Source organism: Pyxicephalus adspersus, chromosome 6 (genome assembly GCF_032062135.1).
Source record: "Pyxicephalus adspersus chromosome 6, UCB_Pads_2.0, whole genome shotgun sequence".
NCBI classification, from domain to species: domain Eukaryota; kingdom Metazoa; phylum Chordata; class Amphibia; order Anura; family Pyxicephalidae; genus Pyxicephalus; species Pyxicephalus adspersus.
In genome coordinates, this window is record NC_092863.1 from 20,350,709 (window position 1) to 20,422,797 (window position 72,089).

Here is a 72,089-nt window from a genome sequence, read left to right on the forward strand (position 1 = left end):
GGATGCAAGCTATTATTTACAGCTAGTTCTGCCATTCTATAGGTTCTATTTTTTCCAGACAACATTGCGTTGCTTTTAATAACATATATTTTACACAGTTTTGTATGTAACTATAAATATATTTATAACTTTTATGGTGTAATAAAATGAATATATATATATATATATATATATAAACATTTGATTATGCATATGTCTATTTTTATCATAAAAGAATACAATTTATAAAATGCTGTGAAACTCATTTTTTTTTTTGGTTCTGAGAGCACAAAGGGGAAATTTGATAAGTTAACGTTAATATTGGTTCTTGTATTATATGTCTCTTAAGTCAAGTTCCTCTGAGTTTTACTACCAGATATAAGTATGTGGTTCTCACTATTTTGTAATAAAATGTGATATTTAAATGCAGAAAAGTTAACTTCAAAATTACATTCTTAGACGATATCCTTATTTGTGGGGTGAGAGTCACACTAGACCAGCAGAAGACCAGAAGATTGTCCATTTTGCCCTGTTCCTTTAGGAGGACCCCATTCTATGTTAGGGGTGTGAAAGACTCATGCACCTATGCTGGTTTTAGGGTAGGACAAGTTGGCTGGCGGTAAGGAACATGGAACGTTATGTCAAGTAAGTGGCCCTCTGATACAAATGTTGCGACCTGCCTTCTTCTAGTGATGCCAGTGTCATGGCATTGAATACTAATATAGGAGGTAATGCTTCAACACCGGGATACATTTTTCCTTCTACTGACTGGCAAAATAAGGGGAAGCAAAGTCAAACATGCCCCAATATCAATATGTGTAATTTATGTATTATGTAGGGTTGTAACATTTTGAATGCTCGTTCCACTATGAAAACATGTCATTTTCATATGTATTCTATAAATCAAAGATAAATGGTTAAAAGCTAAACGCACTATATTGTAGCAAAAAAAGTGGCACAGGATTGTGAATTTGACAGATGTATATTGGAGGCACGGCATTTGTCTTTTTACTGTTATTAAATAGAAATGATGTCAGTCTCTATTTAGGATCATTTAATGTGGATAAAGGCAATCCCATAAAATGTTGCAGCTGTGCTATCAACTAATATTACTGTAAATCCCCTTAATCCCATGAAAGATATACTGTTTCTGTTTAATGCTGGGAGAATTTCTGTTCCATAAAATCTCATGGAACAGTACATACAATTGGCAGAACAACTTTTAGGTGTCCATACATGGGTATTGGGAATGATATATAAAAATGGGTAGTCATAGCATTTTCAGAAGGTTCAGCCTTGAGAATAGTAGAAGGCTAAAACTGGCTTTTGAACAGTGCCTTTTCTTTCAATAATGCAAAAATGCAATATATAGTAAAGCAGGATCTGAAAGGCATGTATCAAACAAAAATCAACATTTAATTCAAAATGGTTAGTACATGCATACATGTATACAGTCTTTTGTATACATGTATACATACTGTATATATATATATATATATATTGTACTATTTGCATTCTTCAAATGCAGTATAGCAGATCTCCCATTATCTGTGTCTCTATGGTTTATTTAGGACCTGGATATTGCTTCAGGAATCAATCTATAAGCATTAGTAACAATATATATTTGTTAAACATATATATATAAATATATATATCTATATAGATAGATAGATAGATAGATAGATATACCTACAATGCAAAAAACAATGGGCTACAGGCTACAATTAAGATAGTATGTAATAAAAGGAGACACATATTTCTTTTTTAGGATATCCCATAGAAGCTTTAGTATTCATAATGTGAAATAGTCCAATGTGATGTACAAAAAACAATAAAAATATACAGTACAAATGAAAAACTGTTGCTTCAAAGTTTGGCAAATTTCAAATAAATAGGGATCAAACATATGCCTGAGAATCTAGTTGGGGCTATGCATGCAAGTGTCATATTTGCTGCACACAGTTAGGCTGCATACACATGTGCAAATATAGTAGTTGGAAAGGATCTTTCACGATCCTTTCCAAGGACTAAGCACTGCACGATGCATGAACAAGTGTTGTACATACAGCACTGTTCTGCTCTATAAAGAGGGGAGGGGAAGAACGACAGAGCGCTCTCCCCCTTCCTCTGCATTAGTATTGTTCGTTGTCCATCGTCCATAGATCCACCAGGACGGTCGTTTGTACGATGGATGACGGGCGTTGTACACACGCTAGATTCTCATCCGATATCGGCCCTGAGCTGATTATCGGGCGAGAACCATTGGACGTGTGTGCGTAGCTTTAGAGATGAGGTTGATAAATGAGTCAAGCCGTAACAAACTGGACTTGTTCCGTTTTTTTCTCAGGGCTGACAATCTGTCAAAAGTATGCATTGCAGTCATGTTCCAATTAGGTTGAAATATTTTCTAAGAATATTTTCAAACACATTTTTGGTCTTGGGTACCATATGTAAAACTGCATACATTTTTTTAAAACATCACATAATTTATTGAAATGCAGTGCTGGGGTCATATGCAGATTTTGATTGATTTAGTCAGCTGCAGAAATAGCACATGGATACTCTGTCATTTAACAGTGACAGTATAACACATAACTTTGTTACACATAACTGAGAATGGATTACAACACTGAACAACATGACTGACCTTGGACTACATTTGAGAACATAAATAAAAAAATTGCCAAATATGTTTGGGACCCCACTAAAATAAGGGAACTAATAAGGGAAGGTATAGTACAGGAATAAAAGGTATGTTTGCTAACCTCTTTTCCTGGCCCACCATACTCTGTGCTATGAATTAGGGTCTGGTTAAAATTTATGTGAACCCAACATAGGTGAAACACTGCATAAGAAAGAAAAAAAGTAAAAAAAAAATTAACATATTGGTTAATTGTCCAAATAGGAGATACTGAGAATTAAAGTGCATTTCTGCCCCAGTAGTCTTATTCAAAAGAAATAAATTATTATTCAGTGATCATGAAATAGGAGTGTGGACATGGCTTTGTTGTTCCATGCCTTTAACCCATGTCTCACATTTTATAATATTTTTATTTTTAATTTCTGGGAAATTTAGGGTATGCTTGTTTCATCAGCCAGGCTCTTTTACAAAAAGGGGAATTGGGGACGTAAAAAAAAAAAATTAAACAATTATCAAAGTTGAATTACAGAAATGATTTCCTATTAAAATTTTCATCCACTGTTGCTAATAAAGCTTGTCAGTTTTTCTCATAGTTTGACTGTTAACCAAGTAAAATAAATATCACAGCAATTATTTCCAGTTACACATAGACAAATGTTCCTCTTGCAAATAAAATTGAATTTGTCCCAGAGATTGATAGTTTTCAAGTTTGAAAATGTCATCATCAGGTTGAAATAAAACTGGCAAGACAAAAATGGTTTTAGAAGAGACCAACAGCAACTACTGGATCAGGGGAAAACAGAAGAAACAAGTTAAGTAAGGAATAAATAAAGAGGGGGAAAAAAAAAGGTTAGACGGAAGAGATCCCCCAAATCAAAACCAAATCCTGCAATCATGGGACAGAGCAACAGAAACTTGCTATACTATACTCATTGTATAATATAGTCGAAGGAGACCAAATGGCTACAAACTTATCATGTTTATCTAGTACAATAGAAGTTAACATTTCAATAAATATAATACCATTCAGTCTGTGAAGAACTGCCTGGAAACTAAGAAAAGGGGTTTTCCATGAGTGAGCAATAGTTTGTTTAGTGCCACTGAAAATAAAGCCAATTAGTTTCTGTGTTCTAGAAACTATGGTCATTGGTTTATCCAGTAGGGCCTCCAGGGGGTTCCACCAAAAGTCAATATGGAAAATAGCGCTGATCAATTTGTACTTTTCACTTCTTTGGGGCAACCACCAAATGTGGAACATAGTACCATCTTCAGAACGGCGATGGAAAGAAGATGGGGAGTAAAAGCCTGCTCATTGTCACACTGTGCATTTATTGTATACTCACCCAGGCTTGGCACTTGTCAATACTAGTTAATCTAAGAACCCCCCTTGGTAGATCCCTCACTTCTAACATTAGGCAAAAGAAAGCAACACACTGAGTTCTCAACCCACATGCAAAATACCAGTGGGAGAAAGGCAAAACCTTTCAATCAGTCTGTACATAGGTTAATAATTTAGTAGTGTAAAGGGTCATAACAAACAAAAGAAAAGTATGAGCATCACTAACATAAAAAAGTACATAGCAAACTAAAAAAAAGAAGGGGACCATCAGTGGACCATCCACACAAAATTTAGGTATAATATAGTTCACAAGCACACGTGGAAGGGAGCAAATCAGTTTAGAAGGGCTTAAGGCCCTCGTCAATACAAAAAGCATGGGAGAATAGCAATGGGGATAAAAAGTTAAAGGTTCCAAAGGGGAGGGGGAAGAAATTCCAAATACTGGGCAAATGAGTCTAATAAAGGTGTAATGGAAGCACCTCCCAATGTAAAAAAAAAAAAAAACAATATAAGGTGAAATCCCATATTAGCATTCTCCAGTGCGATAAATTATTTCCAAACGTACATGAAAGACACTTGTGTGGTCCCTAAAAATTATACAAATATACTTAAAGGAATGCAATACTTCAGCTTCTGGAGAAGGTGGGGAACTGAAGAGGCTTTCCTGGAGAGGTAAGTGTAGTGGAGTAATTGAGAGAACGTCAGAGCGTCAGAAGATGGGCTGATGGAAGCCGAGTAATACATAAGAGGCATCTACCCTAAAGAGTAAAAGCAATTTCTTTTAGAAGTCGGGTCAGTAGCATAGAGTATTGTTTCTTCTGATAAGAAAATAGCAAAAAAAAATGTAAAATCCCAGTGGTAGCCAATGTTCTTTTCTTGCAAAATTTTAAGGTACATGTGCAGGGTCCTGATGACTTGATGATGGTACTTTGGGCCAGATCAACAAACATTTCATAATCATTTTTCCTGAAATGACAAAGAGCCTTTCCTTAAGATGAGCGGCAGGGGGCGCTCTTTGGTAGCAGAAAGTGGTGAATAATGTTTTTAGGTGGACCATTAGATGGCATGTGGGGTAATGCCTGATGTATTCATTCACATTTTGTATGGAGGCAAATCCAGTGCTAATTCTAAGAAAAGACTACTATGCCCCTAAAATCGGTGACATATTTTACTAGGCCTCTAGCCTGTGTTACTGATTCTAGATCTTTTTTTCTCAAGTCCTCTTGTTGCTCCTTAAAAATTGAAATGAAAATTGATATGGAGCCTGCTCAGAACATGTCCATACTTTTCACAAGGTGGCAAGAGTCAATTTTGTTCCAGCTAAGCTTCACCCCTTGTGGACTGATTGGCTCATTCATCATCTCAGTAACAGCAGGGAGATGAAGACAATGATCCAGGGTATATCTGCTTCCTCTGCTCTGGGTATACTCATACCCACTCTCTCTGTGGGCACAGTTTCTCAATTCCCTTTTCTGTTTTCAGAAAGTACTCCTGTCTCTCAGAAAAAGCAGACAAGAAGTTTGGATAAATGACAGGTAACTGTAAGAGCTGTGATGACACACAACATTTATCAACAAAAACTGCAAGACAGAAGTACTGAAGAGGAGATTGTGGCATAATTGTTTTTTGCTGTCTTAGTTCTGCAGCTGTTTTTGTGGTAGTAGTGGTGCTAATTATGGTAATAGTGGTTGTAGTGAAGGAGTAAATATCTGGGCTCATGAATTTGCAGGTAAAACAGCAACAATTTTATGGCATATTCAGACAATGATGACAGCGTTCTAGAGCAGTGGTCTCCAACCTTTCGGGCCTCACAGACCACTAAATTCATAATTTTAAATCCCACTGACCATTAATATGATTTTTTTTGATCAATACATTTGTAAAATAATGATCTTCCTAATGGTGCCTGACGAGGACTGTGGAGGTTCTGATTCATTGATCAGCTCACGGTTAAGTGACCAAACAGGAAATGATAGTTAACAAATACAAACTATTTGATGCCATTAACTATAACAGTTAAAGAAAATACACAGTAAGGTCATACTTACCTAAAAGATCATCTGAGAAACAAATCAAATAAAACAATTGGATGAGAATCAGTATTGGAGGAGCGGGGTGACTGTTGTAACGGTGAAAACAATACTGAAGCGTACGGCTTGGCAACGGTTGCCTCATACAGTTTAAGACTACACTGACGTCACGCTGCGCCTCTCCTGTTTTTCTGTCTCTAGTACGGTTCCTGAATTTAGTGCAATATAAAGGTGAAAATTGTCAATCAGAAAAAAGAATTTATTAAAATATTATTTTTGTTTTAATATTAATGTCCAAATTTTTCTGTGGACCACCAAAATTCTCTTGCGGTCCACCAGTTGGCGACCACTGTTCTAGAGAATATATAGAGAATGGGTGAGAGTGATGAAATGGAGAGTGGTGGAAATAAAGAGGTACAGTGTGGCAACACCCACAAAAAAAAGCATTTTTGGAAGGCTGCTCCTGGCCCAGTGAAGCTACCTCTGACTCCCACACAGCCCTGAGAACTTCAAGTCATGGGGACTAAGTTCATAGCTGCTTAGAGGATTTAGACTAATTTTACCAACTTCTCTCATTATAGAAGCAACACATTAGTATCATGTTCATTGTACCAAACATTGATATGGATTGCTGAGTATGTTTTTACCTGAATAAAGCTGTTTTGTACTTTTTTTAACATATGATCCCGAAAAATCCTGTTATTTAGGCATGATTTGCCAGTTTGCCATTTTTTTTACCATCTACCCTTATTCAGCACATGAAGAAATTTCTTTCCACTGATCTGATAGCAAACAAGGGCCAGCAAATCTTACTGTATTCTTCTTATCCTCCATCCAAATCCTAAAAAGTTAAAAAAAAATCAGATGTTGGTGATGTTTTCGCATACTGTCCCAGATTCTTGGAATTGGATTAAGAAACTACTTGATTTTGCACAAAAAAAAAAAAAAAAAATAGGAGAAATGTGGCAAAACGTGTTAGCAACATATGGGAAAACTATTTATGAAGGATCACAACGTGACATTGCAGGATTCAGTAGCAGGTATAAACAAACAAATTTGTTCCTATTGTGCCCTAAAATTTGACATTTTTTACTCAAATTCCAGAATTGGAAAATCTGGGTTTTACCAAAATGATCTCCCCAGGCCTCAACATTTTTTGTATAAGGGTAGTGGATAATTAGAGGCCAAGCCAGTTTTCTTCTATTATCCCTTCTCTCTGGATCATTTAAGTTCCCTATATCCAGGGTAATGCTTTATCTGCCCTTTGAGGGTGTTTGAGGCATTTGGTGTGGGTATTCCACGTACCCTTTACTTACCTTATGCTCAGTGCTGCCCCCTCTGATTATGTACCTACCTTCCTACTGATTTTGGGAGTCCTCCATTGGTAGTAAATTAGAGGAAATTAGATCCAATGAGATCCAATAGGGTCAATGAGATTATGCCCATGGAGATCCTCACATCTAGCAATAAAGGCACCTGGCCTAAACTTGGAGGGACTCCTGGAGGGAGTTTATGAAATCTCCCCGGAATATTAGCGCATGGTTGGATCTGGCCTGAAGTATGTAAGCCAATTCATCTCCTGTATTAATTTAATGTTGGAGCCATGACATTCTCTCTGCCCTCTGTTCATGCCCTCTCCCTCCCCATGGACCTATACAATGTGAATTTTACTGGTGGATTAATATTCTTCGCTTTTTATATGTGTTACTTTGTTTATGCTCAACTCTTACTACTACTCCCCTTTAAATGTTAATACAAAAATACAGTTTTCCTCTTTTTAATATCAGTGCAGCTAATCTCCTCCATTCTATTTGTAATAACTTGTTTCCATACATGCATTCTAGTGTTTGATGCAAAGAACTGCTGGTGGAGGCCTCCTTTTACTGACAACGGTGAAGCATACCTGTTTAATATGTATCAGCATGAGCGCTTGTAGCCTCCATGAGCTGCATGTGACAGGTTAATGTAAACTAAAAAAACTTGTCCCACCATAACAGGAAATAACTGTCATTCAGGTATTTGCTAACACAATGCCAAGGAAGAAAAGCTTCAGATCTTAGAGAAACAATGGTTGGTGCATATCAGTCTGAGGAAGGTTATTAAGCCATTTACAAATTAATTAAAAGGCGATCATTCAACAGTGAGAAAAATGATTCACAAGTGGAAAATATTCAAGGGAGTTGCCAATCCTCTCAGGAGTAGACATCCCAGCAAATTTATCCCAAGGTGAGCAATAGCAAAAAAACTGAAAGCTACATATAAGACTCTACAGGTCTTAGCTTCTCTCTGAAAATTCACAATAGATTGTCTATTGAAAGCTAACAATTAAAGTTTTGCAATGGTCAGTCAAAGTCCAGACCTCAACCTGATCGAAATGCTGTGACAGGACAGCTGTGCATAAACAAACACATGCAAACCTCGATAAATTAACCCCCCTGGCAGTATTCCCGAGTGTGGCTCGGGGTAAAAAAACATGCAAAAAGCTCTGAGCCACACTCGGGGTAGCTAAAAACTTAACTTGTCCCCACAGCATCCTGCCCAACAGATCTCATCCTCGGGCGGCGTCTTCTTCCTCCAATCTTCAGCCGGCAAATGCAGTGACGTTCCTGGAGTTTCCCCAGTGACATCAGTGCATGAGTTGGTGAGGGCGGGAGGCGTGGCAGAAAATTCAAATAATTTTGTATTGGATTCAATACAAAATAGCTGTATTGAACTCAATACAAAAGAAATCTTTATATAATATAAATAATAAGATACAAGAGTAAAAAGAAAAGAAAAAAAAAAGAATACAATGGCATATAAAGGGCTTAACAGTATTAGAAATAGTTAGAAAGACAATGTTATATATATATAAATAATACCACCTTTACCAGATTTTTTTTTTATTTAAAGTTTACTATTAAATTTATTAAATATTTGACATACTTTGGTGAGCTGTGCCTAGGAATTATAGGCCTACAATGAAAAAAATATTTTCATGCACAACAACATAATGCTTTTTGCGTAAAAAACGGGCAGAATTAGGACGCCAGGGGAGTTAAAGCAATGTTGTAAGATGAGAGGGACAAAATTTTGAGAGACTGATGAAGAAAATGATTATTTCAAGTAAGTGATTCAATAAGCCATTGAATCAAGGGGTGTACTTAATATTTTACACATGGCTTCTCCATTATAGCGTCAGTTTTGTACAATAAATAATTATACAATAGAATATGTTGTGTATTGTTTTACACCAAAGATTAGATTTAAAAATCTTTTGAAACCTGGTAAGGTTGATGGTTTATGTCCTGCTAAGTAAATCCTAAAATTGAAAGATGGAGTACTTTCTTTTTCTCACGACTGCCTGAAGCTAATGCTGTTTTTATATTCTTATCTTAAATTGTTTTGGCTTCTTAGCTAGATGTCAAGAACACAAAATTTTCCTTTTGCTCTGGTTGGCTGGTGTTAGGGCGACAGAACTTGACAATAAAATGCCTATCACTGGCATGTGTTACTTTGCACGTGTCATTCTGCATGTGTCTGTTATCTCAGTCTACTTAATTTTAGTTGTCAACCTGTCCTTGTCTGTGGGTATCGCCTACAAGGGAATGATATTTTGGCATCATCTTTATGCACATGCAGGGCCAAAGACTAAAAAACATTGCACTTTCTGAGAAAGTTGATAAAGAGAAGGGATACCATGTTTTGTTCACTGTACTTTTATATTTATTTTTCCGAAAAAAAATGAAAGCTATAGATTTAAAATTATAAAAAATAACTGTCAAAATTTCATAATCATGCTAAAGTTTATATGGGAATTTGGCATGGTAGTAGTCCTAGGGGGGAAATCACCCCAAACAACAAGAAAGAGATTAGAGATCAACAGGGTACAGTATGCTTTTTTTAAGATAAAAATACAAGTAATTACCAACCCCCCCCCCCCATCCCCAGAATCTCAATATTTGTCGTTAGAAAACAAATGACTAACGACAGATCAACGATTATTTTAGACGATCATATAGTGCACAATTCTGTACATGCTCTAAGGATACGATTGTTCAAATATAATCCACCAAAAATGTACACACACTCGATACGATTGTTTGAACGATGCATGAAGTGACGTGTTCTGGAGAAAGTGTACAGCAGAACAATCCATGATCACTACATGACCGTACACACAATAGATAGTAAACGATCGTCGCACAAACCGATCCACCAGGACAGTCGTTCATTTCCAGCGACATTGCTCGTTCATTGGCGTCGTTGGCCTGTCCTTGTGCACTTTTTTTGTTAAAGAATATCAAACGATTGGTAGTTAATAGTTCGTTTCCAACGAAAATGCTCGTTCATTCGCGTGGTTGGCCTGTCCTTGTGCACTTTTTTTTATTAAAGATTATCAAACTATTTGTAGTTAATAATTTGTTTCCAACGACAATGCTCGTTCATTGGCGTCGTTGGCCTGTCCTTGTGCACTTTTTTTGTTAAAGAATATCAAACGATTGGTGGTTAATAGTTCATTTCCAACGACAATACTCGTTCATTGGAGTTGTTGGCCTGTCCTTGTGCACCTATTAAGTTAAAGATTATCGAACGATTGGTTGTTAATCATTAGTTTCCAACGACAATTATTGCACGTGTGTATGTAGCTTTACTCAAACTGGATTTCACAATCACTTGTCAGACTTTGCCTCTAATCTGCTGTGTTTACCGATACTCAGATTCTGCCCCTCTCCAAATGCTACACCCAAATAAGCGGAGTTCCACAGACAGGATGCAATCTACTGGCCATACAGCTATAAACAATGAGTAGGTAATGATCAACCAGTTTCTGAGCTTGGTTTTAGTGACTGCAGTTAGATGTACTTTAATTCTTAGAAGAGGTTTACATATCTTACATATGTCAATCATCTTTTGTTCCATTGATAATTCTGATTATTATAAATAGAGCCAACGAGGGCCATCTGATAATTGTAACTCACAATTCTTTATTTCTCTTTATAGGAATACTGAAAAAAGTTTAATAAATCAGACTAATTTATTATTTTCCATTACCTTTATTGCACACATTCAAAATTGTAACATTGCACCAAATCCCCATATTCACACAAACCTAAAATAGATAACTTTGAAACAATATTCTGCATTTTTAATGGCTAAAGTCTTTTTTTTAGACAGGAAAAAAACAGCAAGGGTTCCCCTAATATTAAAACCAGAACTTTCAATAGGCTTAAGACATTCCTGGTAAGGAAATGAGGCAGCAACCCTGTGCACCTCCTCTCCTATCCATAAAAGGTCCTCAGGTATCTGAGGCAAGGGCCATCATTGGGGAAGAGGGTCTTTTCCCCATAACACGGGGCCATGTTGTGGGTGTCTGTGGGTGGGGGGCTTTTTTGAAATCTTGAAGTCCCCTTTAATGAGGGGGCCACCAGATGTCTGTCCCCCTACCCTAGGGAATGATTACAGGGGTACATAGTACCCCTGTCCCATTCAATGAAAGTTTAAAACAGCCCTAGAAACAAAGTCCCCACACCATTTAAAAATAACAACTTTTTAACTAATACTAGCCTTTTCATGATCCAGCAATATGCTGGGCAATATGACAGTTCCCAGATACCGGTACTGTCCCTGTGAAAATGGACAGTTGGGAGCTTTGTAAAATTGACACCAAAATTACTGGGGGACTTGTGGGAACCTGATCCAAAAGTAAAACATAATAAATAAGATTTTGTTTTTCTAATAATCAATATTAAAATAAAGGCAGGAAGAGCTATTTTTCCTATAAAAGGCTAAGAAAGGGTCTAATAACGATTGTACGTTTATTTATCATCTAAAACAGTGGTGGCCAACCTTTTCAGACCCATGGACCACTAAATTTATCGTCTCTGAACCGCGCATGTGCGGGTAGCCGGGTGTCACTCCTGGGCGGTTCATTTCATTTTTTATGTTTAAAAGCGGTACATTCTCTTTAATGAAAATGTATTTTACATTGAAGGTCTGTAATTCTTAGGCATAACTCACTGAAATATGTCCAATATTTTACAAATCTATTAATAAACTTTAAATAAAAACAGCTCAGAGGACACGGGCAGAGGATGAGATCGCATGGGCAGGACACTGGAAGACGCCGGTGAGACCAAGTCTTTATTTTTTTTTTTTTTTAGCTACCCTGAGTGTGGCTCGGGGTTACCGCTATCAACTGTTTTTTTTACCTTGAGCCACACTCGGGGTTACCGCTCAGAAGGTTAAAGGGGAAGAAACTTTCCCCACAGTGACGTCATGATGCCAGAACCACCCCACTCTCCCAACAACTCGCCCACTTTCCTGAGCCTGCGATCTGTACAGAAGACATGGTCGGCTTTGACGGGTACGCCCCCCCCAAGCGGCATCCTTCTCCTGACCCCACTTGGGGGCACTCCGGCCAGAGCCGCAGACCACTGGTTAGCGACTGCTGATCTAAAACATACATCTCATTCCACTAACAGGAATTTTTATAGAATGTACAGTCCTGAGATAAAGAAAGTACACCCTCTTTCAATTCCAAGATTTAACATATAAGGACATTATAAAAATCATTTGGTCCTTAGCAGGTTCTAAAATTATTTACATTTAACATCAGGTATAAAACAACACACAAAATATTCCATCCATCCATCATTATAAATGTACAGTAGAAGCCTTGTAAAAAAATGTATACACCCCATAATTAATGATTTATTCAATTTCTTTTTTAGTCTGTTGTCTGTTATAGCTTTGCGGATGTGCCTAGGATTACTTGTTGCATGACCTGGATTCGACCAAACCTTAGATGGCATCACATTTAATTCCAGAATACTCTGGTATACAGAGGAAAACATTTTCCACGTAATGGGTCTGATTTATTAAAGCTCTCCAAGGCTGGAGAGGATACACTTTCATCAGTGAAGCTGATCTGGTGAACCAGCTAACCTGGAATGGATCGCCCAGTTTCGCTGATGAAAGTGTATCTTCTGCAGCCTTGGAGAGCTTTAATAAAACAGGGCCAATGACTGCAAAGTGCCCAGGTCCTGTGGCTGCAAAACAAGGTGAAACTTTAATTTTCTTACTACTGTGATTGACAGCCGGCATGAGGAGTTTATGCTGAAATGCTTTGGTTTTTGCCTAATGTGCTGTGCATTATGGTCTGACACCTCTGTGGTCTCATCTGTCCAAATAATATTTTTAAGTCCTGTGGTTTGTTTGGTTAGGTGCAACTAAGAAGAGACCTTTCCTAAAAACCCTTCCAAACAAGTAATACTTCTTTATTTTTTAACTAATTGTACTATTACAAACCTTAACATTTGATATGCTAACTGATGCCTATAAAGTATGAGATGTAGTCCAAGGGTTTTTTGCAATTTCTCAGAGCATTGCATAATCTAACCTTGAGCTGAATTTTCTGGGATGTCCGTGCCTGTGAAGATTGGCAACCTTGTTTTTATTTGTAAATATTCTTTTTTTGCAAAATCATGGATTTAAGATTGTTTCAAAATGTCTGTAAAACCTTTCTCTAATTAATGGGCAGCAACAATTGCTTCTTCAAGATCACTGCTAATGATCACATCATACAATTGATGCTGATACATGCAAAGTGTGTTGCTACAGATATAAAAATATATATAAATGTTCAACTGGAAAACAGTGCTTTTCTTTGAAGTGATGCCAAGTATCTACCCAGAGATTTATGTGGTTCACAACAAATTGCTTAGTTGTAAAGATAAAAGTTGCTTTTAGCTCTGAGCTAATTAGGCAAGAAACAATTAACAATTAACCACTAAATGAATTTGCATGTGATAACTTCTAATCTCAAAATACCAAATTACAATGTCAAAAGTAAAAATGAAATAATAATTTTATTTTAATGTACACAGATCATTAAACAACAAAAAAATGACCAAAAATATAATTATATATAAATAATAAAAAACCAATACTAAACTAATATTGTTGAGACTGTAAAACAAAAGCTAAGCAAGAAAGACATCTAGTGGTCAAAATAAAACATTACAAAATCAGAGAATAAAAAAGAGGAAGGTTCTAAAATTATATAAATCTAATTTTAATTTACAGTAATATATTCTACTGTGTAATAATTTACTTTTTGCAAAAATGAAGTCAAAATGAGGAAGCAGTTCATGAAAGTACATCCCATGAATCAATAGTTTGTAGAACCACTTTTAGCAGCAATAACTTGAAGTAATTGTTTCCTGTATGACTATCAGTCTCGCACAACATTGCAGGTTGTGGGCATTCTTTCATGCACATCTCTCTTAAAGTCCTGCCACATAATTTTGATTTTGGCTGATGTATAGACTTTGACTAAGCCATTGCAACACCTAAGTACTTTCCTTTTCAGCCACTCTGGTGTAGATTTGCTTGAGATTTGCTTGGCTGTCAAACAGATGGTTTCATTGTTAAGATATTTTTATTTTCACTTTTGGTATACAGGGGAGTTTATGGCCAAACATCTCCACTTTGGTCTTTCAAATGGACATTGTTCCAGAAGTCGTGTGGTTGGTGCAAACCTTGAGTCTTAACCTACATACACACTTTCAAAGGTTCTCGCCCAATAATTGGCTCAGGGCCGATATCCGATGAGAGTCTGAAGTGTGTACAGCGCACGTCGTTTATCATCCGAACGACCGTCCTGGCGGATCCACAGATGATGAACGACGAACGATCGTAATGCAAGTGAAAGGGGAGAGCACACAGCGGGGTGCTGCTCCGTCGCTCTCCCCCTACCCTCTGCATAGAGCAGAACGGTGCTGTATGTACAGCATTGCTCATGCATCGTGAAGTGCTTAGTCGTTGGAAAGGATCGTGAAAGAACCTTTCCAACTACTATAATTGCAAGTGTGTATGCAGCTTAAGATGTAGCTGTTAGGTTTTTTGCAATTTCTCTAAAGATTGAACGGTTAGACTTTGGGGTGAATTTGCTAGGACATCCACACTGGCAAGATTGGTACCTATCCAGGGGTGTGGAAGAGGGGCACGGTATGGCATGCCCCACAACACCCCGGCCTGTGTCACTCAAAGAGGAAGACACCTCCCCCAGAGTGACGTCTTTATACCAGACCCCACCACCGCTTAGACCTGGGATAAGAGAGTGGGCGGGTTGTATCCAGAGACACCCCGCCCACTGCCCAGAGCCTGCGATCAGTACAGGGGATATGGACCACGGAATTGGCCGGTGCGGCCCACGGGCGGGGTCCTTTTCCTGAAGGGGGGGCCGTACCGACCAGGGATGAGGACCAAGAAAAAAAAAAAAAAAGTGTGGGCACACGGCAATGTTTAATAATAGAGATACAATGTTAAAAATGTTTGCACTTATTAGGCAATTCAAACCAGTTCAATGTTTCACTTGCAGAAGTTCATATTTAGGTGATAACTAGAGCAAGGGTACCACCCTTTAACCTGGCTACATAGCTGAAGGGTAGCTGCATTTTTTAGAAAAAAGAGGAAGGCACTAGATGGTGTACATAAGCAAAAGTTTTCTTGTAGGCAAATAACAAAGTGGTTCAAAAAGTTTGAAATGGTAACGGAAATTTGCAGGCGGAAAAAGCAGGAGGTCATTGTGATATATTTATGGGAAATGTTTACCCATAGATCTGGCCTCAGCTCACTGGGAATGGGTCCACACTTAATACGGTCATGGTTTTGTAACCAGACATATCAGGAGCCACTATGACAGACTCAACCCCCCACCCACAGAATATTCATGTAGACCCCCAAACTAAATTAAACATCCTTTCCTGGATTTAGGCAGGGGTAAACAATCCACAGAAACATAGAGAAGTACTATAAAAATTTAAAGCGAAGATCACCTGACATCGTATTTTTGCATAAAACCTATTGGAAAACAGGAGACCCTGCCACCCTGCGGGATTCCTGGGTAGGAGAAATTTTAGCGACAGCTTACAAAAAGAAAAAAATCATAACTCCGAAAAATCTACCTTATAAAATTGTATCAGTGGAATTAGACAGGGAGAGCAGGTATGCTCTGGTGGTTCTGGATGTAGTGTACTTGACCCATACATTATGCTCTGTCTATGCAAAGCTCCCAGTCTTACCCTAAATTGACTTTTTGAAAATCATTACCCTAATTTTTTTTTTTGCGGGAAACCTAATTGGGATGTTAGACCCATCCCTAGATAGCTCCAACCAGGTGGCACGGACCATACCCACACCCAGGGCAGACTTAAAACACCTGTTTTCTCAAACCTTGCTAATAGACGCATGGAGGGTTTTAAACCCCACGTCACGAGAATACACCTGCTACTTGAAAGCCAACTCCACACTCTCACAAATTGATTACATACTTGTAGACGAGTCTCTTTTTTCACGGATGTCTCGGGCCTCCATCGCAGAATTCACTTTATCCAATTATGCACCGGTGGTATTGACCTAAACCTGTCAGTCCATAAATAGGACATATGTCTGGAGATTCCCGGCATACTTGGCGAAACGTTTGGCAATTTTGTGAAATACCAGTGGGCCAACAGTTTAGATGATAATATGGAACACTGGAAGAAGCAGTGGTTACATTTAATTCACATGTGACATGGAAAGTGGCAACACAGAATCACTACTTAAACAATACATTCTTCAGATGGGGAGACAAAGTAGGTTCGCTTCTGGCTAAAATGACGAAACCCAAGGGTCCCAAATGCTATATTCACTGCCTGAAGGACCTCCTGTGTCCTACACACCACATGACACCAAGCTCTATACAGGAAACCTTTGAACAATATTATCATATTATACTGCCTCACCATCTAATCCCAATACAATGCAGGATCTTTTAGCGAAAGCCAAATTGACCAAATAAAGCACAGAACAGAGAGACCATATAACAACAGATGACCAAAAAACGATTAGTACTCTGGCAAATCACAAAACCCTGACGGCTTTTTAGATGAATAATATCAACTCATAGAGGAAGAAGACACTCCTCTACCCACAGAAGTATATAATGCCATACAATCTTATAACACACCCTTCCCAGATTTTATCGAAGCCCACACAATACTGATTCCCAACGATGGTAAAGACCCTTTTTTGATGACTTCCTTTAAGGCCGATTTCCTTAATAAATTGTGGTTATCAGATCCTGGCTAAGGTAATGGCCAATAGATTGCAATCTTTTTTACCATCCCTATTGACAACCACCTTATTGGGGTTTGTGAGAGGACGATATTCGACGATCGGAGTCCGAACAGTAATAGTGGCTGTGATGGCAGCGACCAAATCCACCCTTCGGAAGGCCATGTTATTGGGATTAAATGCAGAAAAAGCTTTCGACAGAGTGGAATCGCCACTTTTAAATGCTAGTTTCACTTTTGGACAAATCTACATACATTACAAATACTACATACAAAAACCGGAGAAGAACAAGAACAGGAGACTCTCCCTCAATGGAAGCCTCAGAATCAGAACCGCCAAGGTTGCCTACTTTCACCAATACTTTTTAAACTGGCACTAGGGTTAAGTTTACCACATTTAGAGATGATTTAATGTTATACATTGCTAAGCCAAAACACAGTCTCCAAGCAGTGCTACAGCTACTCACACAATGTGGCGCAATCTCTAGATACTCCATCAATTTAGACAAATCTGAAGCCCTCTACTTATCAGTAGTATGTCAGACCTCATTGGAGCCACCAATGGAGCCACCAAACTAAAATACCTAGGCGTCATGATTCCAAAAAACTTGTTTAGAATATACCATTTAAACAGAACACCACTTTGGCGAACAGTGAGAGATCAACTGCAAAAATGGTCAAAATTTACTATTTCATAGGGAGGATTAGTTTATTTTAAAATGGCAGTGTTTTCTTAAATCCTGTACACAATTCAAACTACATGGTATTCTTGCTGTTTACTAGACAATGACCCACAGATGACTGTTTAATCCGTCTGGATGCAAAATGCAATATAGAAAAATAAATATGCCCCACCCTTGTGAGGAACTCCCTTAGGCTTTGTACACAAGTGCAACTGTACACACGTGCAATTTGTCGTTGGAAAGGATCTTTCACGATCCTTTCCAACGACATACGACTGCACAATGCAAGAACGAGCGCTGTACATACAGCACCATTCTGCTCTATAGAGAGGGGAGAGTGATGGAGCAGCACCCCGCTGTGCTCTCTCCCTCTTCACTTCCATTACGATCGTTCGTTGTCCATCGTCAGTGGATCCACCAGGACTGTCGTAGACGATGGACAACGAGCGCTATACACGCGCCAGATTCTCGTATAAAACGAGAATCATTGCATGTGTGTACCCAGCCTTACATGCTTTGTTTTCCATTCAAAATAAATGTAAATGGTCACCTATTTTGTTTTTTATAAGTCTAGATCAGTGTTCCAGTGGGAAGAACTGTGCCCTTAAAGATAGCCAAAAAGATCATTGGTATCCATTAAAGTGACCCAAACTACTCATTGCTCAAGGAGCCCTAGCAACCTTTGGAGGAAAGCTGGTTGAGAAACACTGATCTAGACGTCTATATAGTAAATACTGCAGGATATATATAGGTATTTAAACAAATAAGTATACTCTTTTAATACTAAGGTTTTGCATATCAGGACATACTATTATTAAAAGTCATCAGGTCCTTAGCAGGTCCTAAAATTAGATACATACAACCTCAGATGAACACAAACACAATATACTATGGTATAATATTTTAAGAAAGACTAAGTTAAAGTGCAGAAGCAATGTGTGAAAAATTAAGTACATCTTACCACTTACGTAGGAATTAAAGTAGTAACTCAAATGTACTTAATTAATCATCAGCAAGTGTATACACCTCTTTGAAAGCCAAAGTTTTGGAAGTTTCCTGGTCTGGAGAAATCAGGTGTGCCTTAACAAAGTGTCAAAGGCGAAAGACATCAGCCACGATCTTAGAGAAGCAAATGTTGCTGTTCCATCAATCTGCAAAAGAATAGAGGACTAGTTCCAAACATTTTGAAATCCATTATTCTACAGTAAGATTATTCAGAAGTGTAAAAAAAATTAAAGACACTGGTCAATTTATTAGACATTCCAGCAAATTCACCCTCAATATATATTGAATTGCTCCATCTGCTTGACATCCCTCCAGGGAAAAAAAATTGCAGGGTAGGACATATTTGGTTTGTATTTACTGAATACAACTTCATCTTTTTTAATTGTCAAAAAAACTAAACTGGATTACATTGCATGCACTAAAATTAGCTTTAGATTAGTTTTTATTTGAAATTTGTGTTTGATAAACGGTTGCACTAATAAAGAAAATTGTAACTGGCATTTAATTTTAGGAGTACTTTTTGCATTAGGAAAAAATATGTTTTGAGATTTAAAGCATGTTTTTTTTTTTTTTGTTTTTTTTAATGAAAATGTTATTATATGTGCGAAGCAGCCTCACTGTAAGTGTTCTCTTTTACAGCCCTGGCCCCTTAACCCTAATTAGTCACTTTTTGACAGACCTGTTTCAAGTGTGTTTTTTGTGTGACCAAATGTTACTTTCTGTCAGAATGTACTATTAAAACCATGCAGTTCCTTTCTCTTTGGTCACAAAGAGCTCCCCATTACCAGAATAAAAAGACACAGGTATACAAGAATAAAACATGGTTTAATGGTTATTGTCCGGTGTGCACACATTGCCAGCACACTGCACAGCCAGGTACAGAAAGGAGTACAGGGTTAACACTTACAAAAGAATCACCCCTTCCTTAGGGTTTCAGCACCAATGAAATGTCTTAATACCATCAAAAACACCTTGTTCTCTACTAACCTGTATGTAACAGCCATAAAGCACTGTTCTGCAGGTCTCACAGAATAATACAAATACATAATAATACAAAGACATTTTACAAGTTTGTCAACAATTTAAAATATAAATAACAATTAAAATGATTTACATACAAAAGTGAACTTTAAACCAATAACTATTCAAGGCAGGGGTGTCAAACTCAAATACACAGAGGGCCGAAATTAAAAACTTGAAATTTAGTGAAAAAATTATGGAAGTTTACTACTTCATCAATAATTAACAAAAACAAACCCCTCCACACACACTTGAAAAGACTAATTTTTATCTATCTATGCAGGCTGTGTGTTGTTCATCCTCGCACATCACAAGTTTGTCTGACACTAATACACTATGCAGTCTCTAATGGATTGAAACAAACACAATGCCCCTGGTAGTCAGGACCATGTGATCATTGCCTAGGTCTTGTGTCACATGATGGGTGTACAGGAATAATGTCTATGTATTGCATGTATTGAAAATGATGATGTGAGGCATTAACATGGAGATTCATGTGGATCCTGCCATGTGTAAGTAAATGAATGGAGATTCTCTGTGAATGTTCCAGCACACTATATTATATCCTCAGCCTAATACTGACTGTATGTCCTTCCAGCTATGTACCACAATCATAGAGATACAGCTAGGACAATTTAACCCTTTGTTTTCCTGCTGCTGGTACTGCCTGATATAGAAGATTCAAATTAACCGCTGTGTTGCTTTTATCATTTGCATGCAGAACTGGTTACAATATATTACTGTAGGGGCCCCTGATGTGTGAGAGGGGGGCAGGGATTGGATATCTAACCTACTGTTCCATAGATGCGAGTGACGCTGAGACTACAATTCCCGGCATTACTTGCGTCTATAAAACAGTCAATAGAACAATGCGGGGCCACGCAAAGGCCGCTGGTCTACAGACATCAGTGATGCCGGGAATTGTAGTAGCTGCAATATGTAGTAGCAGGCATTTTTGGAATTCTTTGGGGGGCCAAAAAAAAAAGGCCCTTGTGGGCCAGAGTTCGACACCCCTGATCTAAGGGATCTACTCTACTTAATGGTATATCACAGACCGGTAAAAGAATATTCAAAGCAATACAAAAAATTAGTCCCAGGGGAAAAAAAATAATTACAAAATTCAGTCAGTCTGTTTGCAACATTTTCACACAGCTGTGGGTACAAATCATTCAGATAAGCAATGAGAAATCAGTTTTGGCAATGAATAAAAAAAAAGTATTAGTACTATTTACAAGAAAGCTGAGGTAGTAATACTAGCTTTACAAAACTATACAAGGGACCTGGAGAAACTACAAGGCTAAAAAACAAAACACAATTGGAGGCAATTCCAGGGATAAAAAGGCAAATAATGCTTGCACATCCGCCCTCAAGATACATATCACAAAACCCTGTTTAGAAAGTATAGAGATTGAGAAGTTAGAATACTTCTACTATTACTACTACTAGTAACAGTCGATAAAATTCAAATGCAGAGACTGGAGGTAGAGTAAATGTGACCTGAATTTGGAAGCATAATCTCTTTGTATCTGATCCCAGCACGGTGATGGCATTATTATGGTAACAGCTTTCCATGACTTGGACCTCTTTTTCAGCAATTAAACAATATGCGCAGGAACAGATGGTATTTACCAAGTGGGAGAAGTAGTAGCTTTAGATTAGGCCCAGTTCAGTTTTGACCATGGATAGCCTTTGTTCGTCTGGTTTTACTTGTATCACAATCATGGCTGCTGGCCCAGTGAAAAATTCAAAGCATCCTCTTTGGTAGCGTTAGGAATGTAGTATATTTTTTTTTTAAAGGCCGCTGGTCTCAAAAGATGCCACTTTAGGTTTTTCCCATATCCATTAATATCCTCCTTCTTCATAGGTCCAGTTCAATAGTTCAGAACCACCCACAGCTCAGCAAATTTGGTTCAATGATTTATCTTTTTATGTATAAAATAAGTGAAATCTTCTATATAAACAAGGCGATATGTAAAAATTGATCAAAGTGTCCAGTGCACATAAAGTTCCCATTATGATTAGTTGGCAGTGACCCGAGACTTTAGCCAGTCCAGCCCAGCAGGCAGCCTTTAAAACAAAAGGAGAACTTGATTAGTATATAGAACATGCAAAGACATTAAGGTTTTGCAACAGTAATTATATGCAAGAGCAAGCTGAAACCAGTTGTGATGCTGACAAAGAACTTTCTATTTTAGTGTTTAAAGTTTTGTAATACAGGAAAGTTTTTGTTTTTTTAAAGTCTTTTTTTCTCTAATTTAGGAAGAAGGTTTCGGGAAATTTACTGCTTAGTAGTGACAAAGGAGAAAAGTTCCAGCAGACCGGTGACATTTGGACAGATTAAAAATGAGATGTCTGGATTAAAAGGTAATCTCTAATTAAGCTTCCCTCTTCAGCTATACACACACCAAGGGTAACTATTTAGTCTAAATCAGAGGTGCCCAACTGGTGGATAGCGATCTACCAGTAGATCGCAAGGGCAACGCAAGTAGATCGCGGAGCCCTGCTTTTCAAAAAAACTCCTGCGCACAGGAGTTATTAAATGTTCGTTTTTATTTTGGTAGATCATTTGGTAACTTTTAAAAGTAGCTCGCAAGCCAAAAAAGTTTGAGCACCCCTGGTCTAAGTGGTAAAGAATAAGGTGAATATTTCATACAATCCCTGAGCCATGAACCTCATTCTTTTTCTTCTTTTATACATTATATATGATTGCTTAATGAGGTGGCTCAACAAGTTATTAGTGAAGAGAGGAACACCCTTAATGAACCTGAATATTACCCTCAATGAAAGTTTTTTTTTGGTTTAATGGGAAGAAGTAACAATCTCTGTTGGGTAGTTTACCATCTATGTTACCATTTGAAAATTCTAGTAACTGGTGTAAGCAAATACATTACAGTACTCAAAAGAGAAGAAGTCTAGACTGACTGGCTAAGTTCCTCTTCAAACCTTACATTGTCAGTCTAAAAAAAATAATCAATTATTATTCACATTATTTTGTTTTATATAAAAAAAAATGAACAAACACCAATTAACGATGTATATAGGTGATGCTCATACCAGAACAATGAGGGTCCAAGAACACCAGCCAGTTTAATATTGTTATTGCTATATTAATTTTTATTTTCTATGATATTCCCCACTTTCAGCAGCCATAGCAATTGAGACCTAAAAATTAAACATGGCTGATAATATTTATTATGCCAAATACATATGTTGCAATGTTGGGATAATTTTACCCAACATATGTAAATGGATTGTTTTTAAAGGTCCACTAATCATTTGGTTGCTAGTACTACCTGTAAAGACTTAATGTATGCTTTAGAATGCAGTGTGTACTTTAATATTCTCACCGACAAATTACTTGGAACATGTAATCATTTCAATTAAAGCCTTTATAACTAGTCACTGACTGAAACTTACATTATACGCATGCCTTTGGGGTGTGCAGACATACAGAGGTTGCATCAACTCTGTGCCGACACTCCAGGTATTAAATCACTTAAATTATTCTTCTTTTAGTTATATACCTCTTTCATTGCTCTATTCCGCCATCAAGTTACAGCTTATCCCATTGTTACCTTTCAACCACAATAGCAAGCCACCGAGATTCACAACCAAGCACCACTGCATATTCTGTTTACATCAATTACTATCATTCAAAGGCCTTTCATCTCTCCTATTCTAGCACATGTTAAGCCTCCATAGTTTACAGTTTCCTTCTATCCTTGCTGCAGTACTTCCCCCCTATCACATGCTCTCCCATCCCCCACAGCTTGCCTCCATTTCTCTTTTGTTTCCCTGGTTTCCTTTTTGTCACTGCTTTTATCACTGCTCATTAGGCTTCCTTTGCCACCTCTGTCTTACATGCAGTATCCTTCAGTCTTTGTATCCTCCACTACCTATTTGCATCCTGGATAGCAGAGAGAGAAGCAAGGAACAAATGTAAGTATGGCAACCCCTTGCCCGTCACACCAAACACAAAGAGACCTCCCAAATCCAGCAAGGACAGGTGTTCTTATTTTCAATCATTAGGCAACTACATGAAGCCCAACTTTGTCCTCCCATCAGTCTACAAAAGGTGCCAGTTTAGCCAACCTAATCGGTAATCTCTTGATTAGACCAACTTCTACAATGGCAAAGACAATCGTAATATCAGAAAATGCAAGTGCAGGTTAGAAGGGATATAAATATGGATGTTTTTGTAGTGGGAAGACTTACCCCTCCCCTGTAAGAGCACAACATCCTTGAATATGCCATGCTCTGTCTTTTATAGCACTAAGGGCCAATGAAGCGGATATTTCCGAGGCGGACATGGAGTCTTTCACATCTTGTTTGTTGGCAAAGATTAACACAGCTGCATTTTTCAAGTCCTGTAGAATAAAAAGCATTTTAGCACCCAACACATTGGAATTGAGAAGTGGAAATAAAAAGATGCTTTTTTTGTTTTGGAGAAAGGTTCATAAAAATTGAACACGAATGGACTTTATCTGCATTTGGTGTAGCAATTTTCAACAGCAATGAATACCACTTGACATGTCCTTCTCATATTGTCATTTTAGACTTCTTATACCCCTTTACTGCCATGTAGTTTACTGCCTGAGCATTAGTAAATGATGCAGATCTTCAGATCCTCAACAACAAAATATTTGACAATGAACGGACCATGTCTTTTGTGGTGGTAAAAAAAATCACTAGCAGCTGGTTTAATGACGAAAACATTTTTTCTGCCACAGCAGCACATGTGCCTGCTAGCTATATTACTCAATTGTACATGGACAGATGTGTACACAGTTCAGTGTACAATATTAGCATGCTGACAGTACCAGAAAGAATGAACTAAAGCCGCATACACACTTGCAATTATAGCCGTTGGAAAGGATCTTTCACGATTCTTTCCAAGGACTAAGCACTCCACGATGCATGAACGAGTGTTGTACATACAGCACCATTCTGCTCTATGGAGAGGGGAGGGGGAGAGCAACGGAGCGAACGGAGCGGCACCCTGCTGCGCACTCTCCCCCTTCACTTGCATTGCGACCGTTCATCGCTCATCGTCCGTGGATCCGCAAGGATGGTCTTTCGGAGGATGAATGACGCATGCTGTACACACTTCAGATTCTTGTCCGTTATCGGGCGAGAACCATTGGAAGTGTGTACGTAGCTTATGTAATAAGTAGCTGGCCAATCATTTCTGAAGGTTCTGGACATGGAGGAAGACCACAAGTAGATGGCAACTTTTTAAAAGGTACACTCGAAAAGGATTTTGTCTAAGCAAGCTATTTACATTTAATAGGAAAACCTACCTCATGTGCAAGCATCTTGTACAATTCCTCTCGAGTTTCCGGTAACCGCTCTCTGTCAGTGCTGTCAATAACTAAGATAACAAACTTAAGAAAAAAAACAAAAAAACATTACAATCTGTCATAAAGAGAGGCTTAGTGTAAGAATTAAAATGGAAACAAATGATTATTATTATTATATATAATATTTTGACCATATACATATGGGTAATCAGTTAGCATTTTTAAAGGTAAACTTTGGTATAAATAAAAAAAATAAAATAAAATATATATATATATATATATGTATTCTAGTAACTGGTGTAAGCAAATACATTACAGTACTCAAAAGAGAAGAAGTCTAGACTGACTGGCTAAGTTCCTCTTCAAACCTTACATTGTCAGTCTAAAAAAAATAATCAATTATTATTCACATTATTTTGTTTTATATAAAAAAAAATGAACAAACACCAATTAACGATGTATATAGGTGATGCTCATACCAGAACAATGAGGGTCCAAGAACACCAGCCAGTTTAATATTGTTATTGCTATATTAATTTTTATTTTCTATGATATTCCCCACTTTCAGCAGCCATAGCAATTGAGACCTAAAAATTAAACATGGCTGATAATATTTATTATGCCAAATACATATGTTGCAATGTTGGGATAATTTTACCCAACATATGTAAATGGATTGTTTTTAAAGGTCCACTAATCATTTGGTTGCTAGTACTACCTGTAAAGACTTAATGTATGCTTTAGAATGCAGTGTGTACTTTAATATTCTCACCGACAAATTACTTGGAACATGTAATCATTTCAATTAAAGCCTTTATAACTAGTCACTGACTGAAACTTACATTATACGCATGCCTTTGGGGTGTGCAGACATACAGAGGTTGCATCAACTCTGTGCCGACACTCCAGGTATTAAATCACTTAAATTTTTCTTCTTTTAGTTATATACCTCTTTCATTGCTCTATTCCGCCATCAAGTTACAGCTTATCCCATTGTTACCTTTCAACCACAATAGCAAGCCACCTAGATTCACAACCAAGCACCACTGCATATTCTGTTTACATCAATTACTATCATTCAAAGGCCTTTCATCTCTCCTATTCTAGCACATGTTAAGCCTCCATAGTTTACAGTTTCCTTCTATCCTTGCTGCAGTACTTCCCCCCTATCACATGCTCTCCCATCCCCCACAGCTTGCCTCCATTTCTCTTTTGTTTCCCTGGTTTCCTTTTTGTCACTGCTTTTATCACTGCTCATTAGGCTTCCTTTGCCACCTCTGTCTTACATGCAGTATCCTTCAGTCTTTGTATCCTCCACTACCTATTTGCATCCTGGATAGCAGAGAGAGAAGCAAGGAACAAATGTAAGTATGGCAACCCCTTGCCCGTCACACCAAACACAAAGAGACCTCCCAAATCCAGCAAGGACAGGTGTTCTTATTTTCAATCATTAGGCAACTACATGAAGCCCAACTTTGTCCTCCCATCAGTCTACAAAAGGTGCCAGTTTAGCGAACCTAATCAGTAATCTCTTGATTAGACCAACTTCTACAATGGCAAAGACAATCGTAATATCAGAAAATGCAAGTGCAGGTTAGAAGGGATATAAATATGGATGTTTTTGTAGTGGGAAGACTTACCCCTCCCCTGTAAGAGCACAACATCCTTGAATATGCCATGCTCTGTCTTTTATAGCACTAAGGGCCAATGAAGCGGATATTTCCGAGGCGGACATGGAGTCTTTCACATCTTGTTTGTTGGCAAAGATTAACACAGCTGCATTTTTCAAGTCCTGTAGAATAAAAAGCATTTTAGCACCCAACACATTGGAATTGAGAAGTGGAAATAAAAAGAAAGGAAACATAGTAAATGTTTATAACAACAGGTTATATGCTTTTTTTGTTTTGGAGAAAGGTTCATAAAAATTGAACACGAATGGACTTTATCTGCATTTGGTGTAGCAATTTTCAACAGCAATGAATATCACTTGATATGTCCAGCTCATATTGTCATTTTAAACTTCTTCTACCCCTTTACTGCCATGTGTGAGCATTAGTAAATGATGCAGATCTTCAGATCCTCAACAATTAGAATGTCCCATGAAAAATATTTGACAATGAACGGACCATGTCTTTTGTGGTGGTAATAAAAATCACTAGCAGCTGGTTTAATGACAAAAACATTTTTTCTGCCACAGCAGCACATGTGCCTGCTAGCTATATTACCCAATTGTACATGGACATATGTGTACACAGTTCAGTGTACAATATTAGCATGCTGATGGTACCAGAAAGAAAGAACTAAAGCCGCATACACACTTGCAATTATAGTCGTTGGAACGACTAAGCACTCCACGATGAATGAACGATGCTGTACATACAGCACCATTCTGCTTAATGCAGAGGGGAAGGGGAGAGCGACGGAGTGGCACCCCGCTGTTTTTCCCATTCCCTTGTATTACGATCGTTCGTTGTTCATCGTCCGTAGATCCACCAGAATGGTTGTTCGGATGATGAACGGCGCGCGCTGTACACACTTCAGATTCTTGTCCGATATCGGCCCTGAGCCGATTATCAGGCGAGAACCATTGGAAGTGTGTACGTAGCTTAAGTAATATTTAGCTGGCCAATCATTTCTGAAGGTTCTGGATATGGAGGAAGACCACAAGTAGATGGCAACTTTTCAAAGGTACACTCGAAAAGGATTTTGTCTAAGCAGGGCATTTAAATTCAATAGGAACACCTACCTCATGTGCAAGCATCTTGTACAATTCTTCTCGAGTTTCTGGTAACCGCTCTCTGTCAGTGCTGTCAATAACTAAGATAACAAACTTAAGAAAAAAAACAAAAAAGCATTACAATCTGTCATAAAGAGAAGCTTAGTGTAACAATTAAAATGGAAACAAATGATTATTATTATTAATATTATATATAATATTTTGACCATATACATATGGGTAATCAGTTAGCATTTTTAAGGTAAACTTTGGTATAAATAAAAAAAATAAAATAAAATATATATATATATATATATATATATATATATATATATATATATATATATATATATATATATATATATAAATATAAATTTATTTAAATAAACAGGTCCTGAACCAATCACAGATGAAAGGCCACTAGGCCTGGGGAGGAATACTAGTGCATCCCCATATTGCAGACAGAGAAACAGTACGCAAGCCACTGGGGAGCAAGGTATATAAAAGCGCTATATACATCATCCCTACACAAATATGTGCATTCTGCCCTTACAGTGGGGGGTCAACACCACTAAAAGGGAACATTGTTACTGAACCTGGAGTGTAGCGGTAATCAGTGATCAGAAATGGAAATGAAACCATCACATGAGCACTTAAACGGGGTCACCGGGTACTGAATTTATTGTTGAATTATTAGTAGATATAGAATATCTTACAGTGGACACTTTGTCTACATTGTTTCTTTTTGCAAACTGCAGTTTTAATATAAGACATCCTGTGATTTTTACCTCTGTGTTGGAGTAGTAGTTATTCCATGTACTTCGAATGGTCTCTTGTCCCCCAATATCCCACATCAGAAAGTGCGTATTTCGGAGCACAATTTCTTCAACATTACTGCCAATAGTTGGTGCTGTGTGCACCACCTCATTCATCAAACTGTAGGGAACAAAAGAAAAGCAGAGTTAGATTGGTAAAGTTAGGTTTAGGGGTGTTCTACGACAGCATATGACAGACGCCTACAACCCAGAACAGGACACGCAACAAATACACTTTAAAAAGGAAATATGGCTGTAGAACAGCAGAACATGTGAATTGAAATACTTAATTTAAGTCGGGGGGACGGGGGGACCCTCTGCCATATTAAGAAAGAGTTACTAATAACAAATAACTGTCCAACAATAAAAGAACACAGGATGACTAGCATGCATTTGCCAAGAAGCGCAACACCGCAAATGCCATACAAAAGAATGTTTAGGTACAGAGCCTGTATAGCGTCACCCTATAAAAATCATAGAAGCAATGTTATGTTTAAATAATAAAAAAATGCAAACACCAGCTTTTCATTCAGATAAAGCCTACAAATAAAGAATAATTTGCCTTTTACTTATACAATATTTAACAAAAATATCAAAAAGTGCTGTGAAAAAAATAAAAAGCGAATATACATAGTAAATATACTATGTCAATTTTGTGTGTTATATTTAAGTATGTTACCTTTAACTATAGGCATTTTTTGAATGAAGACCTAATGTCTGCTTGTTTTTCTTTTCCATTCAGTGACTGTAAAAAAGACCCCCAATAATCCTAGGAGAAATCTTGCTGAAAACTTTATGTGCTTGTTACTACTATTGTATTTTTATTAGTTAAAATTGTTCCCAGCACTGTGGACTGAAGAACTCCCCTCTAGGAGAGAGGAAAGGGTAGGGTTCTGTAGTCCTTACATATCAAAAACTTGTGTTACAATTACAGAACACCAACCTATGTTATAAAACAGGAGGGGGGGGTCCTGAATTTTACCATTACTTTTTCAGGTTCAAGGGTGTCACAGCTTTTCCCCCAAAGACACAGCACAAATGAATTGGAGGCGCTCTAATGCTCTTTTTTTCCAACATATGATTAGCAACCATATGCTTAATAAATAAGTGTCTTTCACTTCCTCTTGAACCCTTAGGCCATCTGCTACAGGTAGGCTAAAAATACTCACAATTGGTACAGGATGGTGGTCTTCCCAGCATTATCCAGGCCCACAATGATTACTTTGTGCTCTGTAGAACAAATGGAGACAATATTACTTTATTATTGTGGCAATGACAACGTTTTACAAGCAGTGGAAGTGAAGACAGGAAGTTATATAACAACCACAGAAAGATCAGTCATGATTTTGGAGCAATTAAGTCGTGAGTAAAAAAAATAATGACACATTTGGCAATACAACTTGTAATTCTTCCTATATACATTTTAAGCAGCCATTACGGAAGACCATATTACAATTATGCAATAAGTATTTGTAAAGCCAAAACCTTTTTTTATTTTGGGATAGAGGGAATGGTTCAAAATTGTTCCCCACCCATTTAATTTCTGTTCACACATCAAGAACAGAAAGGAAAAATGAAATTATTTCAGACAGCTCTCAATGCCTCCAGTTGAAGAAGAATTACCCTTTATTGTTACCACCTTGACTTTTATCCCTGGTAAGATTACTAGGACAAACGAAAAGGGTTAATCTACCCATCAGGGACACAAGCAGCATTAAAACCTGACCTAATAACCCTTCCACATATAAAATAGTGGAAAAGTTTTGGCTTTAGATGCATTTTAATATCTTTTTAAGAACCCTTGGCAAACCTTACTTTTCTCCTCCCTTCTAAGTTTCTGCTATGAAAAGTCAGGCAGATGTGGAGAGAATGGAATGCAAGCTATGTCTGAATTGTAAAAACATTCTGGGCTGGAAAGTAACTTGCAAGAAGCAGAAGAAAAGCTCTGTACCAGGCTTCTCCAACTATTGTAGAAAAACATCAGGATCTAAAAGCCTTTCACACCCATAAGACCTAGCAAACAATTGCCCGAAGAAAGTGAAGAGACAACACAAAAGTAATAAAAGAAACACAAGCATGTAAAAAAAGAAGGTTAATGAGTGGTAGGCAAAACAAAAGCCTCAAGGCAGCATAAGGAAAGAGTGAATTATAGCCTGTAAAGCACATTCAAGCATTCTTCATTACCATAACCTCTGCCTCTCAGTGAGAAGACTTTTCCAAGCATTGTACAGATCCCATACGTATGAGTTACCAGCTATATGTTGAAGTGTGTTTGAAACCAAGAGCCAACAATGTGAAAGAAACATGAAAAACAAAGTAATTGCCATGCCTGCTGTACCACTTTTTTTTTTTACCCGGAGGAACATTTAAAATAATATTCAGATTTCAGAGAACCACTTCTCAAACCAATTTGTTGGAGAATGGTGGGAAAAAGCCATGTAAATTGACAATTATAGGGAAGGACACCTACTTTGGAGTGTTGGTAAGAATGTCAACTTTACAGATAGATAAATAGATCATTGCGGTCATGCAACTGGCTGTGCCAATTAGGAAGGACTCTAAAACTATTGACCCACCATTAGACACAATGTCAATCAACCACAGCTCATGGATCTCTGCAGAGATGCCTAGATCAGGGTTAAAAGTAGCTTGTCTACATCATAAAAAGAAAGACAAAGTGAAAAGACTGGGGTTTTGAGTGGCTAAACTTTAAAATATATTTAGTATGAATGTTTATATGCCATATAGATAAGGTAATACAATATTTACAGTGATGATAAATTGAACAGGCAATATATATTATCCAAACACAAAGGAGGTTTACTAAACAAAAACCACCCGACTGAATACTATTTGTAGGAATGATAATTGTCCCAATTCCAATGCGTTTCGCCCATCGGGCTTCCTCAGGGAACATTTTCAATGAACTGCTTCCCCTTCATCATTGCCCGGATCTGTATACCTTACAGCCATCTAGTCATCTGAGTAAAATGAAACGAATTCAGATCTCAAGGAATGCTTGGACACTACTAAAGAACCATCATATTTCGTATGAAAAGTCTCTACATGTTCCTTGAGGAATCCCGATGTGCGAAACGCGTCGGACACTATGAATGAACCATTATTTTTCATTTGAAAAGTCTCTACATGTTCCCTGAGGAAGCCCAATGAGCAAAAAGTGTTGGAATTGATACAATTATCATTCCTACAAAGACAGTTAGTCAGTTGGTTTTTGTTTAGTAAACCTGGCATTCTCCTTTGTGTATTGGAGAGCCATCCCCATACTACCTGTTCAATATATCATCACTGTAAATATTGTATTACCTTACATATATGGCATAAACATTCATTATAAATATGTTTTGAAGTTTAGTTACTCTTTTCTCTTTGTCTTTCTTTTTTTTGATATATTTCCCCTGGGGTAGCCAAACAATATACTCAAAGTAATAAAAGTTTCGCACTTTCCTCTTTCTTTTGTCTACATCATAGCTGATCTTTCGAGTTGTGCGTAAATATTTTTAAGGAGAATGTATAATCATTTTGTTCCAGGGAAGGGTTAAAGCCCCTGGAAGTTCTGTAGCACTAAAACTTTACACAATAGTATATCAGAGGGAAATTTGTCCAAATAACATTAATTTATTTCTAAACCAGCTGTCTGCAAAGACAAGATTTCTTTTTAACATTTGTTCTACAAGTTTTTTGCAATTTGCAATGATCATGTAAACAGTAAATCCACCCAACAGGGACAGAACAACAATAAAAACATAACAGAAGGTCTGATCATTACTTTATTGATGGAAATACAGCAAGAAAGCAACAATGTATGAACGTTTCCAGATCTGAGAAAAGCAGTAATATGATCTAAGGCTAGGATAGGGTAACAATGTCCTTACTCCACTATTATTATGCCAGAGAACTTATAGATAGATAAGCATTTATTATTGCTTACCTTTATTGCCGAAAATGCTCATGAGTTTAGTAAACAGCTGACCCATTGTTATTGATCGGTGAGGTTATCCGGTATAGCAATCAATAATACGAAGCGATCAGCAGCCTGGAAGTCACCGATTACCCGAACAAAGCTAAAGGCTGGCCATAGCATTTAAACACACGTGACGTCACGCAAGCCACGCCCACGGGTTCTTTCCTGGGGAGTTCCATGACGTCTCGATGACGTTTGAAGAGGGCGTGGTTATTTATGATGAGGGGCGCGATATGGTGAGCTCATTAATAGAGAACGGAAAGCGACTTCCTTTCGTGTTAGCATTTCCGCTCACGTGTGACCTCAGTCAGGACAGTTCGTACTCAATATTCGCTGGTGTGAATATGACAATAAACCTTGTAAGGTTGGTCACGTTGAAGAAAAAGCTGCTTAGATAAGTGTGGTGAGGGAAGGAGTTGGCAATGACACATTTATGTTGTTGAGAACTTATGTTTGTGAATCTCTTATCACAGAGAAGGGACAAAACAATGGAAATCCCTTTCACCTGTATAGACATTCCCAACAGGCATACAGAAAATAGAAACCAGTAAGGTGTGTTGTTTTCATTTTGCTACAAAAATTCCCTGCTTCATCATACACACCTATTTGTTACTTTTTTATGTTGTGTTTGGAAACAATCTATACAAAATGCTAATTGTCCTGTTCAAGTCATTAGTAATATTAGTAATATTAATATTATTAGCCAGTATTCATATACTGTAGCCTTGACATATTACACAGCTCTTTACAAAGTCCGTTGTCACATCACAATCTAATGTCATATGTCATTACCACGGTCGAAGGACAATTTTTTTGAGGGAAAGCCAATCTCATAGATTGTAAGCTCTTCAGGCCACGGTCCTCTCCTCCTCCTGTGTCTGTCATTTGCAACTCCTATTTTATGTACAGTGCTGCGTAATACGTTGGAGCTGTTTATTAATAATAATGGTTAGCATTAATGCTTTCTGAAGTACTGACCCAAGTATACAGATCAGAAATGTTCAGAGTACTGAAACAAGACAATCACGAAGACCAGATACCAATGGCAGCTTTCATGCTTGGATCATTCATTCATAGAGTTAGTTCAGACTGGTGCTGAGGTTCTGATGCAGTCACCTGCAGTGGTTCATTGCCATCCCCAGCTGGTCATTGAAAAATGTTCCAATGTTGTAAACGAGAATTAAACCCTTCAAATTAAAAAACAACAACCGAGCAGGTTCTCTATCGCAGAAGGGACATTGCCTGTAAAATAAAATAAAGAGAAATTAAACTGAAAACAAAAAAAATACACTTACCTTCAGGGCAGTCTGATCCATCCGAGGCTGTCCTGCATCGTCCCGGAGCCATCTTCGTCTCTTTTTCCAGGTACTTAATCCTATGTCACCTGACCCAGACGCAAAATCGGGGGACATAGGATGGAAAAAAATTTGCCGATCTCACTGTGCATGCGTGACGTAGGTATGCCGGGAGGCTTTGAGCTCCAATTCATTCTCAAATGCCTTGGCGAGATTTAGGGGGTGGTGCTGAAGCTTTTTCTAAAAAAAAAAAAAAAAAAAGTGTTGCACTTAAAGTGTACCTAAACTCAACATTTTTACTTTACATAGAAGGGAGAAAACCCTTCTATGTAAGATAAAAATGTTTTTTTTTTTTTTTTTAATGCTACACCCTTTTTTTAAAGGGAGTAGCAGTGCAAGATCAGGTGATGACGAAAGAAAACTAAAGAAGAAGACGTAAGAGGAGACTGAAGATGACTGCCATTGACAATACATTGTAAAAGATTCTCCACCATACAATGTTTCAATGAAAGTCAGATTAACAGCTTTATAACAAGATCCTTTTGTGCCACCCTTGTAGGTTTATGCCCAGCAGTCGCTAGATTCGCCTTGTCCTGTGAAAGATACATAACTCCTCTGTACATGCTCACTGGACAATATATCGGTGGTCAGGTGCACTCTCGGTGCCGGGCACATGTTTTTGGTCACATAGTTCTCCCTTTTAGCTCTCTGTGGGCATCCTGTCCTAGTCCTCTGATACCATCTGATAAATTGTAAAAATAACACTGGGACTAGATTTTCCCCAGCCTTTGCAGCTTTAATTATACTGGTTACAAAAACAGCATTCAAACTATACTGGGAATTAGACCCCCTAACTCATCTGAAGTTACTGTGATTGTTAACATCTTTCAACCTCAATCAGCTATAGTACACAACCACGTAACCTAATTGTCATTCCTTTCTACCACTTACCTTTACCAATCAGCAACTATCAACAAACAATATAAGGCTCTACAAAAAGTCCCCTGAAGAAGCCATTGGGCGAAACGCGTTACGTATGATATATGTATTTAGCATAGTCAGGCTACGGATGCTTGAATAGTCCATTACTTAGTAAAACCACATTTTGCAGTGTTGCCACAAAAAGCTGTCTCTCTCTTCTTTCCTTTTTATTTGTTTATATATTGATTTAAGACTTGGCAACCACATAAACAGTATTTCCCTTGGTTATTCACTATTTCTCTTTATCACATAGTTGTGCACAGAAACAATGGCTTTTTTTGGTAAAAATAGTGGGAGCTGGGCATGTTATACTAGGAGTGGTAAGTCATTAGTGTCTATAGATTATTTGGCAACAGCCATGACTGACCAGATTTCCACAAAAAGGTTTAACTGGCATCTGTTTTTTAGAATTGTACAAACGTTACTGCAAAAATAAAAACACAAAAAGTTAAATGCAATATTTTCTTTTTTATCTTTATTTAATATACTGTATATGCTATTTATTTTACAAATTTTCTAGAGGATGGTACACTTTAAATTTTTTAGATCAATGAACACCTGCTTAAGGGGCAGCTGTTAGCATTCTTGTAGTTCCTGTGGTTTTTTAAACTGACTCAACAGCAGCTGTAACAAAAAAAAATGTTTTTCAGTTCTAGTTTTTCCTAGGTATTACAGTGCATGTTTTGCCATTTAAAATGCCAAGCTCAGCGAGTAAAATTTCTTTTTCCTTTTTTTATTACATGTTCATTCATTCATGTAAGATGTTACCAAAAAAACTGTGTATGAAACACTTGTATTTATTTAGTTTAAAAAAGCATTGTAAAAAGAAGAAAACAACTCTTAAACTGGACAACGCATATAAAGCCTTGGTCCAGCGTCAGTGCTTGCCAGAAGCCAGTCCTCAATCTAACTCCATACTCTTCACCTTATAGCAAGCCCCCAGCCTTGGGAGGCTAGTTAGGCCATCTTAGCACAAGACTTTTGCACGTAAAAGAAGGCATGTGGGAACAAGGATTCACGGAGGACCAGGGGCCCACAGGAGCATAACAGGGACACAACAGGAAGTCATACAGTCCAGGGTTAGTAACTAGAAGATCCACAGACATCATCCAGTATGGCAAAGTCCAGAAAAGGGAAAATGGTAATAGACAGGTAGCAGGCAGCCAATTCGAAAATGTTGGTTCAGGCAGCTAACAATCACCTAGAAACCACACCAATAGCAGGTAAGGCAATGTTATCACAAGCAAGTAGTGAATGGTATCTAGAAAGCTTTGTAGCACTGGTGGCCAAATAACAAAACAGGACCATTGCTAGGAACTAATCTGCCCGTTGGCTGCAGCACATTTATCTTCTAATCCCCTGCAGCTGCACACAGGCCAAAGTGTAAACTAGAGATGCTGACATAAAAGCACCTTAGTAAGTGCACAAAACTAGAGGAAACTGGGTGCTACAAAGCTGTCAGACAATTAGGCTATGTACACACGTGCAATAATTGTCGTTGGAAAGGATCTTTCACAATCCTGTCCAAGGACTGCACGATGCATAAACAAGTGCTGTACATACAGCACTGTTCTGCTCTATGGAGAGGGGAGGGGGAGAACTAGGGAGCAGCATCCCGATGTGCTCTCTCCTCCTTCCCACTTCCATTACAATAGGGTAACATTTGTTGTTCATCGTCCCTGGATGCACCAGGATGGTCATTCGGATGATGGGCGGCGAGCCCTGTACACATGCAAGATTCTCGTCCGATATCAGCCCTGAGAAGATTATCAGACGAGAACCATTATACCTGTGTACCTAGCCTTACTGTGGAGGATGGACAACTAATTACTTTATTACCTATAACTGCTCTGATGCTGCACGCCCTGCTGTTGGAAGGAATACATAGATGAATAGACCATGGTGGAGCAGTTTGGGATCACTGGGCACATAAATGTCTCCAAACAGTATGGTGCCAAGATAAGATTACCATAAATATTTATTCAGATTTCTGCCCTTAATCTGTTTATGACAGATGCAGAAGATAATTCATAGGTCTAACAGACACCTGATATCTCCATAAACCTGACAGAGGTAAAAAAAAAAATATAGGATGTATTTTTGATCAATTGAATCAATTTTGTTTTTGGTTTAGTTCTGTTTCAACCCTCCTGGCGATAATCCTGTGTGTGGCTCGGGGTAGAATTTGGTTACAAAAAGCGGTAACCCCGAGTCACACATTTGGGTTGTAATTGAGGGCTTACCTGGTCCTAACGAGCCCGTGTCATGTAGTCAACGCTGAGGCCAGATTTCCTCTCTTTGTGCCCAGCTACACAAGCAGTTTTTTTTTATGGATGTTTGGGGTGATTGTTGTGCCAGGATCGAGGGTTAGCAGGATGAGGGTAAGCGGAAGGTGGCTGGGGAAACTTTATCCAGAGAAAGAGTGTGGTGGAACTGAGTGCCAGCTTTATCTGTTATACCGCCCACCTCACCTACTGGCCCGGTCATTAACTTTAATCTGCAGCACCAGAAGGTCAGGCTGGATCAAAAAGCACCTATCAACACTCCTGGGAGCCAAGCAGTTGAAAACAGGTGCTGAGGGGCATTTGACTACATGGTTCCAATGCCAGGCTGAACAAGTCTGTTTACTGATGCAGGATTTGGTAGACATGTCTTTAGATACAGTTATGAGATAAAAGAAAGAACACACTTTCAGTTCTAAGGTTTTGCTAATGAAGACATAATGAAAAAATAATCTAGTTAGCAGTTTATAAAATTAATTCAAACCTCTAATGTAAATAAAATCACTATTAATAACAAAAACAAAGCCAAAATGGAAAAGCTATGTGTAAAAAAAACTAAGTATACCCCATGATTCAATAGCTTGTAGAACCACCTTTAAGTAATCATTTTTGGTATGATTTTATTAGTCTCTCACTGTTGTGGAGGAAATTTTCCCATACCATGGTTGCAGCTCACAACTGATTATTTTTTTTATACCTAGGACAAGAGTACATCCAGATTGATTGCCATATATCACTTTGCATAGTTTTATGAATGTACTCGTATGCATGCTGTCCTAGCAGAGATTACATCAGAGTTATTTACTTGGTAACTCAGTTTCCAGGAATCTTCCAGGACAGCACTGAATTCCCTCCCCGTTCCATGTTTTGTTTACATTGGCGGTGTATGTAATTTCTTAATTACTTTTTTTTTTGTTACTGTTCTGGCAGCAGTAAGGAAGACTGCTTTTTACCTTGTTCTGTGGGTTGTGTTTCCTTTCTGATGGGTGGAGCCATCTCTCATACATGCTTTCCTGGAATATTCCTGGAAATTGAGTTACCAGGTAACTAACTCTGATTCTGTTTTTTCCAACAGTAACACAAAGTGCTAAAGTAATGCAATTAAAGTAGTGAGCTCTATGTGCAGACCATGAACAGCAATGCTGCATAATCCTTGCTGTAATATATGATTATTTGCAAGTAATCTAGTTCAATGCACACCAGTAAAAGCAATAATGATGTTGAATGCTTTACAACAAAGCTCATGTATACTAACACTATAGTCCAGGTCTGATATAAACCCGGTCTGCAGTCAGTTTTACATATTCTGAAGTAGAACAACACTAAGGGTTTTACTTATAAAACAAGGAACCTGACATTCCCTCAAACATTCCTTAGTGGGAATGAAGAGCAATGATATTTTAAACCTCTGCATGCAAAGAAATTTCAATAGTGAAAGCATCCACCTGTCTTTAGATGATATCCCCACACCCTCTAAGTAATTGTCCTAAATATGTATGACTTTTAGATACTTGAACTAGAATATCAATACTATTACAAAGATGAATTCTATTAAAAACTATGATCTCCCATTTTTAATTAGAGAGTCTGAATTGTAATAGTGCTTCCTTATTTTATGAGCTCAAGGATATATTTTAGATTAGCCATGCCATAATAATGACTAGTGTAAAGTGCATTAATATTGGGCGTACAAATTTGGCTGCTTTTCTGCTTTAAACAGACTTTGTCTTCAGACCATTCATTTTAATAAAAATATTCCAAAAGAATAAAGTATGTGTGCATGCTATTCACCTGTAAAAGCCTCCCTTGCATTTTCAAAATGCACTGAAACTGCTTATGGTTGCTGCCTTATTAGATGTGATGTCAGCAGGCTCAGAGCTGTTACGTAAGTATACCTCTTTCCTTCTTTCCTAGAAGTAATAGAGAAGAAAGGAGTGGAGGACCTTGTCTAGCACAAAGAGTATTTAGACATGTTAAGTAGCTATGAGAGATATTAAGGAACGGGCCTGGTCTAACTTATCGTTTCATCAAATAGTGCTTAAAGCTCAAGGGCACATTGCAAGTAAATAAAAAATGGAAAGCAGAACAATGCACAAACATTTTAAATACTTGATTTATTTTTCCTTCTGTGCTTTTGTCTGCAATTATTTTTGTTGGTGACTGAGTTTCTTAAGGTTACTACATACCTATGAAGTTTATTGTAGGCTTTAAATATAGACTGTCCTTTAAGTTCGCAGAACGCTTACATTAGAAATCTTTGGCCTTAAAAAGGCCTATCTGTTGGGGGCTAAGCAAGTAATCAAAATTACCCCTATTTGATTTGGAACTGAGCATTTTTCCTGTTTATCCTTCCAAAGTGGAGTTTAGTTGATTTTTGTCAGTCATTTATCATCAATGTGTTAAAGGCTGAATACCTTTACGTATTTTGCAGCCATCACAGTTTGGCTAGCCAGCATCAGCAGTTATGCTGTTATTAAAATACTAATATGTCCTATCTCAATTCGCTTGATGGTAGCATCAGTTTGCTGTCTGCTAGTTAGTTAGTGTTGTTAGTGTTCCTTGGTTTACTTCCCTTTTAGTTGTCTAGATACTAATTTGCATAGAAACTTTTTTTACCTATCAATTTCACTATGTTACCTATGACACTTTAGTGATTCTTTAAGTGTAGTGCTAAGAGACTTGAAGTGTTGATGTAGGTTTTGTCTCCTGTAGAGATATAGTGCTAGGTGCTATTTCACAATATTTGTGCATTGTTCTCTCAATGCAAGTGTATCAGACAAGTTTTCCTATTTTAAAGAATATGCAAACTCCCCCTTCTCCACTGCTAATCTTAAAATGACACACAGGGCCTGATTTATTAAAGCTCTGCAAGACTGGAGAAAATAGATTACCATAGAAGAACCTGGGTGGAATAATATAGTGTTCTATATAACTTTAAATACTTGTTACTTAAAGATTCTAATTCAACCACTATTCTTCTGTAGTTGTTTTAAAGCAAGGCATAATTTGCACTATAACCCCTTAGGAAAATTACAATGTGGCAAAGGTATTTATGTTCTTTTGGTTAAAGGGGATGTTCAATTAGGGTACGGTACAGGGGTGAGGGGAGAAAAGGTACTCCACCTAAAGTATAAAGTACTTTTAAAAACTTTCCATCAGGCAGGTCATTTTTGCAGAAAGGAACAGATGGTCCCTATTGCAAAAGGCACTCTTACTTGCTTGATCGCTACCCGGCATGCTTGGAAATGCATGAATTTCCACAGTCCAATTAGAATGAGTGAAGATTGTACCTGGAAAAAGAAGGCAATGCCCTGCGATGGAACAGGCTTTAGTTCTGCTTTAATAGGTTTAGCTTTTTGTGCCATAAGTTTTTTTCCAAAAAAAAAGATACTGCTATAGCTTAACCACGTTTCTTCATTTCATTCAAAAACATTTCTTTGGAGTACAGAAAATATTTTGTTTTAACATAATAGTAAGAATTTCTGGATTTTGTTTGCTGAAGTTAAAAACAATCACTGCCACAAAATGTAAACACTCTGCTTAAGGTTGGATCAAAGGTAATTGGCTGTTGACGGATATCCCATTTTGAAGAAACCACAGTGGTAAAATAGACTTGATGTTGCACCTTTCTTGCATTTCTTTATTCAAAAGGATAATTCCCCAATATATATAGTAGACTGTGCAACCACACTACATGATCCATACTCCAGGGTCTAAATAGGGTGTGTGTTTAGGAGTGGATCTTTTCAAGAAAATTGGCAAATCCTGGAAGCCTTGTTATAGGCAGTTGAAAAAGATAGGGATTTGCTTAGTCCTGAGGAAACAATCTGCTCATAAAAATTAATCACAAAATTGGAAAAAAAATATTTTGAATTGGGTAAGCCGCGCAAATGTCCTAAATGTAACTCTAGAAATGTGCTCCAAAGCAATCCATTGGACTAAATGTTTTAGATGTTTTGTGAGACATATTAATATTATTACACTGTATTTATATAGCGCTGACATATTCCGCAGCGCTTTACAAAGTCCATAGTCATGCCACTCATCTCATGTCCCTCAAAGGAGCTGACAATATAATGTCCCTATATCTGTCTTTAACACAGTTTAAGGGGAAGCCAATTAACCTAACTGCATGTTTTTGGAATGTGGGAGGAAAACCCATACTAGTATCTTCTCTAGATCTCTCTGAAGGGCTATCAATTTATTCTTTAGCCTGGAACTGCCCCATTTAAAAGAGCAAAATACAGGTTTCATTCATTTCATGATTTCACTAAGCAGGTTTTATTATGATCAGTAGCATATGGGTATAGGCATTGAAGAAATTAAACATTATGGATTTAGTGGATTCTGGCATCTACAGGTATTTGGAATTTCGTCTTATTACATCATAGTAATAGTGACATACAGTATTTTCTAAGAGGGCATAAATTGAGGTTAGAGGGGAGGGCAATGGACAAAGGGATGGACGACTTCAAATTAGTTTTTATTTTAAACTACAATAGTCCAGTGATATCCAAACCTGTCTTGAACCCTTTTAAACAATAAATATTTATTGATTAAAGGGTAAAAAAAAATGTGGTACAGAAACCTGAAAATTGCTGTGAGCTTACAGTTGTACACACACAGATAAATGTGACATTTGGAGAGGATGAAATAATACGATAATATACTGGTGTGATTTAGCATGATGGGCAGTTAATCTGCAGTTTAGCAACACCTAGTGGTTAAGACATGTATTGTCATGAAGGTTTTAAACATCTTTCATACAGAACAAAAAGTTATACTGCGTTGGATACGAGAGACAGTTAACGTGATATCAATAAAGTTGTTACGTAGGGACGAATGTAAAAGTTTCAGCAGCCCTAAAGCAGAACTTGCAAATAAAAAAAAAAAAACTTACCTTTACTTGTTGAAATCCCATGATGAATGTACATAATCTGGCCAATAAAACCTGTGCTGTCCTTGCTTTCACCTTCTTTTCGGGGCTCGCCAATCTGTCCCACACCTCCATCTTTTTTGTTCTTTCTTTACTGCAGAGGTGTGAAATTGGGTGACGTGTTTTCCTCCAAATCTTACTCTGCTCATGCTTGGGATAGCGCACTTGTTTTTTTTACTTTTGGGTCACAGTACTTTTACTTTTTGGGCCTGATTTGGGTTATGCTGATGACGTACCTGATCTCTGAGATGCACAAAAAGAGCAGACTTTAGCCTCCTGGACCATGTGACATTCCAGGAGGCTGGGAGTTTCCCCCCAAAAAAAGAAAAACAAAATAACCTAAAAATGTGTTTTTTTAAAAATACTTTTTAATAAACACAGTCAGGAAAACATGGAACATCAGTATTATACCTATTAGCATACCATTACATAAAAATATATGACCAACAGAGAAAAACATAGTGCATAACTACAGAGATGTTGTCAATAAAAACATATGTCATAACCTTGAAGAAACCAAATGCTTCCTTTCTGTAATTTAGTTTTTTTTTAATATTGTAATAAAATATTGAAATATATATACATGATGGGTAGAAACGTAGGATCAGGTTCAGGAGAAAGAAAGTATAGGGTGCACAAAAAAGAAGGGGTGAGAGGCGGGTGAAGTTGAAGTACACAATGTCTTCAGCTGATATATTACATTTTGGATGGGCAGATCAATAATTATCTTGATAATAAACACTCATATCAGTAGCAGGTAGCAAGGTAATCAGTAGTAGCATGAGGTTGATCACAATAACTAAAGATAGATCAAGTCAGACAGGGAATAGAAACATTAATTAGTTGCCTCCCAAGGACCTGACATCGTATGATTGGGTTGGGGAAAGTATATCTTCCAAGAAGGACATCCAGGTACCAAAAAACCTAGGGTTGTGTGTCAGAGTGCTGGGTTGCTTCAGCTTTATCAATAGATATTAATGTAATTAATGGAGTACTAGAGTCCAACCATTTTTTCATAATACTCTTCTTGGCTGTAAGTAGGCATAAATTCTCTAATATAGACAGTGATTGTTTGTCACCACCATCAAGGGTGGTTGGTGGGGTGGAGTTGGAATGTGAAAAATAGCAAAAATAGAAAAATGTGAATACGACCTGTTATTTTAGCAATATAGTCAAACACCTGGATTCAGAAGCACTGTAGTCTTGGGCAGATCCATAAACCATGTTCCAGTGAGGCTAAAGGGGGACCACACTTGGGTCAGGCTGTTAAGAATCTCATTGGTGCTAACGGGTTAACCTTGGGATCAAAAGCATAATAGACCCTGTGCAAAATTTTAAAATGCATTTCCCTCCACACTTCACTTTTGGTGGTTTTGGATACTGTAGACAAACTAGATCAGCGGTCGCCACTGGTGGTCCGAGAAAAAATGTTGCAGATCTGGCCGCGAAAAAATGTTGCAGCTCTGGCCGGTGCGCCCCCCCAGTGGGGTCCTTCTCCTGACCCCGCTGGGGGGCGCACCGGCCAGAGCCGGGGACCATGTCCCCCATACGGATCACAGGATCAGGGTGGTCCAGAGACACAACCCGTCCACTCTCCCATTGCAGGCTCAGACCTGTGATGAGAGAGTAGGCAGATTCTGGCATCATGACGTCACTCTGAGGGAAGTGTCTGCCCTTTAGGTGACACACGGCTCCCGCGGCTGCGTAGTCAGGAGTCTGTGAAATTAGTGATTCGTGACATCCAAAAGGTTGGCGACCACTGAGCTAGATTCCAGAAGATCTGTTGTCTCCTAGTATGTCTTGCCCAAAAAAGCAGCCCACTTAGTTACATATGTGCTTGGTTGGATTGAGTTTCTATATTTGTATTGACAGAGATAAGCAATAGACTGACGAGAAGGAGTTATTTCTAGCAATTGTCTAAAGGGAGTGAGAGAACAGGCTGGGGTAAAGAGTGCGCGTTTCACCTGTAAATAGTAAAACTGATGATGGGCAGGTATAGCATATTTTACTTGGAATATACTAAAAGGTAAGGAGTACATGATCTTCATCCAATAGATAAGCTATACATTTGATGGCTTGGGTTGCCCAAAAATGATGGGCTTTTAATTGGGAGCCTTGAGGAAAACTTGGAGTAAATAGTAGAGGCATGGCTAGGGTGAGATGAAATTTTTTTTATCTCCCTCTGTCACACTTATCTCTTCCTTGCTAAAGCGCAGACACCTCTCTCCTGCACATACAGGTAGTTCTGACTGTGGGCGTGTCTACGCTAGCAAGCTTTATTAGCTTCACCAGCCAATCAGGAAATAGCCTCTTAATCATCCCTGGCTATTAAGCTAGCTCACACACTGCATGTTGTTCGTGCAACCTGTCTCCATTGTGCCGAGCCCCTAGTTCTGATGAGCTAGTTCCTTTTCACCTGGTGCTTCATTCAGTGTTTCCTCTGTCCAGCTCCTGCGTTAACCCCTCATTATCCAGTCTGTTGGTTCCCAGCCAACATCCCTGTGCTGTTCCAGTGTTCCTGTCTGTCTGTGGATATCCCTGAGTCACCTGTGCCACCTGTTGCTTCCAGTGTCTCCGGGTGTCTGTCTCTTGGATCCCTGGCAATTAACCCCTGGCGTGTGGCCTGACCTCTCTTGCTTGCTGCCTGCCTCGAACCTGGCGTTCCTCCACTATCTTTCTGCTATGTGATATGGTACCATGTTTTGCCCACCTTGGTGTGCCGAAGGATCTCATTCTGGCAGTAACCAGCGGCGCAACATCCTCACCATCATATGCTCTGGAGAAGACCTGATTACTGCTTAGATTCTGTGCCTTGGCCCTTCTCAGGGCTCACACCACCTCCATGCAAGCCATAGTCCCCCTAGTGGTCCTGTCTCTCCATGCGTGACACCCTCCTCCATGCTATAAGTGTGTCTCTAAATAGCAAATTACTTTTCATGGTTGAAAGGGCAGTTTGTGCGGGGGCACAAAGTCGAAAAACTGTAAATTAGGATGTGCCATGCCACCAATCTCTCACATGGCGCATCAGGCATGCCAGATTGTATTTCTTCACATCAGGCAAATGTATACCCAGTTGTGCCTTGGATTGTCAGAGTTTGTGTCTAGCAATGCGTGGAGTTTTGCCCTGCCACAAAAACGATATAAAGGCTCACTGGAGTCGCAGTACATCTTGATATTTAGGCAAAAAGGGCATATTTTGTAGTGGGTACTGTGAAGGAAAGGATCTCCCTGCAGCCCCAAATCCTCTCTCACTGACCCCCCACCTCCGTGTGTCTTTATTCCCTCTCCCAATCTTTCCCCAGTTTAAGTGTCACCCTGGCTTTGATCCCTTGTGTGGGATAGTCTGGCACATTAAAGGAATGGCCTCCCACAATCTGGACTGCATGCTGGACAGAGTGCAGACAGAAATCCTAGCAGGAGAACCACCCCATCCCCATACCTGTCCCATGGGGTCGGCATATCATAAAGGCTCTGCTATCAGCAGGGTTCCTGACAAATTGCAGGCTTGTTCCGCCTCTGCGGCTTTCCAAGGACACACACCCAAGAAGCACTCATCTGAGGGGGTTGACTGACTGCTTAGTAACAGGCTGTGTGCACCCCCTCCCTTCCCTCCCATGCTTGGGACTCCCAGGACCTGATTAATGGTCTGAGAGGGGATAAATAGTTGTTCTTCTCTTTGACTGGCAGATCAGAGCCTGTGCTGAGGTCGGGCACTGACTGCATGCTTCAAGGATCTGCTATTCAGAGGCTGGGTGTAAACTGACTCTGGGGATACAGCTGAACAGATACTGTGAATACTGCTGGCATCTGTAGTGTGTTCCATGTCTAAACCTGCTAGGGAATGCTAGGATTTAAGATGCTTCCATGGCTGAAAGCTGCTGAGAACTGTTGGCAGTTGTAGTGCTCTTTCTATGCAGGATGTTGCTGAAGAGCCAAGGGATTTGTGTCAGTGAACCCAACAGAGGTTCAGAATTGCCTGGCTGCTTGTATTGCTGGAACTGTTAGTTATCTTGGCGTTGGATTACCGGGGGACGCCCCTAGAACCTTGTTGTGTGTCTTTCTGGACCTGTGACCTAATTGTATACTTTCCCTATATTGTTTTCCCTAGCCCAGTCTATCCCTTTCCTGTGTGTATATCTAAGACTCTATATTAAACCTCTGGCCTGTTGGTCCCCTGTGATCGGTCTCGGTGTGCTTTCTTTCTGCTGTCCTAGTTCATCACAGGTACAAAAAACCTGCAAAAGTGATCATTTTTATTAAATGACACCTCCCCATCAACGATATGGGGAGCGTCTTCCAATTCCAAGTTCTGTTAATTCTTCGCAGTTAGATGGTTGTAGTTCAGGCGCTACATATCGGGCACATTTTGAGTTATTTTAACTCCTAAATATGTGATATAATGATGGGCTACCCCAACCCCTGGATGTTTCACCCAGGACAGTGGTTTTTGTCTGTGGTCTGTTTAAAGAAACATTAACTCTCTTTTAGAATAATTTATATGGAAACCTGAGAAGACCCTATAAGATTGAATAGGCTGCAACAAAGTTGGTGAATCTCTTCTAGGATTGTTAGGAAACAGAAGGAGATCATCTGCAAATATTGGGGTTTTGATCTTCCTCCTTTTTACGGCAATACCCTCAAACATTGTCATTTGTATGAAATGTCTGGCTAAGGGCTCTATTGCAAGATTGAATAAAAGAGGGGACAGGGGACAACCCTGCTGTGTACCTCTCTGTAGGAAAAAAATTTTGGATAATTCCCCTGACAGATGCACTCTTGGCTTCGGATCAAAGTACATAGCCCCTAAAAATGTGGTGATATGCCCATCAAAACCAAATTTCTGTAAGTCCATATGAAGCCAACTCCACTCTATGCTATCAAAAGCCTTCTCTGCGTCGAATGACAACAGTGAGCCCTATGTAAAAAGCTCAATAAAAAGTGAGGATAAGGGAGCTGATACCTCGTCATGTAAACCATCTGGCCCAGGAGCTTTGGCATTGGAGGATCGTTTGGTTACTCGCAACACTTCATCTGAGGTAATTTCAGAATTTAGACTCTGTTGGTCATCTGCCGACAACACAGGTATCCATACCTGGGCTAGAAAATATTGTCCTTGTAATACGTCACTTCCGTTGGTAGAGTATAATTTTTCATAATATTCAGAAGCAATATCCTTCGGAGGCACATGTAGAAAACCTCCTAAATCTTTTATCGTCTTTGCCAACTGTGGAGTGTGATAAACTTTAGCAAGATTCCCCAACAATGTACTGGATTTGTTGCCATAGTGGAATAATTCGACTTCTCAATAGGATCTGATTGTTGTATCTTATTGACTTATCCAGAGGTCACAATGCCTTTTGGCCTGTATTCACACCTCGCAGTCTTGAGGAGAGAGAGTAGAATTATATTTCTCGTAGGCCAGTCTCACTTGATGACACGCATCCATATCATTTTTCAGAGTTTTCTTTTTCAATTGTGTGACATGAGCCAATATTTTTCCATGGAGGACTGCTTTCGTTGTATCCCAATAAAGCTTGGGGTTGGATTCATGGAACTTATTGTGATATGTCCATCCACCAGTATTTCAAATATTGCCTGAAGGACTCTTTAGCCAGATGCATTGAGAAACGCCTTTTTTTTTTTTTTTACCATTGTATTGTAAAAAGCTTGGTTGTCTTGGTTAGGGCTATATATTGCCATGATCGTTACAGGTCCTTATGCGGATATACGGTTGCACTGTGAAGCAGTCGTTTATGAATTAAGATCAAGATTAAGATGCTGGAGCACCCCAAACTTCTCCAACCCATTGTTTACACATTTGATGTAATAAAGAAGATGATAAATGAGTCTCTTGCAGTATAGCAACATCTGCTCGTAATTTTTTAAGATGTCTAAGAACCTTAGTTCGTTTCTGATGAGAATGAAGGCCTTTAACATTCCTTGTTATTATCCTTATTCAGAGAGGTAGAAAAAATAGGAGCACAACGTTTCATATGTAGTTGCTGTTTTAACTGGAGTGTCTGGTCGTCCCAGCCGAGCAACCAGACAATTGATATACATCTGTTGACTGACCTCCTATATCACTCATGAGCATTGTTGGTAGGACATTGTGGAGAAGAGACTGGTGGAGAAAAGGGAAAGAAACAAACAGCATATAGCTATGGAGTCAGTGCCACATCTTGTAGATAATCGTCATTCTGTGACTTCCTGTTTTCCCAACGTGTGATCTCGGAAAAATAGTAATAAGACAAGTAAACCAAAACTTGCACTCTATAGTTCGAATGTGCAGAGTGTAAACTAGCCGACCACGGCTCCACCTGTGGTTGACTTAACAAGAAAACTGCGTTGTAGCCAATTATGTCCACCAAAAACAATCTTAAGTGAATCTTAAATCATGTAGAAAGGTTGTTTCATTTTAAGCAAGGTCCATATGTTCCCGTTTGCATAACACATTGTTGTAATGTCACAATCATTGCTCTGATTCGTTAGATGATGATCACTAAGGGAAGCTACATATCCCGATGCTTCTTGCGGGTCCTTGAAGAATTTGACTTCTCAGTTAGCCAAAAATATTTTTAGGACTGCTGGATAAAGTAAAGCAAATTTTATACCTTTATTCATGCGGTTGGAGAAAAAGCACTGCGTTTGTTTGGTGGTATCGGCAGAAAAATCTGGTGTCTTCCATGATAAATTGTTAAGAAGAATGGTAAGCTCACAGTATTTGTGCCTTTTCATTGAAATCTAAGTACTGAAGTTTTATCCGCAAGGAGAGGGCTTGTGTTTCTGTAATGCCCCAATTCTGTATACTCTGTCCACCTTAAATGGGGCTTTAGGACCCGGTGCTTTTGGTGCAGTGCAGAGCTTTGAAGCTTAGGTTGTTCTTTCTAGCATACCTTTCCATTTCAGTTAGTTTGTCAGAGAGGATTGTGTATTGGTAACTCACCGTTTTCTGTTGGGTACCTGAACTGAGAAGCTCATCTTTCAGATCGCTGGTGGGCTGCTGTAACATGGAGATTTCCCCTTCATGATTTGTGAAAGACTCAGGTATGGGTTGAAGCTGCTGAGCCAAAGTTTTTTTGATTAGTCACCTGGAAGCCAGAGCCGCTGCACTCTGCAACCACCTACATTGTGCACCAGAACCAGAAGTCAAACAAAACATTTTTTGTTATGTAAAAGTGGGTTCACTTTAATCTAGACGCAATATTTCATCCTTCAAGGTTGAAATCAAAAAGTCAAATGTCGCAGTAACATTTCACATTAAGAAGGTTTTTAACTTGATAATTAATTGCAAAACTCACCAAAATTGCCATGGATGTCTGAGGGACCTCTGTAGAAACATATCCCAAAAAAAAAATCATTTTGTCAAAAAAATACTAAAATTTAGGTCGTAATAGCCACTTTTTTAAAAAACTGACTATTACTAACTACCAACATTTTAAGGTAATTGCAAAGACCCTGAACATAGTATTGTCACCAAAACTGCTGGAGAACAAGGGAAGGGTTAAGGGGAACCCATAAAAGCATTTTCTCAGTGAAAAAATGTTACGTTATAGGGGATAAAACACATTTATATAGCAATCAAAGGGTTAACATTGATTGCCAAATTGGTAAGAGTGCTATCCTTAGGAAAAAGGGCCTCATCCCCACAATTTGACCCCAGAGCACAGGAAGAATATTCCTGTGATCTAATTTTTAGACATTGCTGCAACCTGCAAAGGCACACACATCAATATACAGTATATATATATATATATATATATATATATATATATATATAGATTATTTATGATATAGAACATTTTTTCTGTTGTGTTGTGTGTTAATTTGTAGGCTTCATTTACTCCTCCCTGGGAATAGGTAAGACATATCACATAGAATGTTGTTTGGATAACCATCCAAGCCTTGGTCTATTGTAAGGAAGCCTACTTTCTTACCAAAAAAAAATTCTAACTCGTTCTACATATGGATTAAACACTAATGAGCCATAATCTCTGAACTGAACTGAAAATGTGAATGTTGTAACACATACATTTCTCTATGCTTTTGTAACTCCATGGAGAAGTCTGGGAATAAACATTAGCATTTCCTAACAGAATCCCAAACCACCAAAAACTCCACCTCCTATTATGCTTGGGTAGCCAGGAGATTACAACCACCAGTTTGGATATAAGAACCTCCGGGTCAAATCCATACATTTATTTTTGTTCATAAATACAGGTATCCTTTATTAGCATCCAGTACAGGTAGTCCCCGAGTTAAGGAATCCTACATACAAACAACTCTTAGATATGAACAGGGCTTCCCTGCTTGCTTGTGCGCAGGACGGAGGCTTGATGGGGTGGAGGGGGGCAGTTTGCATGACTTGCAGAAGCAGTTTTTTGGTAAACACAGGTGAGGTTGTGATCTTAAGGGCTGAACTGTTCTGCAACCTCTTGTAACTCTTTAATGACCAAGACAAACTCTGCAGTTGTTTTTTTGCATATCAAAGCACAGTGGTTAGTGAAGTTAATGAATGTCTAGGCTCCACAAAGTTTTTTTTTTGGTTGACCCAGAAACAAGTTTGCTCTTGCCTGAGTAGTAAGTACCTGATTTAATGAAGTGGAATCTGAGAAGACTTCCAGTGTCTTCCAATGTCAGCAGCTTGTCTCAAGAAAAAGTCCCAGCCCTGCACATATTGTGTGGCATGGTAATGCAATCAACACCCAGCAGCAGTGTGCACACAGACACACACACATGGCTGCCAGGAAATAGCTGGACTTGGAATGTGGGTGATCTTAAGGGCTGAGCTCTTCTGCAACCTCTTTAATGACCATAACATATTCTACAGTTGTTTCTTTCTGCATATCAAAGCACAGCTTGTTCCAGAAGGTAATGAATGGCTAGGCTCCATAAAGACTTACATACAAATTCAATTTAAGAACAGACTTATAGTCCCTATCATGTCTGTAACTCGGGGACTACATGTACTTGCTCTTCCAACTTTTCTAGTGAACTTCTGTAGCTCTGGCTGTGATGATGCCTTAAAGTAGCTGTAGCTATGATAGTGCCCCAATAGGTATATGGGGTGCTGCAGCAAAATCCAGTCCCTTCTTCATCATAAGCATTTTGTCTGAAAGAAGCAGCTTGGAAGACTTTGAAACATCTTGCAAGAACAGGTCTAGTTGAATAATTGCTAATTAAGTAGCCTTATAAACAGAAAAATTCATTTAACAAACTCAATCATATTTCTGTCAACAGGGTAAGGGAACCTTACCATTTCTGATATTGTAGAACATAGAGCCAAAGGGTTACAGACTCAGGGAAGTAGCTTCATATTATAAAACCCTAAATTAAACTTTTATAGGGTAGCCTCCTATGGGGCACAAGGATATTTGCTTCCTAGATTTGTGGTGGTTTGATTAAAAATAAAACCTTTTTTAAAATGTATGCAGGTTTGTCTTTAGAACAGGAAATCAGGGAAAAAATCAGGGAAAAAACAAAGATTGTAACCATCCTTGTTCTGTCTAAAACCAAAATCATTTTTGGAGGCCTGTAATAACCACAAGACCACAAACAGAAGCTTGAGCAGTAATACTGCAAAATTCTACCTATTCCCAGAACAATCCTATGCATATATAAATATATTTATTTTATTTAAAATGATTTGCCAAGTGTTATTTCTGTATTTTCTGTACCATCTGTAAGGTGTGCAACCAGTGTGATAAAACAGAGGATGCATAGTATGCTATGGTGTTTGTTACTGCTTGTTTGAAGGCACTAGGTGATGTTTATGGGGCAGGATAAGCTGTTATGTTTTGTCCTGACATAAAATAAAATACTTAAGTGTAGCCTATTGTTGGACACTTCTCCTACTGTTAAAATATTTTGCACTTGTGTGGTAAGCTGAAGGTTCATTCTCTGCAAGTGGGCACTATCCAACCAGGCCTTGTGCAGTGCAAGTAGGACCCCCAGTTAAGATTAACCCCGACCCCTGACACAGTACTCACTTTATTGCAGTAAAAGAAATCCATTCCTTGTTTGTCATTTCAAAGGTTTATTGTAGAAACAGGACTGATGGGAATAACCAAAACGGTTGCACATTTTCTCCAAACAAAAGTCCCTGCATGGGATCTGGACATCTCCTAAGGTAGTACGGTAAGTTGAAATGGCACCCATTACAGGAGAGGTTTCTGTTTTTTATTTTATCAGGTAAAGACTTTAGCTCTTGACCAGTAGAAGATCAAGTCATGTCTCGTTTTTCTAGAAATACCCATGTCGCTGCAGGAATCTGTACCTCTCATTTAGCATTCCGGAAATTTCAACAGAATAAGATGTTACACATAAATAGTAGAGGAGAAATCCTACCCTACATCAAAACCAAAAAACAAGTGCAGATTTAGGCATGGCTGTCTGTTTAAAGGATAACAAAGTGTGTGGACCAGAATAATAGGCTAATGTATCTATGGGTATAGGTGCAGCACCGAGATAAGCTTGAAAGCAAAGACCCGATCTTTGGATGAACTGGAATAAATGATGCCTGAAATAAATGAAAACAGCTGCACAGGTAATCACAATCCACCGGAAAACTGAAATGGGCAAGTAAATTCTTACATACATTGATCAAGTGTGGCCACTGCCCCAAATTACTCCAGACATACTACTACACATAACTTCTGTGCTGTACTGTATATTATGGTGCCCAAATTGTAGGCCCATTTACAGGTATATGTATTTACATGCACATTAATGCTCTTTTGGAAAAAAAAAACCTGCCTCATTTGTTTTTCCAGTGCACCACAAAGCAATGCATTCATTAATTTTTTGGTGCTTTTAAGCATCTACAGAAGTTGCTTTTTATTAGAAAGCAAGTTTATAACTGAGTAGCTATTGAAACACATATAAAAAGTTTGATTGGCAAAAAAAGGCTGCTTTGACCTGCTTTTTTGTCAATTCAGTGCATTTGAATAAACGCAAGGCAACGCAAAGCAAGTCAAACACAGCCTTTAAACTGCCATGAGCACTGCTTAATAAAAGTAAATGAAATTTTGATGACCGCATTTAAAGTGTTTTACACCACAAACAGGAAAATGACACCTGTGATAACTTACCATAAGAGAGAAATGAGTGTGCGGTTTGAAAATGTTTGCTCTAACTTCCTGTTATAAGATGTGCTTTATTCTAAGTTGCATTCAAACCTTGCCTACCTTTAGTTTTTGAAACAAAGTTGCTGACAAGTGACAATTACAGCTCAAGTCAAAGTCAATTCATCAGCTCTACATCTTAATACCATTTCAGAGACATGGTCAGATTATCTGCAGCAGTAGATATAAATCTGCACAATTTCAAGGCAGAGAGTAGGAAATAAGTTTGTATATTTGCCAACCAATGTTATCTATAATCTAATGTTAAACATTTTTTGTATGTATGGAAGGATTAGAACTAATGTCAGTTTTTACAGCAGTTGGAAGTTGATTAGGTAAGGGTATGCTGGACCTTCCAGCTTTTTATTGTTGTCCATTTCCCTTTTGCAGATTTTCCCACTTCCTGTCTGGTAAATGGTTTTGCAAGATCAAAAAGTTCTAACTTTTCCCCATTTTATTATAACCAAAACATACAAAGAAATGTTGTTATATATTTTTACTTTACCTCTTCAACGTATTATGGGTGGGGACTAAAATGTTAAAATGTGTTAAAAATATTTAAAATAAAATTATTGACAAGTGCATAAGAAAAGGAAGAGCCTTATCCCTAGAGTTAGAGTCTAGTGTTAAAGCGTACCTGTTTGTGTGTTAGTCATAATTTATCAATCTACATGCCAATAACAGTTCAAGGTCAGGAGTAAATGGACCCTGTATCTTGTGCCTGGACCCCTATTGTTCAGTTACATAAGAAGAGGGAGAAGCTCAGCCAAGAGCCTCCTGGGATGCGTGACGTAGGTATCCCAAAGGCTCTGCGCTCCTATTAATTCTTTTCCGAGGCGGTACTGCATCCTTTTTTAAAAAAAAACAAATTTTTTTTTAAATAAAAGAGTTTAGGTACGCTTTAACCACAAGCTCAATAAAAAAAATCACTTGTCAACTTTGAATGTTTTTTGTGCTGGTCCTGTACACACATATGCACTCATTAGCCACTTTATTATATACCCGTTCAACTATTAATACAAATATTTATTCAGTCAATCACATGGCAGCGACTTAAAGGTGATTTTAGTGACTATGAATGTGGTTTTGCTATCAGAGATCCGAGTTTTTGAAAAGCTGCTGATCTGCTGGCATGTTCATTCAATACCATCTCCAGGATTTACAGAGAATAGTACAAAAAAGGTAAAATATCCAGTTAGATGCTATTCCCCAGGGGAAAATGGGTTATTGATGCCAGAGAAGAATGTCCAGACTGCTTAAAGTTGATAGAAAGGCAACCGTAACTCATAAACAATCATTACAACTGAAATATGTATAAGGGCTTCTATGAATCCACAACACATCAAACCTTGAAGCAGATGGACTACAGCAGCAGCAGACCACATATGCTGCTACATCAACAATAGGCAAGCGTGGATCCATTCTGCCTTGTATCAATGTTTTAAGTTGCTTCTGGTCGTGTAATGGTGTATGGGATATTTTCTTGGCACATACATCTTTAAAGGTTCTAAATTATTCAGGTCATTTTATAACTAGTAGTAGTTAGCCACATTCAACTGGACCTGTTCTTGAAATGTTGAATATCTTTCTCAGCCTTTCAAGCTGTTTCTTCAATTCTACCATTGTAGGAAATACAATGGTACAATATATACATATTATACCTAACAAGTCCCATATTGATGTTTTTTTTTTTGTTGTTAAAGCTTTATGAATAAAAGGGATGCGGTACAAGGAATAAAAACCTAATGCTACTTTTCTATCACATTAGTAGTAAAGACAATGGTGGAACTGCCAAATGTCCTCTACATTACAAGTCAAGTTGATTGTGGCTAACTACTATTAGATATTTCTTGGCTCACTTTAAGCCCTTTAATGCCAACTGAGCATCAATTAAATGCCACGGTCTCTCTAAGTATTGTTGCCAACCATGTCCATCCTCCTTTGACCGCAATGCAATCATCTAGCAGAATAACCCACCATGTCACAAAGCTGAAATCATCTCAAACTGGTCTTTGAACATGATAGTGAGTTAACTGCATTCCATTGGCTTTCAGAATCACCTCTGTCGAAAAGAGCATCTTTGGAATGTGGTGGAATGAAAGAATTGCATCAAGCATGTGGAGCCAACACATCTACAGCAAATGTGATGCTTTCATATCAGTATGGACTAATATCGCAAAGGAATGTTTTCAGCACCTTTGTGAATCTATGCCATAAAGCAGTTGTGAGGGCAAAAGGGGGTCCAACCTGGTATTAGCAAGGTGTAGCAAATAAAGTGACCAGTGCATGTAGATATTCTTGGCAATTATTATATTCACCTACCAGTTTAATAAGGAAAATCCTGAAACTAAGCACACATGGCACATGTTTATCAATTAGTAGATATTGTTAAACGGTAATGAAATTAGATATACTGCGCAGATTGCAGTGATTCAGGTCACTATGCAGATAACAACAATACTGCTGATGTCAATTGTAATCACATCCTATGCAACCATATTTAGTTAAAAAGTAAAATTGATAAAAGCTGTATATCCACAGCTTACCCTTTGATGGGACAAGGAGAAAAAAAAAAAATAGAGCATACTTTTGATAACTCTTTCAGTGTCTGCCAAACTGTTCCAGTGGGTATAGAGAAGGGAATGCACACAGGATTGAAATAGTCACATGTTCCTAATATGAGTGCTGCATACAGTACACATAAAAGAACCATGCCAAGAGGACAGAATTTCCTAAGAAATAAGGCTATAAGCAATAAATAAGGATATAAGAGATCACAGAAAGAATACACATGGGCACCTGCACTAAATTCACCAGACACATTATAAAGCATTGTGCCCAAAGCATTAAGTGTACCAATTAGAACCCAATTTTCATTATTTATATATTTTCAAATCCAGCTGGTTTGGATGCAGTTGAATAGGGTTAAATACCACTGTTCCTTTTAATTGCTGTCTTTATCAATCCTCAGTAGTTTTCATTTATTTACAATGGTCAGCAAGATAGCAAACAATGATAAATCATCCTAATAGTGATCAATAAATAAAAAAAACAGGTAGAAGATTGTAATACCCACATGGCACACCATTACCCTTTTGACCATGCTTGGATTATTTCATAAGGTAATTTTAAGAGCAACCACAATGTTTAAAGTGCATTAACCATTACTTCTTGTCAAGTGTTACTTTAAACCAGGGGTCGGCAAAGTTTTATGGCCACTAGGCCATTTATGGGGTGGGAGCACACTAGGCCGGGCCCATCCTAATGGCTCTGCCCACCACCAGGGAACGCCCCCTGAAGTGAAATCCCTCTTCTGCATATGCATTGCAGAGGAGAGGGATTCACCTTAAGGGGGGTTTCCCTATTTACCCCAGCAGGGGAAATATCAACGCCGGTTGCGGTAAATGGCGAAATAACTGCAAGGGGCGGCACTGGAGCTCCGGTAGTTCCTAACGCCCCCTGGCCAATCCGTGGGTTGCCGGCCGGCGATAGACCGGATCAGCCCGGGGGAAATAGGCCGAGTCGGCCAGGGGGCGTTAGGCCGGAGTGACCTACCGGCTAGGCCAATCTGGCCTAAAGGCGGAGTTTGCCGACCCCTGCTTTAAACAATGTTCCATGTCTTACTAAATAAACCCTCTCTGTAAGTAACAAATTCATAATATGTGAAATGCAAAATAGATAACCCTCAGGGTTAGTAGTCCTTGGATATTTCCACCTTTACCTTTTGCACTTTTGGCATTAAAGGTTCTGTGCAAATTTTAAGTAACATTTATACTAAAATGTTGATCGCAGAGTTACATTTTGAGAGTTCACATCACTATTGTGCTAAATTTGGTTATTAGGTACCACTGATTATGCAAACAAAGTACAATGACCAGACACTACACAAGAAACAATTTTCTGGGGTTGTCATAAAATGTAAAACACAGAAAAAAAAAGTATTCCATTTGGGGGAAAAAGTCTTTTAAAAATGTAAAATAAAAGAACATGACAGATATAAGCTGCAGGCAAATATATAACTAGATGCAGGCACAACTTATACAGGCATTTGATTATGATTTACATCTTGGCTTGATGAGAGAACAAGGTAGAATTACCATTTAAGCTTGAGCTTAGTGGTCCATTGTTCAGCACATAGTGTTGTTGGAGACCCTCAGGTAGGGAGGAAGTTAAATACATTCGACTTATGCTATCTCGCCTCCCAAAAAAATAACATTTTTGGCACATTGTGTGTGATGTACTAACCCCCCACCCACCCACAAAACAACTCACAGTCCATCTATTTACACCCACATCAGGCTGGGCCAACCTGACCGTACATTCCAGTTGGGGTACATTTAGGAGTCCAGAGGTTGGAGGATGTGCAACTCATATTACTCCCTGTCTACAGCTGGGAGCACGGTAGTCAGTGCAATGAGATGCCAGACAACGAAGGATTAAGAAGGAATTTGTAGTATACATGGGGAGGGACAGGTTCACACACAGTTGTCAGGGCTTGGGGGTGAAAGGCAGTGTTAGTGCAGTGAGGGTATCAGAAGGCAGTCTGGTGTAATTCATGAGGTGGCGATTTCAATGTGGGTGTTAGGCCTGATATTGTAGGAGTGCATGAGTTTTGGAAGCATGAGGCCTTGCCATGAGTGAGATTCGGGTTTCCTTACAATAATGATCTTACTACAAAGCCAAAATAGGTGATTAATCTTCCCTACTTTAGTGTGTGTGGCCAAATACAAGTTGATATTTTGCTCAGTACAACAAAACATCTGATATTTGTATACTTTTAAAGCAAGTGTCAATTATCACGCAAATACAAAAGCTGGCCACACGTTACAATCTGCTTGTACAATCTCCTTTAGCTTTCCCGGCAAGAGTCTACTTGACTGAAAAAGAAAGAACTGGATCACTAAGAAAAGCATTTGCAATACATAGTTGTTGGTAAATTTAAAGGAACTTGTACAAAAGATATTGTAGAGAAATCGTAATGTGTGGTCTGTATAAGACACATGCTTTCTAAGGCTGGGTACACACAGACAGATTTGCTGCAGATGGACGGATGGATTGCTTGATTTTTTTGGATGGAAGTAAACATTACTTCCAGTTTACTTTAGATTTGATTGGTGTATCAAACCTGCAGGTTATGCAGTAACTCACATGATTTGGTAGAAGCAAATTCAAACTATCAGAAAAAAATATTTCCATGGCTGATTGTTGTTTATCTAAAGGCTTTTCAAGACCATACGTTTCCAGCATGCAAAATGATTTCTGTGAGTCTACCAGATTTTTTATTACTCTAAAACATTCATGTTTACAGTTCATTTACAAAAGACTTGCTGGAAAATGCACGTGTTCATGTTAAATATTACTTGTGAGTTTTTAAAATGTTTTGAAGGAAAACCCTAAATTCATGCAAATGTGTTTCTTCTTCAAGCATTGATCAATGCATATCCAATCACATCAAGTAGTCTTGGCAGCATACCTATGTAACCAGATCCAAAATAAATTTTCTATTGTAGATTTGAGCATAAGTGTCAGTATTGATGAATTTGTTGTATTATTCAATAGGCATTTATCTTGTATTAGGTCACAGTTTGACATAGTATGCACTTGCCTAAAACAAAGATAATGCAAATTGGATTTTTGTTTTTAGCATTAGCACATATAATAATTTATAGTTAGCTTTTGAGGTATTTTTTTTAGATGATCCGGTGACATAAAAATGTCAAGTTGCTTCTATTTTTATGTTTAAATACTGATTTAATTTGTTAACACAGCGCAAAGTGCAACTGGGTGGAGCAACCACATTTTTCCTTTTATACTCCTAAATCACCAAAAGGTGAAGGCTGATTGGTTGCAATGGTGTAATTCAGTTTGATTTTGTGTGATTTTTTATATTTTATAATAACTGCTAAACTGCCCTTTAAGAATGTAAACATATCTGGTTACCCTGGCACAATAGAAACATATATTTACTGTACATATAGGTATTTTACACTACTGAGGCTGCATCTGTATAGATCTGATTCCTCATCCTATTCTACGAGTCAATTTATGGGATCATCACCTGTCCAGGGGCAGTGAGTATCCCAAGGCAGTGTCAGTGCAGAGCTGCAATCAGAGGGCACTGTTCATCATAAAGCCAGCAATTTATACCAAGTGATTCTTTTAGGGTCCTGAAATGCTGATTAAAATCAAATAGCTGTTTGCAATAGAGGAGTAGAAAATTTATAGAGGAATATTCAATATAAATGTAAGAAGTGTGCAGACATTGCAGAGATTACAAGGAATGACAAAAGTGTGATGTTTTTGTGTTTGGAAAGTTGTGCTGGTCAAAGCAGTGCTTGTTTGAAAGATGGCAGTATACAACGGATGTGACTTATAAGTGCACAACACTTTCACCATTTTTTCAAAGTGTTGCAGTGGTGAGTTATTAACGAATGCACACGTCTCTCCCCCAACTGTCCAGTTGCACCCTGTTCCGGCCTTCGCCTTCATGCCAATACTGATCCCTTCCTTTTCCCTGTGGTCTAGGGGACTCCCTTTTTCTCCTTTGTTGCAGGTTCTCCTGATCTGGACCAAGCTCCTCCCAGGAGCCTTGACGTTGAAGATGCCCATGGTCCCCACCTTGAAAAGTACCCCCATGACTTTTAGGCTCTGGGTCCTCATAAGGATCTGTCTCTATGTCCATGCAGGAGTCTCCTGGCTCCGTGTAGGCTGAGTCCCGGCTTCCCTGGGTCTCCGATTCCAAGGTATCATGTCGAGAGAGGACTCTGGAACCCAGATGGCCTCTGCGTAGTTGTCCTTCGTACACACTTGTCCGGTCAATTCCATCTGACCTTAGTTCCCCATGAACCAAGTACGGGCCCTGGTTAGCAATACAGACAAAGCATGCAGAGACAGAAACATGTTAATTTCATGCACAAACAAAGCGGGTTAACAAAAATTAGTAAAATCTTGCAATTAGCAGTATGTTTTTGCCTACAATAGTCTGTGCACACAGGTGTTAGGTGGGGAAGGTATGCAAATCAGCATCAAATCATCCAAAATTTGTTCAGTAATTCATTCTTTTAAAAACAGCCCCAACAGATTTTCCTGTAGGTATACAACTAACAGTTTGACATTTTATATGGAAACTCGAAAAGCTTGATTTATCAAAGCTGTCCAAGACATGAGAAGATAGACTATCATGGGGAAACCTGGGTGATCCAGCATACCTGGAATCGATCTCTTAAAGTTAATTTACTTTTCACTGGCAAGTGGTTTCTATCCTGGACCAGATCCATTCTAGGTTTGCTAGATCACCCAGGTTCATCCATGATAGTCTATCTTCTCACGTCTTGAACAGATTTTGATAAATCTGTCCCTTTGTGTTTTCACTATGTATAGGGGGAGGGCACAAGCTAATAGCTAAGTATAAAAAAGCAACAACTGTAAAACTACAAGAAATAACAGGAGAGGAACTAAGAAACCTGATTTATGATTTTACATTGCTCTGGTGTCAGACACTAGAGTCAAGGAATGCGCTATTTTTATGTTTCTCAATTCCATTCCTTAAATAATTGTCTTTAGAACTGCCCTTAGTGGTTAACAGCTGTGACAAGTGTGACTAAAAAATGTCACCTATTTGAGTATTTGAGGTTTATAGGACACCGGGCAAAGAACCTGTGATAAATTATTGTATCTGCAACGTCTGGTACTTAAGCATGATCATTAAGTTAAAAAGAAAAAATGAAAAAACAAAATGATTTTCTGTAATAATGATGAAATGAAAAATTTTAATCAGCAGAAAAGAAGCATGGGTAGTGAGAATTAGATGGATGGCCAAAGTAGCAGTCCTTCACACTGGTGAATAGTGAGGGAATGACTCCCCTTATGTTATTGATCACTGGGAAAATTGTCCCCCTTAAAGGCAGTTAAAAAAAATAATTGATACCAGCGGGTTCTCAAACTGAAACCATTAATTGTTCAAGGACCCCTAGCAATCTCTAGAGTAATTCTAGAGTTCCACTGAACCCTAATTAAGGTTGGACTATAGATAAGGAGTTGACTAAAAAGTAAAGAGAAGAAGATATTATTTGGAGACAACAAGTTAATGTTAGTAGTGTTTTTTGTACGAATATTATAATTTACAGGGCTCATATTGGTACATTTTCTATGGGAAACATGCCATATACAAACTTAAGCTCACCACAAACATTTCAATGTGACTGTACAACTACTAACAACTACATAGTGCAGGGGTCTGCCTGATTGCATACAAGTAGATGGTTTAGGTAGGTTCTCATATTATATAGTTTTGGTCAATCCAAAGGTGATTGAACAAGAATGTACAGTCAGATTGTAATATGTATAGAGAGTTTTAGCTAAGATTTCCCACCTGTTAATATTGCATGCATCTAATTAACCTTCCAACTGTATGTAATGCAACTGCAACACTTCTACTGGAGTACAAGTACTGAAGTAATCGGAAAATATAAGCATTGGTAAATTCCAAGATTCCTGGTATATTTCAAATTACCAAATCATGAATATAAATTCTCTCCATCTCTACCCATGACTAAACAGTAACAATAACAGTCCCAAAAACTAAACTTTTACACTGAAAGTTAACAAGGGGAGCACCACTGCCACCAAAGACTCTCTCTTGTTTTATCCACAATCTTAAAAGGTGAGTTAGTTTTAGCATAGTGGGCAAACCACAAGCTCAACAGTCCTCTATACTTGGGCATATGTAATAACTGCCCAAGGCAAAAGTGCAGTTCATTTAACTGAAAAAAAGATAATGAAACTTGTTACGTGGTGATGCCTTTTCTGACATTCTTTGCAAAACATTTTACAAATAGCATCTAGAGGTGCTCCCCCATGGCAGCAGAAAGTGCCCCTTCCGCTTACCCCTCACCCTTTTACATTCATCTCTTTTCTACTTTCTTTGACTCGCTTGACCCCTTTTTTTGTTTATAAACATTTTTGCCCCAAATCGCCAATCAGTAGCATTGGTGTGTCTCCTTTTAACGTGTGAAGAAGGCCTATGTCTGCCATGATCTCTGTTTGCAACCACCTGTTGATTTATTTTGGCTGCCATCTTGGACATTTCTGGAAACAGGTGCAAGTCAGCTTCATATATCTTCCTACTTTCCAAGCCCTAAAGCAATTCTTTCAGCATATTTTAGAAGCAATTGAAGATCCTGCATAGCCAGGGGCGGCTTGCTATCACTGTAGCCTGTAGGCACACAATTGGTGCACAAAGCAACAACTCCCTGATTAAGATCTCAGCATTTTTGTTTTGCTGGTTTTAACCTAAAGAAAATAAGCTTATATAACATGACTATCACTAATAAAAAGGTCAGGTTCAAATCTGGATACTGCACAGTAACACCTGTAACAAGTATTGGGTTCTAAGTACTGTTTTACAGTGCAATAAAATACTAATAATATAATGATATTTTAAATAGTTTGGTGTTTTATAACTACAATGATCCACCATGTCCTAAAAAGATGCAGAGCAATGTGATTTTAATTGGGCAAATATTACAACTGAATACCAATATCAGCAGCAAAGTGTACTAAACCAAAAGCATTTTTAATATCTATTTTTACAAAAAGGGAACAAAAATCTATGCCGAAATATAACAAACACTATTTAAAAGTGAACCTAAACTCTAACAGCAAGCCCATTTCCAAATGAAAAATTGGGATAGTTGTAGTAAGGCAGCTAGGGGGATTGAACAGCAAAGACCAAACTTGAAGACAGTCCCATGTTTCTAAACTGTTTTGAACAAACGTACATATGGCAGATGTTAAAAGGCTAATACCAATACTACCGTAGTACTAGTATCTAGGCAGCCCAACTGACAATGGAGGTAGTGAAAGGTGACTCTTCTCTACTATTAGTTTCTGTGGCCTCTCCACTCTTAGCTTTGAGAAAACAATCAATTGCATGCAGCTAATAACTACAATAGTGTAAAACAGGAAGCTGGTATAAGCTTTTCGGCCCTATCACTGGCTTCTATCTAGACATTATCAGTACACTAGATAGGGTGTGGGATGTAATTTGAAAAAAAATGCTTAAGTAGCCTATGTTTCCAGCATGTTGATACCCCCCCCCCCCCATTCCATGACTAGAAAGAACACCAAGAGAATGTGTGAACAATACTTTTTCACAAGCGTATGCACAGTACTTTTGTTCTTTCATTCTGTTATATAGAAGCATGGAGGATAATTTGGACAACCCTAATTATCAACAAAGATCATTATTACTCTCTTGTGTCTTGTATCTCTTAAGAAACAACTGAAGTAAACAATATTTAAAATCAGCCTGGGAAAAACATTGTATTATATGTTTAGTCTTAAATCCCATGATCTTGCTCTGGTTGTTGGGGATTTTCTACAGTCTTTAATAGATCAGACAGGTAGGGGGTGTTGAAAGAAAAAAAATCAGACAGACGATACAGAGCTGACTTGTAACTCAAAGAAGTTACAGAACAGGGAGCACAGCATGCTTATCTATGGGTTTTCCCATAAACTCTATTGGGTTGATATCTTTAATGAATTAATTTACATGATGCAAAAAGAAATAATGCACAAATGATCAAAGAAAACCTATACAACACAACAAATAGATGGGAGATGAAACCTAATAAAAACAGTGTAAAGATTGTAAAGAAAAGGGGCTGATGGCTTATATCTAGGTTTTAAATTAATTATGATAGGACTGGTTGATAATTCTTTTGAACCATAAATGTATATGTTGTTAGGTACTTTAAAGAAGACAAAGGCATGTGTCCTGCTTTTAACATACTGTCTCCTAAAATCTATTAAAAAAAGTGCCCTATTGGAAAAATAAACCACATAATATTTCTTGTTTTACTTTATTTTGCAGTGGAAGAGCAGCTAATATTCAGTTTAGTGTCTGATACCATGACAAATCATGCACCTTTGCCCACCCATTCCTTGACATTATACTGACTGACAGCAGACTTAAGGCTGGATAGGGTTATATTCAAGAATTGACTTTTTTCAGACCTGTTATGCTTTGACATTTTGAACCCATGGGCCCGGATTTAATAAAGCTCTCCAAGGCTCAGCAAACCTGTAATGAATTTAATAAAGTAATTTGCTAGCAAATGTGTTGAATCCAAATCTATTCTAGATTTGCTGGATCACTCAGTTTCACTAATGAAAGTGTATCCTCTCCAGCATTGGAGAGCTCTAATAAATCAGCTCTATTGACTGTGTCTGTTTTAATTTCATTCTTAATTGTGTTTTTTTTACAGAACAATCTTCTAAGGGTGTTCTATGGTGTAGTTTTTGTATAAAAAATTGCTAACACATTTTAATTATTCCAGCCTCCATTTAGAGTTCATATTTTTTACTAAAAAAATCTTATTTATGTTTTCATAAAAACTTCCGCCCACTCACAAATACAAGTGACAGGAAAGGTGCCCCAAGACTGAACTTGTCCTAATTTTTAAGCAAAAAATAATTTCTCCTGTGCCCTTTAACATTCATAGCTGCCAAACTTATCAGCTTCAGCAATGAAAGTGTGGGCTTAAAAAAGAGCAACTTTTTTCTTCAATCAAGGAATTTACATTACTCTTGTGTTGCCAAAGGTTATTTATAATCTTTTGTAACAGCAGTACATTTAGTGTTTTGTAAACATCTCAACATTTGCAAATATTAGGATTTGTAAATAGGCACTAATACTGCTCAACTCCATTTTATGTGTTGTTTTCTAGTAAATAAGTGGGCTGCAATGGTAAAGCAGTAAAAAAGATTTTTTTTCTGCTGGTCTCTACATTTGTATTTCTGTTCCTCACAGTTACACAGTATGTTCATCAATCTTGGTTGATGACCCTGATTCCCCACGACCTCCCCACCATCCCAAATTCTCTTTCAGCGAGGTGAGAACTTGCACCTGGAGATTGGAGACAGGGGCTGGGCTGGAAGCTAGTGCTGCAGTAGCAAGGGTTCGGTTCAGTAGTGGGTTGGGTGGGTTAATGCTCGGTGGGTGAGTGGCCTTCCAGTATGCCTCTAAGTATTCAGCGAGGTGCTCACAGGCATCTTCCAATTGGTTCTCATCCAGGATGATGTCAAACATTTCCTGTAGACACATAAGCAATTATTAAAAGGGTTGAACATTATACATTTTGACTTTATGCATGTCAGTTAAAAGCTCAGTGATAGAACTTAATTAAAGCCTGGACACTTTCTTAGCACCATGCAAGGACATAACTATAGCAGAACTGCTAACTACTATGGCTCAGAGGTTAGCGCTCTGGCGCTAGGAGTTTGCAGGTTCTCACTATGTTTGTGTGGGTTTCCTCCCACATTCCAAAAAAAAACATGCAGTTAGGTTCACTGGCTTCTCTCCAAAATTGACCTTAGACTGTATTAGACAGATGTAGGGACATTAGGTTGTGAGCCCCTTTGAGGGACAGCTAGTGACATGACGATGGACTTTGTAAAGCGCTGCATAATATGTCAGCGCTATATTTCTAGAACACCAGGGGTGGCTCCTTAATGGTAGATATATCCTACCTGCTTTAGGTTAGAATCCCTCTGGAAAAAAAAGGTTCTGTTCTGCATAGTAATCCGAGAAATTTGTTTTGGTAATCTGCAGTGACCATTTTTGACTTTAGACTAGGAGGGAGTGATCTGGGTGGGCCTTCATATCCCACTGCAGTACAGCCCAGACTGACCTAACAGGTATGTTTGAGCCTTTCAGGAAGTAGGTGTCTCAATCTGAGAGTGAGCTTGGAACCAACAGCACGAAGAAGCTCCCTCTTCCAGGAGGACAGCCTACAGATACTAAAAACCTTGGCCACTTGTGACTACCAGGCGTAGCTCGCGTAACTGCTTGTGGTTGTGGACTGTTTAGTTACCTGTGGGACTTAATGCTGATCTAAGCATTTTGATGTTCACTCAATGTTGAGTGAAAGCTAATTAGTTTATGCGTGTGCCTAAATAAACAGACTTTATTGAAGCACTACAGTGTCCTGTGAGGTGCTAATCCCCTTAACTTCACAACTAGTGCTTGGATATTGGCAGGCACTGTAGTGGAGAAGAAGTTTTTCATATAATAAATGGAGGATCTCTTACAGCAGTTTGCCAGGGCTATAATACAACTGCAATAGAGTATGGTGGTGCAACAACAGATCACAGAGGCTCACCTCATTGCCTTGAGAGAAACCAGAAGACTGCAGCAGCATAACCTGCTATAGCCACTTAGCAACAAACCACTGAATCCCAGCTAGTGTCTTTGCAAGAGACTGCTGCAGCCCAGGAAGCCACTTCACAAGCAAAAACCTTGGCTGAAGCAGTGCAGCAGCTTGCGCCAGGATGGAATGAGTGGTGGTTACCCCTAGCAACCTATTGGATGATGTTGGCCTATTGGCCTTCCTCACTACATGTAAGAGGACAGCGGAGCAGGAAGGGTGGTCCCGTGATTACTGGGCTGGATAAGTAGCACCTTTCCTGTCTACAGATCTCTAGAAGGCATACTATGACCTTACTCCAGCTGATGATAAGGACTTTGACAAGCTAAAAGTGGAGATCCTAGCTTGTCTAAGTGTCACTAATGCAGTTTGTGCTGAGCGGGTGCATAGGTGGCGCTATAAAGGTAACCTTCCACGCAGGTCATAGATGCATGACCTTATCCAGATGTTCAAAAAATGGCTGCAACCTGATATCCTGATGGGGCCCCAGATGATAGGGCTGTGATGGATCAGTACCTGCTCTCCCTGCTGGTTGGTCTGTAGAGTGGGGTGAGTCATGGTAAGCCCCAGACAGCAGAGCAGCTGCTGGCGATGGTTGAAAGATAAACCACTACTGAGGGGCTACCCCTGCTGTGTAACTTGGAGTCGCCCCCATGTCGAGGGAGAGGCTGACATCCTCATGGAGCCTTGCAACTAGCACAAGGGAAACTGTCGGGGGCCAGTTGTACACTTGCTGGGGTATTGTATTTACTGCCATTACTACTATCAAACTATCACCAAGTACCTTTCCACCCCGAATTTAATCTTAAAGGACCCTGTTGGAGGTGTCATGCCTGGGGACACAAGAGCCCAGTGCCCTGCTCAGGGGGACTCTGTGCTGACCACTCTGGAGGCTGTTGCTGTTTGCTCGGCAAGTCTGTACTGCATGCCCTGTCTCTGTTGAGGAGCAGTTTAAGTACTAGCTATTTGTGAACCAAGTGCCAACCATGGCCCTTTTAGATTCAGAGAGTATGGTGACCCCTGTGCTCAGTGAGATTGGGGTCACTAGAAAGACTCTTGGGTTGTTTGCATCCATGAGGACACAAGAACATACCCAGTGGCTCCTGAATCCTTTACCAATGCCAGTGGTGTGGTCACCCATGAGGTTGGAGTGGTACGAAACCGGGTACACCCTGTAATTGTGGGACGTGACTTTTAAATATTTTGGGACTTGTGGGGAAAAATGAGTAACCAGGTAATTAACTTAAGGTCGAGCACTGAAAGTAGTGCCATCCCCTCCCCATCTCTGGACAATAATTCAAGATTCTGGGGCATATAGGTGATAATTGATCTGCCTAATGATGACGATGATGATAATGTTGATGTTAATGCCAATGTTGCTGTTAGTGGTAGTGTTAGTGTTAGTAATAACTGGGCCGATGAAAGGTTGTGTATGAAATAAGGGCAGAAGAGTCCTTGTCCCAAGGCGGAGCTTACCTCGGAGGTAGCGGGAAGGGAGGGCTCTTTCCTCTACAGGTCATGCTAAGGGCAGAGGATGAGGATGTTTCTTCCCAGTTTGTACAACCAGGAATAGATGTGACCAGAGGAGACTTTGGCTCAGCACAGTTGATCCCACTGTGATTCACGCAGGGAGCAGGTTACTGGTGTTAATGGGGTGCCTCAGGGGCATGGGCCTAATATAAGGTGGACGCACTTTGCACTAAATAATGATCTGTTCTAAAGTTAAGGTGGAGGTCGCTGAACAACTGTTGGTTTTCCAGCCTAACAGGCAAATGGTGCTAGATCTGGCCCACAATGATGCACTTGGGGGTCACCTGCAGGCACGAGTGATGGATCAGTTTTACTGGTCAAGTCTAAAGTCAGAAGTTAAATCTTACTGCACCTCTTGTCCTACCCGTCAGTTGACCGCACCAGCTTCCCACTTTCGCAGTCCCTTGGTACCCTTGCATACAGTATATATTCAAAGTACCATTTGAACAAATAGCCATGAACTTAGTGGGCCCCCTTTTGAAATTTGCATAAAGGGCACAAGTATATCCGGGTAATCCTAGATTATGCCACACACAACCCAGAGGCCATTCCCTTGAGAAATGCCGAGTCCAAAGCCATTGCTTGGGAGCTATTTCAGATGTTCCCAAGGGCATGGCTCCCCAGGGAAATACTTACCGTTCAGGGCACCCCGTTCATGTCAAGGGTAATTGCTGATTTGTGTAAGCTTTTCCAAATAAAATTTGAAAAAAGAGATGAAAACATGAATGTTAACATCTATACGTTTGGGACTTTTTCAATGGCATTAGAGATAATTATTAATGGTTTAAAAAATACAAAACCTATATTTACAATATGTTAAAACATCATATTTACTGGATACAGAGACAATTACCAAGAGGTGATAAGTTGGAATGCCACAATATCCGTGAAACCGTAATATAGCAAAAGCATATGAAAAGTATACATGAATCACATCTTCTGCAGATTACAAGTAAAGTCTAGTGGGTATGAGTGAAGCATCAACCTACACAACTGCTTCCTCAAGATGTTATGACAATATAGTCATCATGTATTCCAAAACAATATATCTCAAATCCCTTAAATACAGGCAAATTTGGCAGATAATCAACTAGTTGTAGTCAGTGGGAAATAATGTCTTGAAAGGTATCAATTCCTCAGCAGAAAAAGGGTTTCATTGCAAATACTATAAAACCCTGTTCTTTTCTTGCAAGAGTTACCTCCTGCAGATCCAAAGTAGCAGTCTTTTAAAAAAAAAGCATCTACGCACATCTGTTCATTCAGACATATTGCCTGGGAGAATAACGTTGATGCTTAGAAGGGTGGTACAAAAGGACAGGAAAAACTGGGGCTATTTACTTCCAGCACTGCTACTCACAATAAGAAAGGCTTCCACTGTTTTTTCCCCATTCAAGTTTGTATATGAGCACAGGTCTTAAGGGCTGCTAGATATTGTGAAAGAAGCATTGGAAAGTGAGGCTAGCCCTCACACAACTGTATTGGAACATGTTTCCCAAATGCAGGAAATAATTACAGGGGTAATGCCATTGGTTAGGGAACAATTTCTTAAGGCCCAAAGAAGCACAGAGTAAAGTGTATAATCGCTCTGCAAAGAAAAGACACATTAAGGTTGGAGACAGGATAGCTGTGCTCATTCCAACAGTGGAAAGCAAGTTCCTGGCATGGTGGCAAAGAAACATTGAAGTGGTAGAAAAAAATTGGTGAGGTAAATTATCAAGTGGACCAACCCGGGAAAGGGAATCTTTTCCAGGTCTACCATGTAAATTTACTAAAGCCTTGGAAAGTCATGGAATCCATATCAGCTGCAGCAAGTGCAGGATTTGAGCCTTCAGATGGTAGATGCGGAATTCATGTCCCCTCTTATCCCAAGCACAGCTTTAGCAGGTTGGGAAGTTCCTACAGTGGAACAAGGAGCTTTTCTCAGATATACCTGGGTTTGCTGATTTCATTGAACGTGACATTATTACTGAACCTAGAATAATAAAAGTATGTGTTAAACTCCATCGCATACCAGAAGCCCAACGGAAACTGTCTCAAAGGAAGCTAAACAGTTTCTAAATTCAATGCCTACCCCATGCCCTGGGTAGATGAAATAATCACCACCCTGGGCCTTATCAAAGGGTATTGGTAATTCCTTTAACCAAATCAGCCAGGGAAAAGACCACCTTCTCTACCCCAGAAGGTCATTTTCATTACAAAAGAATGCCCCTTGGGTTACAGATTGCTCCAGCCACATTCCAAGGGCAGTTGTTATGACTCTACAAGAAATAAACCTGTGTACTTGGATAACATTGTCATTTTCAGTAGAGACTGGGAGTTCCATCTGCCCAAAGTTCAGGTGGTGCTAAATTCACTGTGGAAAAGAGGGTTTACAGTGAATCCAAAGAAGTGCGCAACTGGAAACAGGAGGCAAGATCCCGTGGGTACATTCTGGGAAGGGGCTTGTCAAACCCCAGATATACAAAGTAGAGGTGATACAGAACAAAAAACACAAGTATGAGCATTGTGAGGGGGATATTATTGAAGATTTGTGCCCAACTTTATTTCTCTTTCAGCCCCTCTGACTGATCAGACTGACTGAAGGTTAGAAGTCAGGTTCTTTAGGGAAGAAAGAATCCAGGCAAATATTTTGAGACCAAAGCCAAATCACTTCAACTGTAGCCCCCCATGCAAACTGTAACTGTAACTCCCACTAAGCAAAACTGAATTGGATCATATAATCACAAATTCAGCTATACAGGGGTACTAGACAAGGGTGTCCCTTGTCACCTCTGTTATTTGTGATTGCATTAGCGCTGTTAATGGTTAATGATACTCTTCAACAGTTGTGGATTTTCATAGAAGGCAGAGTGTAGATAAAATATCTCTTTATGCAGATGATTTATTGTTTTATCTAGAAATAATGAGAAAAGACTGGAGTTTACTTGGCAAAAAGAGATATACAAATATAATATTTATATAACATTAGTACACATTTTGTGTACTGATTGCTTTGACTCTCTACCTATATACCTTAAGAAGCCTTCAGGCGAAACGCGTCGGGCTAGAGAAAACCGAGCCTCCTTACTACACTTGTTGCAACTCTTAGTCAGACAATTGATTGTCTAGTAAGCAAGGCATTTTCCTACTCATAGCGGTTCAGGGATGCCTTAGACTGAATGTCTTTTATATCACTTCTTTTTGTTTTTGTAATTTATCCCTATTGTTATTTGCACTTTAGATGTTATATAAATGATTATATTTGAATATCTCTTTTTGCCAAGTAAACCCCAGTCTTTTCTCATTATTTCTTCATTTTGACTTATGGGGTTGGCAGATCTATTACTGACAAGATAGTAAGAGTCACTTCCCCTACCCAGACTGTATTATTGTTTTATCTAGACAACACAGGTTCATCTTTACAGATGACCCCTGATTTAATCAAGCAATTTGGAAAGTTGTGTGGGTCAAGGATAATAAGAGAAAAAAATTCGGATTCAGATAGATCTAAATCCCTGCCAGATAGTATTAAACAATTAAAAATAGTTCTTGGATTGAAATACTTAGGAATACGAGTCTATAATAAGATAATGCATTATTTTTTACCAAATGTTAAAGCAGTGCTTGCTAAAGGAAAAGATACAAGGGAATGTGTGGTGTCTTTCATTATTAGCGACAGGGAAGGTCAGATGATTTGGTTGCTCCAGGCGGGGAAAGGTATTGGGTGCAGATTGTGTTCACTAAGAAGGATATTACCTTGTCACAGAAGTAGAGAATTATTTTTATTCTAACTATAGTTGCCACAAATGCAGGTACTCACCGGAGGGCACTGAGCAAGTTTATCTGCTGCCACCATCTGTACATTTAAATGCTTTGCTTGTGACTTTCCTCTTGATTTTATCAGCCTATGTAATACCTAAAAAAGTTTAAAAAAAGTCACATAAGAACCAGTATGATATAGTGTACTGTGATACAACAAAGGACAGGGTATAGAAAAGACAACTTAACCCTCCTCCCTCTCTATTATTCATACCAATACATAGACCAATGCATAGGTTTTTTTTCACAGTTTACACATGTGCTCAGTTTTAAAAGATTAGGGCGCAAAATTATGGAAGAAGGTGACTCAAGAATTGCTACCAATTTTCC

The 72,089-nt window shown here is 38.6% G+C and overlaps 4 protein-coding genes across 4 annotated transcripts in view; 1 reads left to right on the plus strand and 3 right to left on the minus strand.

Annotated features, from left to right (window-relative positions):
- Positions 1-165, plus strand: part of TCAP (titin-cap) — a 2,606-nt gene extending 2,441 nt beyond the window's left edge. Inside the window, exon 2 of the mRNA XM_072414905.1 lies at positions 1-165. This exon is cut by the window's left edge and continues 1,186 nt beyond it. The gene's annotated coding sequence lies outside the window, so the exon portion shown is untranslated.
- Positions 166-19,582: 19,417 nt separating this feature from the next.
- Positions 19,583-26,054, minus strand: LOC140332429 (ADP-ribosylation factor-like protein 5C). The gene is made up of 4 exons (XM_072413695.1): positions 26,046-26,054; positions 25,097-25,180; positions 24,012-24,163; positions 19,583-21,863 (listed from the first exon to the last, which is right to left on the minus strand). The coding sequence occupies exons 1-4, from the start codon at positions 26,052-26,054 to the stop codon at positions 21,815-21,817; spliced, it is 294 nt and encodes a 97-aa protein (XP_072269796.1). The 3' UTR covers positions 19,583-21,814.
- On the minus strand, positions 26,023-32,752 carry LOC140333320 (ADP-ribosylation factor-like protein 5C). Its single transcript, XM_072414906.1, has 5 exons — positions 32,577-32,752; positions 29,797-29,857; positions 28,601-28,748; positions 27,843-27,926; positions 26,023-26,888 (listed from the first exon to the last, which is right to left on the minus strand). Exons 1-5 carry the CDS (start codon positions 32,620-32,622, stop codon positions 26,733-26,735), a joined length of 495 nt encoding a protein of 164 aa, XP_072271007.1. The 5' UTR covers positions 32,623-32,752; the 3' UTR covers positions 26,023-26,732.
- A 30,835-nt stretch (positions 32,753-63,587) lies between these two features.
- The window catches only part of CACNB1 (calcium voltage-gated channel auxiliary subunit beta 1), a 65,161-nt gene continuing 56,659 nt past the window's right edge, over positions 63,588-72,089 (minus strand). Inside the window, exons 12-13 of the mRNA XM_072413696.1 lie at positions 71,761-71,856; positions 63,588-65,317 (exon numbers count right to left, since the gene is read on the minus strand). Coding sequence (XP_072269797.1) covers positions 65,036-65,317; positions 71,761-71,856 — 378 coding nt within the window. The 3' untranslated portion in view covers positions 63,588-65,035. The remainder of the gene's footprint in view (positions 65,318-71,760; positions 71,857-72,089) is intronic.

What these genes read in the sequence shown, in the direction of transcription:
- LOC140332429 (XM_072413695.1), bottom strand. An exon ending in ACAAGATGCTTGCACATGAG is followed by an intron (nt 24,164 to 25,096) that starts GTAGGTTTTCCT and finishes TTTATTCTACAG; the next exon opens with GACTTGAAAAATGCAGCTGT. An exon ending in TGTGCTCTTACAGGGGAGGG is followed by an intron (nt 21,864 to 24,011) that starts GTAAGTCTTCCC and finishes TTTGTTTTAAAG; the next exon opens with GCTGCCTGCTGGGCTGGACT.
- LOC140333320 (XM_072414906.1), bottom strand. Translation starts at nt 32,622, where the DNA reads ATGGGTCAGCTGTTTACTAAACTCATGAGCATTTTCGGCAATAAAG. An exon ending in GAGCATTTTCGGCAATAAAG is followed by an intron (nt 29,858 to 32,576) that starts GTAAGCAATAAT and finishes TTTGTTCTACAG; the next exon opens with AGCACAAAGTAATCATTGTG. An exon ending in ACAAGATGCTTGCACATGAG is followed by an intron (nt 26,889 to 27,842) that starts GTAGGTGTTCCT and finishes TTTATTCTACAG; the next exon opens with GACTTGAAAAATGCAGCTGT.